Here is a 72,089-nt window from a genome sequence, read left to right as displayed (position 1 = left end):
AATGTCTCCAAAATGATTCATATATTATAATTTTTTATTTTATAAAGCAATGAATAAATACAAAATAATGTAGTGAATTATATTGTGTGTTGAATATTGTATATATTTTCTTTTGCATGCATTTAGTTAAAATGGTAATTAGTTTCTAACTTTAGTTATTTTTTACATAAAGTTTTCTGTTTTGATATATTTTTATTATTATGCAAAAATTTAATAATATATAGGCTTTTCTATTTATTAAAAAAAGAAAAAGAAAAAAGAGAAAACTCTGGTTCAGTGCGAAACTCGGATTCCCGATTTTAAAGAATTCGGATTTATCCGAGTTTCAACTCGGGTCATAACCCGGATTAGCCGGGCTGGATCTAGGTTTGAAATTCAGTTTTCGGGTTGGGCATATTCGGGTACCCGGTCCAAAACTCGGATGAATAGTCTTACTATTCTATAGTTCTATTTAACCTCCCTCTCTCCCTTCAGAATTGGAATGCAATATATGGCATTTACCGGTAGGGCATTTCAGATATTCAACTAATTAAGATTTTGTGGATATTTTCATATCATTTAAATAAATTTTTATTATTATTTATTTTACTATCAATAAATTTAAAATAGCTTTCATTATTGACGTTATATATTCTTATTGGCGTAATAATATAGACGCCGGTGCATTTATCAATTACCGATGTTTCATTGATTAATTTTTGGCATTTTGTAAATGCTATCAATGCTATATAATTATTACCAGTGTAACACTATAAACGCTGGAAAACTATTTATGTACCAGCGTAAAATTAATCAATAGCCAGCATTTTTTCAAACGATATAAATGCCGAAAAATTCAACATTTTACCAACGCAAACTTTCTTAATTGTCGGCGTTTTATGAAACGCCGCTGACGCTATATATTATCATCGGCGTCATATTATAAATGTCGGCAAACACAATTAATATAACGGCGTATAATCAATAAATTAGTGGCGTTTATTTAAACGTCACAAACAATCTATATTATTACCGGCATAACAATATAAATGCCGGGAAACTATTACTTTCCCAGCGCATAATTACTATATTGGCGGCGTTGTTATAAACGCCGCCAAAGCTATATATTAGTACCGGCGTAACAATTTAAATGCTGGGAATCTCAATAATTTACCAACGGAAACATTAAGCGCTGGTAATTTTATATATCTACCGCGCATAAACAAACGCCGCACATATAAACGCCACCAATTTTGCCTTTTTTTGTAGTGTATATAGTTTTCTTTTTTTTTATAGGTAATTCATGGCATAATGTAACCTTCCCCATTGGCTTATGTCCAGAATATGGTTTTGAATACAATACAAGTCTACCTTATTCAAAACTGATTGTAGTAGTTAGCAATAATCTAAAATGCATAATTGATAAGGAAGCAGGGGATCCAGTGGTAGTGCCTCTCAGCTGCAGTGGGGATGCAGATCTATATAATTAGGGGAGAAACATGCATTTTTCTAATATCCATATTTAACTTCAATTACATTGAATCCACAAGTTTCAATACTGAATTTGTATATGGATTAAATGCAAATATAAAAGGTTAAGAATACTTTTTGTACAAAAAGGTGTACTGTTTACACTGGGGGCCTCATTATTATCACTTACTTACATGTTTTTATATAACATATATACAATATACAAATAGTAATATTGTAGACTGTTGATCCAGTTAGTGTGTTGGTGACTAAAGTCAATACCATTAGGAGGGGTTACGCAATTATGCCACAGTTGGTTTTGGCATCAAACTTAAGTGGGGAAGGCAAGTGGGCTTCCCCTCTATATAGTGATAATGAGAACAAACTATTACTATATTATAGTAGCATGTTTCCATCAATATTGCAAGATTGGTGGTGACCCAAGAGCATACTGTTTTATGGTGAATAAGAATGGCTATAAAACAATATAAAAACCTCATTCATGCATTTAAGACTGACTTAATATGTATCCTAGAGTTAGGGGATGAATTAAGTGGCAATAAATTGGGGCTGGATGAGTTTGAAGGGGCTGGATCTTACAATTGATCTCAACCCTTGTGTAAGCATTGTTTCGATCATACCTACTAGGAGTTGGAGCCCTCAATTAGCGAAGACATAATATATGCCTTAAATTCTCTATGAAATCTATATATTAGAAATTAGTTGCCTTATATGATATTTGGGAAATTATTTAACAAGGAGTCATAAGCTTGGTAGGACTCGGTGACCTCACTGTTATTCAAAAATAGTGTGTTGGGTACTAACTATTATGGGTCTTGGGGGCAAGCATGAGTTGAGAGAGAGAGAGAGAGAGAGAGAGAGAAAGAGAGAGAGCAAATGAGAGAAAGAGGGGTCTGGGCTGGTGTTTCCTTGAGGGATCTCAGAGAAGACAGAAGATACAAAGAAAAGGGAAAAATTAATTTGGAAGGGTAGTGGACCGGTAGTAGAAAATCCTAAAGCTATCATTAACCATATAGACAGAAAACCAAATTTAAGTCATTATATGCTCTGTTGTATTCAGTAAGTGATTTTGTGAAAATCACTTACTCTAGCAAGAGAAGACAACCAGTGGTACTAGTCGGGAATCCATGACAGCATAATTCAGTCATATAGATTACAAAAAGGTTCAAAAACACGAATGAAGGACAATCAAAACTAGTAAAAGAATAGATTGAAATAAAATCGCAAAATCCATGTAGGAAAAAAATTGAAATCAGGCAAGCAGTACTAATCACTTCCCAAACTAAGCAGCACATTATCAGGGGAAAAAAAGGGGCAAAATCCATGCAGCAGAATAACATGAAATAAATTACTACCACAAAGTGCGTATAATCTCATTTATAATATGCCTAAAATGCAACAAGATATATGGGAAAAGTAACCCTAATATTCAGTGGAAAATGACATGGGTTAGGGGAGAAATTGATAACTTACAAACAATGGGTGTCGGGGTGGGCACTGGTTTAGAGAAAATCCACGCGTGAAGTAAAGTACTTGGTTGAAACAGGGCTGCGCGAAAGGGTGATGGGGAAATCGGGGCTGCGCGGGAGGGAGAGGTTAGTGTGGGGAAATCGGTTACCCTACCAACGGGGGAGATGCACTGGGTATGCGAGGGAGGGGGTGGAGATTTCATCTTTGCGCAAGTGGGAGGAGGTGGGGATCAGTGGCTGCGATGAAGGGAGTGGGGGGCGGGGTGATATTGGCTACAGGAGTGGGAGGGGGAAGATAGAGGGAATGGTTTGGGGAATTATTTCCTATTTTAGTTTGCGGGAAGGAATGGTATGGGGAATTATTTCCACCATAAGCAGGGGTAATTGCAGAGCCGGTAGGAGGGGCGAAAAATACATGAACGTCTATACTTTTACCCAAATAGGAGATTCTCGCGAGGGCCGGGCGGGTACCAAATTATTTATTTAGTTTTTGCGGCCAGAATCAGTAGCCCCGTTTATATGCATTTTTTCGTGGGAAAAAGCTTATACCCATAAACTACCAAAAGTTTATCTCAGTTTTGACTTCCATGAAGACAACTCGTGAAGAAAAATTATTATATCGTTACAAATGATATGTTCTCACTAATACTTATCCACCACTATAATCTCATGGAAAAAAGTCTAGTTTTACTCTCACTACTAATTTTTGTGACAATAGCTCACTTATTATCACCAATCTATATGGCGTAAAAAGAACCCATGGCAAAAACTCCAATTTGTTGTAGTGACTTAACTGTTATACTCTTTTAAATATATATTACATATATTTATTATTTTTAAAAGATTTTTTATTGGTATTAAATTTTGGATATGGATCTTAACCTATTTATATAAATGTAGAGGTGGCAAGATGTGACACGACCCATTAATTCAACATGAACACGACACGATAATAGCGAGTTTGAATTTAGTTTTAACATGTTCGGGTTAAAAGGGGTTGACCCGTTAAAACACGATTATTTAACTGGTTGATAACGGGTCAACCATTTTGACCCGTTAAGAAATTTTAAGTTATAATTATACCCTTATATCTAAAAGTAACATTTTTAGAATTTAAATTTCAATATTTTTATAGTTTAGATTGTAATTTTCGACTTGTAGTTAGCTTTATAATTTTTATACATATTGTGATTTTAAAATTTATATAAAATTATGCTAAATTTAATCAGGTCAAACTAGTTAATTCCAGGTCTATTCAATCCATTTACATAAACGTGTTGATACAACACGACTCGTTATATTAATGGTTCGTGTTATGGTTTGATATTTTGATACAATAAGTTTAATGGATCGGGTTTGGTTTACACATATGGTATAATATACATGCGTTGACAAGATATGAATACGATCCGTTAACACAATTTGACACCCCTTAATAAATATATGTGTCTCCATCAGTTACAACATTAATGCAAACAAACAAATAGGCTGAAAACTTCAATCCAACACTCTCCATATAAAATTCTGTGATGATTCACAATTTAGAAATAATTGATTCCTGCAAATACTTGATCAACGATGACCAAAGCTTAATATTCTAACGATTCTTTTATTATTAGATTTTCTCCAAAATATTACATAAGTGGTGTTCAAGACGTACATTTGTCATTGGGCTCGATCATGTGCGACATAAGAAAGATGAGGGCTCAGAGTTGATGAAACACCTCATATGCCTAAGTCAATTTGTTAATCCTTAAAGGGAATTTTTGTATATTAGAGAACGTAATAGTTGTTCTAACCTAGATTTCGGCTTTTAGATGCCCTGCCAAGGTGGTCCTCCATATGTCGTGTCAAAGGCGGCCATCATCTGTACAAGGTACCATGATGTCGCCTTTATTGCAACATGGCTTCCCCAAATTAGGTCCCCTATGGCAGGTTGGTGAATGCGGCCACCTTGTCATCCATCCTGTCATGGACATGAGGCCTTATCGTGATCTCTATCCATGTCTAGTATCTAGTCCTTAAATGCAGTGTGGCCTTGCCGCTATGTGCCTATGCAGGGTTGTGTCAGAAAGGTTGGCATCCATCTTTCCACACTAGCTCGCTTCCTGTGCAGGCCTTGGGCTTCTTTCTTCTTTACCCAACTTGTGGGCCGACTATGCTCTGGTCGCTAGGCCTCCCGGGATAAGTTTGGCCCAGCCTAATAGTGTGTAAACATCGATTTCAATTGCCGCCCAACTTCCTACTGCAAGTGTGTGGTGAAAATTTTCTCATTTTCTTCTCCTTCCCCCCTTTCTCTTTCTTTTCATTTTTTTAAAGACCCACGATGTCTCATTGGTTTGTAACGCTCAATGGTTGGGTTGTTCATTGTGTGCACATGTTCGCTTCCCCACGTTTGGGTTGCATGTGACAAATTGATCCTGTGTTTCCTCGTACAATAGAAATTGCCAAATCTATTACCCATCTTTTCACTTTTAGAGACACGTGTCACTCTCCTGTTTGGAGTAGCCCAGTCGATGCAGGCACATATTTAAACCCAAACCCCATCCCTCTTCATCTTCCTTCTTTCATACCTCTCCCTTTCTCATTGCAACCTTTGAGTGTTCCCAGCCTTCTTGCTTCCCTACTTCCTTCACCCTTCGATCATCTCCAACTCTCGTTCGTGGCATCCAAGAACACTTCTTGATTCATCTCTTAGGGTTCATGTTCGTCCCGTCTAGAGCTCTAGGGTGCCAGGGGCCTAGATCCTCCTGAGATTCAAGGTGACTCTCAATTCTTCGAGGGGTACCATTAGGCCTCTGTCACTTCCACTCTAACATGAGGTTGGTGAAATCTTCTTTCAGGGTGCCTAACTCTGAGGATTTATAGATTCCGGTGGCCCGTCAGGGGACCATCGATTTGGATGGTTTCACCTCCAAGGTGGCGTTGTATCCTTCGATGTTGTCTAACAGATTGGGCCTTCCTTTTTGCCACTCTATCTGAGAAGTTTTGGACTTCCCCCAACTAGCTCTATCCCAACTTCACCCTAATGCGTGTAGGATCTTGATGTCATACTACATTGTTTGGAATATGGTTTTGGGGACCGCAAGCAAAGATTACCTTGACCTAACAGCCAGAGAACTTCTTTTTACGCATGGGGTGTGGCAATCTGTGGAGCTTCCATTCCTAACCGGGTTGTAGGAGTTCCAAAGCTTTTCTTGTGTTAAGGACTGGTTCAAAAGGTTATTCTTGGTGTCCAGTCAAGTTTGGGAGTTTCCTACTAGAGAGGTAGTTTGCCGCAAGTTTCCTATCTGTGCCATTCAGAGAATTGTGCTAGATGACAAGGAGATTTGCATGACTTTACCTGGGTAGGAGCGAGCCCAATTAGTTTCTGTTTATTCTTAGGTGCGGACACATCAGGAGGAAGCCCATACCGATGCCCTGCCAACATTGATAGGTTCCTAGTTTCTTCAGAATTGTCTTGTTTCGGCGGTCGTCACATCCTCGGGGGGTCGTCTGCTTCTCAAGACCAGAATAGGCCCCCTAGTCCTTCGTTGAAAGCAAATTGGAAAAAGGCTCACATTGAGGTCGAGGAGGATCAGGAGATATTGGGATCTAGCAATAGCAGTAACAGCTCTAAACCTACCATAATGCCTCACCTGGGTCAGTCTTTCTAGGCCTCGTCCATGTCGAAGGCTGCAATGCCAGCCCAGGATCAACAACCTACCTCGTGTCATGCTTGCAGTTGCCGGCCCGTCCAACTAAAAGAATTAGTTCCACTCATTCAAGCTATGCTCCCACTTTCCCTCTTTCAAATCCCGTATTGTGGTTCAATACAATCCTTCTAATGTAGTCGTTGGGGTTGTAGTTCACCAGATGCTATTTTTTTTTTCTTAGAATCTAGCAAAGTAACGTTTTTATTTAATTATTATTAAATTATCTTTTAAACAAAATAAAAGCTTATAATATCAATATATAGATTTAAATTAATATAATTCTTTTTAGCAAGTAGTATATTAAAATAAGTGATTTGTTTTTGAAAAATCAAGTTATTAGATTTTTAGTTTATTTTTTAACTTTTATTTCGTTTTCGAAGTTCAGTTTATCTTTCAAAATCTTGTATATTTTATTTTGAGTTTTGCTACATACAAGCACAGTCACACACTAATCTGTGTACCAACACTGATTTATTTATACTTAAAATTTAAATTAACACCGTTTTCAATAAAATCTACTTTTTGACCAATCACATCACATTGATGCACAGATTAGTGCACAATTGTACTTGTAACTATACTCTTTTTCCTTTTATTTTATTTTAATCATGAGATGATAGCCACCTAAATAATTTAGTTTCTATAAATGAAAAAGGTAAAAGGCTTCATTAAAAAATAGTAGAAAAAGGGCATTGTTCTACTTTGTCTTAAGCTGTGGACGCGTATAGTATCTCCTCAAATTTTCACATGCCTGCACATTTCATTTTAGATTAATAAGTTTTCCCTTTTTCTCATCCAAGTTCTAGTGCCCCCCTCTCCGTCCAACCTGTTTTCTTTTTTTTTTTTTTTTTGAACTACAAACAAACCAATAGCCCCTACGTCTCACCCTCTAGCTAACTTGTCCCATCACCAACTCACCACACTACTCTTCGTCCGATAGCGGTAAGTTCCCCCCCCCCCTTCTCTCTCTTCTCTCTATGTCTTTCTTTGTTCCCGCTGCCACCCACGCCGCTCTCGTCCTCTATGTTGGTGTTACGTACACTTTACCTTTGCTTGCAACCAGATGCCAAGAACCCAGAACACAGATGAACAATGAACAATTTGATACAAGATGATGAATGGAAAGATGAATGAATAAGAACACCAAGAGATGAACCAAGAATCTACGTCAATTCTTGGAAGAGATTTTCGAGCAATCTCCAAACCTCCTAAACAATTCACTTCAAAATCAAATGTTCATGCACGAGGAAGGATTACAAGACCCTTCCTTTTATATTACAACCGTGTGACAAACTTAATAGAAAAGAACCACAAAATTAATTATTACAAGTAAAAGAACAAAACGATGCCGCACAATACAAAGGGGTTCAGCTCCAAACAAGACGGTGAAATACTCCATTTCGTTAAACCAAACGCACCGTTTCTTTACCACTGTGTTTCATTCAATCAAATGCACTATTTCTTTACTAGCAATGCAGCACCGTTTCGAGCAACACTACAAGTTTTATAACAGCTAGACTTCAAGGCTTCAAGGAAATTCACACATTACATTCCCTCCCTCTTAAAGGACTTGCCCACAAGGCCTTTAAGGAAATTGACACCTTACAAACTAACACAGTTCCCACAAGATGTGGGTAAAGTTGTCTCAACTTCCACAAGCATTCCCAAGAAGAGTCTTCAGCCGCAACCCCTACCCAACTCACAAGAACTTCTATCATAGGATGATTTCCCCTCCTTAGAATTCTTTTGTCCAGTATCTTCTGAGGCTTAGGTTGTATTTGACCACTTGAATCAATAGGAGGCAGAGTTGGTAAAGGAACCACATTCAAGCCAATCTTCTTTTTCAAATATGAAACATGAAAAGCTGGGTGAATTTTAGATGAACTAGGCAAATAAAGTTTGTAAGACTCCCCAGTTTTTACACAATCTGAAAAAGGCCATAAAATCTTGGTGCTAACTCCATATTGTGTCTTATTGCAACTGTTTTTTGCCTATAAGTTTGGAGCCTCAAAAAGATCCAATCTCCCACTTGGAAAGATCTCTCAGTTCTATTCCTATCAGCATAAAATTTCAACCTATTCTGTGCCTTCTTCATGTTCTCTCTAAGTAAGGACAACAGCTTTTCTCTGGACTTCAATTGCTTGTCAACACCATCATTAGAGGAGGTACTTGGCACATAAGCCAACAACTTTGGAGGGCCATACCCCATAAAGGGCTTCAAAAGGGGTAATTTTAGTGGAAGAATGCACATAAGTGTTGTATGACCACTTAGCCATTGGCAATAATGATGACCATTCTTTAGGCCTTTGACTGCAATAACATCTTAAGTACCCTTCTAAGCACTTATTCAAGGCTTTTGTTTGACCATCTGATTGAGGATGGTAAGAGGAACTGGAATCCCAGGAAACTCCCTGCAACTGAAATAACTATCTCCAAAAGGAAATAGTGAAAACAGCATCTCAATCTGAAACAATTGATCTAGGTAGCCCATGCAACTTGAATACCCCAGCTAAAAATACTTGAGCTATTTTAACAGTTGTATAGGGATGTGAAAGAACAAAGAAATGGGCAAACTTGTTAATCCTTCTTCCACAGAAAATCCATTTGAAAGAGGCAAGCCATCAATGAAATCCATGGAGATATCTAACCATGAAGACTCAAGAATAGACAATGGTTGTAGAATGCTAGGGTACTGCACAATTTTACTCTTGCTGACTTGACAAATCTCACACTCCCTTTCCAATCTTCTGACATCTTTCCTCATACCTTTCTACCAAAAATCTCATCTTGCCCTCTGTAAGGTCTTATGATAACCCACATGGCCTATTTGGGGGTTATTGTAAATGCATTGGAAGATCTTGGACTGAATTGAAGAAGAAGGAATAACTACGAACTTACCCTTTCTCCGTAACAAGCCTTGTTGAATAGAGAAATGCTTAAGCCCTTCCTCACCTTGCTGCAACTTAGTAATTACATCAGAAAATTTTGGACATGAAGAATAACTCCCCTTCAGGTCTTCAATCCACAATGGAGTTGGAAATTAAATCATTGCAGCCACTGATTGTTCTTCCTCTGTTCTTCTCGAGAGAGCATCAGCTACTAAGTTCTTTTTTCCCTTCTTATAATCAACTGAAAAATCATAGCCAATCAATTTAGAGACCCACTTGTGCTGAGACTCCTTGCCAATCTTCTGTTCCACCAAGAACTTCAGAGCTTGTTGGTTAGTTTTGATCTTAAAGGGATGGGCCCAATAAATAAGGCCGCCATTTCTGTACAACAGACACTAGAGCTAAAAGCTCTTTCTCATATGTGGACAGCAATAGTTCCTTCCCCTTCGAAGCTTTACTATAAAATGCAATAAGCTGAGAATCTTGCATCAAAACTGCCCCGAGCCCCACACCAGAAGCATCACACTCAATGGTGAATACTTTCATAAAAGCTGGCAACCTCAACACAGGAGGATTGCTAATAGCTTTTTTTAACAACTCAAATGTAGCAACAGCTTTATCAGTCCAGCAACAAGAGTTCTTTATTAATAAATCTGTTAAAGGTGATGCTATAGATCCATATCTGCGTATGAACTTTCTATAATAACCTGTTAAACCTAAAAAAAAAAACCCTTAATGATTTCAAGGTTTTAGGAACAGGCCATTGGACCATTGCTACAGTTTTTGCAGAATCTGTTTGTAACCCCCTTCTAGAAATTATGTGCCCCAAATACTCTATTTCAAACAAACCAAACTTGCACTCGGTCATCTTTGCATAGAGTGTGTGATGCCTTAGTAAGCCTAAAGCAGTTCTAGCATGCAACAAATGATCCTTGACATCTTTACCATATACCAAGATATCATCAAAAAACACCAAAACAAAGCTTCTCAAAAAAGGTTTGAAGATTTGGTTTATCAAGCCTTGAAAGGTTGCAAGGGCATTGGTGAGCCCAAAGGGTATTACCAAGAACTCACAGTGGCCCTCATGAGTTCTAAAGGCTGTTTTTTGGATATCCCCCCCCCCCCCAACCCTAATCTAATGGTATCTGACCCTTAAATCTAGCTTTGAAAAGACCTGAGCCTTAAACAGTTCATCGATGATAGGTATTGAAAATTTATCTTTAATGGTTTCTTAATTAAGGGCTCAATAATCTATAGACATACGCCAAGTCCCATCAACTTTCTTAACCAATAACACTGGTGAATAAAAGGGACTTTGACTGGGTCTCACTACTCCACATTGTAATAGCTCTTAGACAATTTTTTCTATTTCAAATTTTTGGTAATGAAGATACCTATATGGTCAAATAGAAACAGAAGAGGCACCCTCCTTTAGATTAATTAGGTGGTCATAAGCTCTTCTTGGTGGCAACCCAACTGGTTTAGCAAAAACATCCTGGAATTCCTTAAGCAACTCAGACATTGACCCTTCAAGACGATCCCATTATACTGCAGCTCCACAGGCATCAATTGTAACAGCCACCCTGGCTAGCTAACAAAATTTGACTTTAATCCTCTAGTACCATTCATCACATGCACACTAGCAGTATGCAAGCCTTGCAGTTTAACCACTTGACCTGCCCACTCAAAACTCATTGACACATCAAGAAAGTTCCAAGTAATAGAGCCTAAGGTCTTTGGCCAAATGGACCATAAGGACTATATCACATCCTCCCAAGGTTAACACATGGAAGGGCACAAAAAACTTGATCCCTAGATCTTAAGCATTTCCTTGCCACTACCTTGACTCAAAATCTTATCCCCATTGGCCATGCTCACTTGCAAACTAGAATCTTTGTTGACAGTCAACTTAGCTTCTTGGACCACTAAAGGATCTAAGAAGTTATGCGTGTTACTAGAATCAACAAAGATCTCGACTGCACAAGAAGCCATAATACCATGGAATTTCATAGCATTCCCACTAATACAACCAGAAATGGCATTGACAAAAACCTCTAGTTCACCCTCATCACCACCAACTACTTCACCTTCAGTACTCACAAATTCTACCAGAGCAGGCTGGTGTAACTCCTCAGAATTAGCTTGAATCAAATTAACTTTGGGGGTTTTGCACACATGGGTTGGACTCCACTTTTCATCACAATGATAACTGAGGCCTTTCCTCCTCTTTTCATCCAATTGTGATGAAAAGCCCGCTTAATTGGCATCCCATTCTGTAGGGACTTGGAAATGTCCTCCACAGTTCAACTCGACTTTTGACAGGCAACCCTACAATGCTTCTCCAAGATCTCCTAGATGCCAACACATACTCCTCTTGTATCTTATTAAGACCAAAATGAGCATTAAGATTAATGGGACTAAGCATTCTTATAGGAAGCCGAATCTCATCTTTAAGGCCACTCATAAAGCAGATAAGCTTATGTTTTTCTGACAGCCCTTTTACTATTGGATAGAGCCTCAAACTGGGCCTTATAAGTTGCTATAAAGGACACTTGTTTCAAACTTGTTATGGCCTCCATAGGATCATCATAAGTTGTGGGTCAATCTAACTAGGAGAGCTTTGACAAAGGAGTCCCAAGTTGTAAAGATGCCACTATCAATGGCATCTTGATACCACACGAGTGCCTCACCCTCTATGTGATATGAGGCCATTAAAAGTCTTTGATTTAGCGAAACTTGATGATATTCAAAGTACTGAGTAACTTTAAAAACCCAAGCCTCTGGGCTAGAGCCATCAAAATGTGGGAAATCAATCCTAATTCCCTGTGGCCATCTATCTTTTGGATATAAACTTCTACCAAAAGAACCCCTCCTCAAGATTCTCACTTCTACCCACACCAAAACCACCCGGGAGAGAATGAACTTGTTGAAACTCAATTAAAGATTTAAGCATATCAGTCAGTTGATCTAACCTGCCATGAATGCCGTTGATAGCTTGATTGTGATCATCGAACTGTTTTAGAATCTCCTCTTGTTGTCGTAAGGCCTCTTCTTGTAGGGCCTTTTGAGCAGCGCCGCTTGTGCCTTCAACCATGGATCACCAAACTGATACCAATTGTTATGTATGCTCTACCTTTGCTTGCAACCAGATGCCAAGAACCCAAAACACAGATGAACAATGAACAATGCAATGCAAGATGATGAATGAACAAGAACACCGAGAGCAGAACCGAGAATCTACGTCAATTCTTGGATGAGATTTTTGAGCAGTCTCCCAAGCTCCTAAACAATTCATTTTAAAATCAAATGTTCACACACGTAGGAAGGATTACAAGACCCTTCCTTTTAAACTACAACTGACAGACTTAATAGAAGAGTAATGCTACATACAATCCCCATTTGCGAACTGGCAGGTCTAGGCGATTTTATCTTTAAAATTTTTTAAAATTACATGTGGAGATTGCATGTGCAGACCTTTTATTAAATGAGTAAAAGTATCATTTTAGAATGGATATTTTTGTAATTTTAAATATAAAATTACCCAAGCCTGCACTGCAATTCCCAAATGGGGACTGTACGTAGCATTGCTCATAGAAAAGAACTACAAAATTAACTATTACAAGTAAAATAACAAAACAATGCCACACAATACAAAGGGATGCAGTTCCAAACAAGATGGTGAAACTCTCCATTTCATTAAACCAAATGCACCGTTTCTTTACCAACAATGCAGCACCGTTTCAAGCAACACTACAAGTTTTATAACAGCCGACTTCAAGGCTTCAAGGAAATTCACACCTTACATTGGGCATTCTTTTAATATCCCTCGCTTCCGTTTCAACTCGCCACACCAGAATATGTGGAAAGTCTTTTCTTATATATGTAAAGTAGTACTTAAACTAATATATTGGGTAATCTTCCAATTAACTGTATATCCTTTAATGTTCTAATTAATTTGTGCCTACTTTCAGTTTTGTTTAGGAATGTTCATCCGGGCCAGATAAAATCCGGCCAGGTCTGGATTCCTGTTTTGGGTTTCGGCCCAGATTTAATCCTGGCCGAAACTCGGATTGCAAAATCCGGACTTATGCGGTCCAGACTCGGGTAGAAAATCCGGGTTCCATATTCATAACTCGGTTAACCGGGTTTCTATATAAAGGAAAAAAAAAACCCTAAGTTTCCTTCCCTTCCCCCCCTGGTTCTACGTCTCCTTCCCCTCCCCTCATATGCTCTCTCTCTCTCTCTCGCTCTCTCTCTCTCTGAACCCTAGCTACGAAACCGTAGCCGCCGCCCTCGTGATGGTCTCAACCCCCCCCCCCCCCTCTTCTCCCACCAACACACTCACACCCATCAAGAAAGCGAAGCTCTCACCCCTGTCGTAGATCTGCCTAAACCCGGTAGTCTCCCTTCTCTCTCTCTCTCTCGATTGATCGATCGACCCAAAGAAGAATGTAGATCTACTATTTTTTGTTAAACGTGGGGTGTTTTTATTTTTCAAGTTTTTCAGATCTGCTATTTACGTTAGATCCGCATGTATCCTTTTTTTTTTCATGGGTATTTGGTATAGTGTTTTTGAATCACTGTCTCGTGTGGGTTTTCTGATTTCGAGGGTTGAAGGGTTTGATTGGTTTGTGGTCTCATTCTCTGTTGCATGTGTTTCTATTTTTGTTGTTGTTGGTTCATGTTGTTTGATGTTTGAAAGAGTTGAGATTGTATTTTCAAGCCCGATTTCGAGGAAAATGGCTCAATGGAGAGAGTGACCCTTTTTTTGAATCTGGTATTTTTTACTGTGGGAATAATTTTGTCAAATACCTTCTAGGCCAGTTCAAAAACGTGTTTATTGACGTTCTGTTGCACAAGCAAATGACCCTACAATTGAACGTATTATCACTCATATTGCTCTTACTACTGCTGAATATTTGGCTTATGAATGTGGGAAGCATGTTCTTGTCATTCTTACAGATATGAGTTCTTATGCCGATACTCTTTGTGAGGTAATAGAAAACTTCACACTTTAACTTCACACGTTGGCTTTTGCCAAAGAAAGACAGACGGAATGTTTACTATTATAATAAGCAAATTTAAATGCGTGAAGTTATTAGCAGAAAAAATGGGGATTACATGGAGTGGGAAGGACCTACTGAGATGTTTATACTCCCATTATTTTGAATACCCTTGGAGGTTTTTCTGGTGGCCCATAGACGGTAAAATATTTTGCCTTACCTAATTGTTATAGAGTTTTCATGCGCCATGTACTCTTTGGCTGTGCTTTGTATCATCACTTTTTTTTCCCTATTTCTTCCTCTTTTGATATGACCCAGAGATTGTGAACTTCATTTGATATCATAGGATTCGGTAGCTCGAGGCAAAGGATCAGGCCAATCAAACTATGGTGGGGGTGCATTTTATATGCCAGTAAGTTTGCCCTTTTCCCTTCCTTGATACCTTTACTTCAACAAAAGTCTTTTTTTTCCCCCTCTTTTGGCGTCAAGTAATGCAGAAGAGGCATCTTTGGTGTGAATTATTTTCATAGAGGCAGCATTGTTCATTGTTTTTGGAATATTTTGCTGTGTTTGGTGTAAAGACATGGATGTCATTGATTATTAGATTGATGGGTTCTCACTACGAAAGAACTGGAAATGTTGATTTTTATGTTTCAAGAAATCTGTTTCCATTGTTTGAATCGATTCATTTATATTCACATTGTAGAATTGAAGTGTGAACCATTGAGGCTTGTAAAAATACCAGATTGACCTAAACAGAGCCTTAATAGACTTCAAAGCTGTTTTAGATCGAAGCTCTTTATTCACGAGTACCTAAGATGTTAGCTGTAGTTGATGTATTCATTTATGAAGACTTAGAGGGTATCTAAATTTGTTTATTTTAACTTATCTGATGTACCCTAACTGTTACTGGTAGACCCCAAGCAACACTCAATTCTTGTTCCTCTGTTTGTTTATTTATGCTTAATCTTTCTAGACAATGACACTGTCTGCATCACTTGTTTAGCTTATTTCAATGCATGTTTTTCTCTTAAATTTGAATGATTGGGGCCACAGAAAGGTTGCACTTCTCATAGGGAAATGAATTGTATGCATTTTAAAAAATAGCATCTATTACTGTTGAATTTGCTATTTACTTCTAACTTATAAAATCTTCGACATATTATTGCCAGTGAAATATTCACTTCAACGGAGGTGGCTGCAAGAAGAGCTAAAAAGAGTGGACAGGAGGAAGACACCTTGGATTGTAATTTAATATTTCGTAATGTAATTTATTAATAACAAATATTGTAATTCATATATTGTAATTTAATATTTTGTAATGTAATGTATAAATAACAAATAATATAATATGTAGTGGATTGTATTGTAATGCATGCATACTTGCTTAGATGAATATTGGAATTTTTTTTTGTTTTACATGCATTTTTTATAAGAAAAAAAATCAGAGCTACATGTGAAAATATTGTACATACATTTAGGCTTTTATATGGATTTAAAAAAAAAAAAAAAAAAAAGCCGGATTCAATCCGGAACTCGGAATCCGGTTTTTGAGAAACCCGGATTCATCCAAGTTTCGGCCCCTTTTTGACCCGGCTTAACCCGGTCCGGGTTCCGGCCCGGATTTAAAATCCGGGTTCCGGTTTGGGTATATCCAAATTTCCGGGTTGGAACCCGGATGAATAGGCCTAGTTTTGTTGAATAATTTTATTTATTTACTATACCAACTACACCAAGGATTAATTGTCCCCAAATAAGAGCAAAATGTGGGTTGTCGTAAAGTTTTGGAGATTGATATAGAGTTTTTCTACTCAATAGTCCCACACCACACACTTATTGAGAAGAAAATAAAAAGATTAAAAATAAGAATAGTTGTGGTGTAAGGCTGACACTGTTTAGTAGAATTTTTTATTGGCTAATCCTTTCGAGTGTTGTTTGGGCTTAAAAATGATGTCTTCGAAAACATAACCAAGACTTAGCAGAAAATCGTTGAAGGAAAATGAAATTACATTATGCAAGACCTTTTAAATGAAGAGATCTAGATCATGAAGTCTTTTTATTCATGTATACATACATACATACATACATACATATATAGACACACATGACGAGGAAAAGGAAAACTTCCAACTTGTTCTTGTAGCTAGAGTGAGAGTACTGATCATGTATACTTATCACTCTTTTTTTTTCAACAATCAGATAAGAATGATACCAATTAATTGATCCTTTATCAAAAAAATTAATTAATTGATCCATGTTGGGATGTTGGTTGAACCAAAGGCTAGTTTTACAGAGGGAGGCTCCTCCCCTCTAGAAACCACTCCTCTCTAGTTTTATTTTCTCCTCTTCTTTTTTTGATTGTTTTTCAGGTCAATCAAAAAAACATAGGCTGGTCTATCGCTCTCTAGTGTCCAGCGACAACCAGTCACCCCACCATAGGCTGGTGCATGAATTCCACAGGCCTCTACTAAGGGAGGAACTATCACCACGCGTGGATTTTTTGGGTCTAGGAGCACCGATTTATTTAGATCCAACCGTCTACCATACCTATAGGGTAGGGTGTGTCCCTCACGCGACACATTAGTCTTTGTTTGTGCTTTGGCTTTCTATTTTTTCATTTATTTTTGCATGTATTTTTATTTTTAGTTATGTACTTTGTTTTAGGTTGTATTAGGGAAGAAAAAGAGAAAAAATGAAAAACATTATCTTTAGGACCAGTTGCTCGTAGAGTTTGTATTCCACTCCATGGGAATGTGGGGCTTTTACTGTCTTAGACAGTATTCTAAGACAGAATGTTGCCTCTCAGACGATTTGTCTAGAGAGGTTATCACAGCAGCACTAAACAAGAATATGCCAGTTATAAAGAAATTTTTGGTAGCGGATAAGATTAGAAAACAGGTATCTTTCTTTTTAAGTCAAACATTCTCAATTAACACTATTATTACCATAATCATTATTAGTATAATATAATCTTTACAAAAGCAAGGAATAATCTTTTCCAATTCCATTGACTAAGCATGTATTAGTACAAGCTTTGGGGTATTATTTTTGCATTTTGGTGGATGGTGGTCATACAAACTGATAAGGAAATGGAAGATGATTAAACAAAAGTGAAGTTCTTCAAACAAAATGGTGGGCTATTGTTATAACAACAACTATCTTCAAGTGATGTCAATGTTGAGAGAAACAAATTGTTTAGTTCAAAGTATTTGGAGGAAGCCATTGATCGATTTCGTTTGTTTTTAGAAATGAGATGAGTTAAGATGAGTTAAAATTAAAGTTAAAAATTGAATAAAATATTAATAGAATATATTGTTTTAATATTATTTTTGAATTGGGATTTGAAAAAGTTGAATTGTTTATTTTATTTTGTATGAAATTTGAAAAAGTTGTAATAATCAGATCATGAGATGAAATGAAAAGTTTTGTGAAAGTGAACGAGGCTTGGCAAGGGTGGACAATGGACTATTTACTAAGGTATGTTGTCTAATGGAAGAATTGTAGCAGTAAAAAAATTTGTGATAATTGATGAAGAAAAATTGGCAAAATTTGTTAATGAAGTCGTCATTCTTCTGCGAATTAATCATAGGATTGTGATTAAATTACTTGGCTGTTGTTTGGAAACAAAAGTTCCTATGCTAGTTTATGAATTTGTTCCCAATGGAACTCTTACTCAATATCTTAATAATCAAAATGAGGAGTTTCCACCAACATGGGGTATGCATTTACAAATTGTGACAGAAGTTGCAAGAGCTCTCTTTTACTTACTAATAAGTTTGATAACCGAATGAGGAAGAATAATTTCTCATTGATTTGTTTGAGTCGTACATCCAGTATTTATACAGCATATACAAGTCAGGAGCTGCAATCAAGGATTCTATCAAATATGGAAAACTAAGATCACGTAACAGTTACACTCAAGAGCTTCCTCACCTATTTACCATCGAGACATTAAGACTACATACATACTCTTAGATGAGAAGTTTAGAGCAAAAGTGACCGACTTTGGGACTTCAAGATCTGTTGCTATTGATCAAGCTCACTTGACCACACTAGTACATGGAACTTTTGGATATTTGGACCCAGAGTATTTCCAATCAAGTCAATATACAGAAAAAAAAAAGTTATGTTTATTTATGGCTTTGGTGTTGTCCGAGCTGAGTTATTAGCAGGAGAAAAAGCGATTTCTTCTAAACGGTCGTTAGAGACCAAAAGTTTAGCCACTTATTTCATTAATTCAATGGACAAAAAAAATTTGTTTGATATTCTTGATAATCGAGTTTTGAAGGAAGCTAAGAAAGAAGAGATTGTTGCAGTTGCCAATCTTGTGAAAAGGTACTTGAACTCACTACAAGAAATTTAGCCTATTGCAGCGATTTTTGACTTGTTGCAAAAAAAATCGTTGCAATAAGTTATCTATTGCAGCGTTTTTTAAATCGCTGCTGATTTTGGTGTTTAAAAATGATCAGATTCGTGATTTTAATATTTACAGCAAAAAATTTAGCAATTACAGCGATTTTGACCGCTGTATTTGTAAAAAACCTTTTGCAGCGCCTGAAAATTGTTGTAATTGATTTCTGGGCGCGAAATTTCATTTTTTTCATCCCCCGATTCCTCTTTCTTTTCCCTCCAGTGGTCTCGCCCCCCCTCCCCCTTCCCCCCTCTCCCCTCTCTCGGTCCCCATCGATCTTCTCCCTCGACCCAAGCCGCCGCACACAGCCAGTCTCCAGCGGCCCCACCACGTCACCGCCACCTCACCTCGACGTCCGCCCCCTCCTTCTCCCCCAAACCCCATGCCGGAAATGTCATTTTCCCCAAATCTGGCCTCACCTCTCTCTCTCTCTCTCTGTCTCTCGGATTTCTCTGTATCGCCGTCTCTAGGGGTGCCTTTCGCCACCACGCACACGTCGACGGCATCGCCCTTCTCCTCCGTGCCTAGCCCAGCCGCCCGAGGCCCTCGTTCTCTCCCTTGCTCTGTTCGCAACCCACGGCCCCGACGACTGGTTTGGGTATTGCACATCTCTCTTGTTATCTGTATTTCTTTGTTAATTTCTCTGCATTTTTTTGAGTATTTTAGTGGATCTGTAAGTCGTTCAAGTTGGCAGCTTAGAGGCAAATGGGACTTTTGAGTTAATATTAATTGAGATGAAGATGGCCTCATTGGATATGTTTTTGGATCACTCATGATGCTTGTTTCGCTTGATTCTGTCGCCACATTGTTGTGAATCTGTACAAGTTAGAGTTGCTTAACAGATTTTTACAGTTAATGGAATTACTCCAGTATTTCTCATGTAACTTAAAGGACCTGTACATTAAAAGAGAGAAAAACTCAGCAACTTACTTTCAGGGACCATCACAGCAATTGTTTTTTTTATCATTAGAATAGGTCACTTTTTGGCCCAGGTTTATTTGATCACATATTGTTACAAATGATGCCATGTTTAGTTGTCACAATCTGTTTTTCTAGCTAGAAAATTGAGTATGTGGTCTGAATTTGGGTTGCCGGTTGGGTTAATTGCTTTTGGGTTGGCCTACTTGAAGGTTTTCCAATATACTTTGTGACTTATATTTGATTCTCATGGAAATATGATTGTTCAAGTAACATGCAAACAAGAACAGCGTGCATATAAATAAGATGTTGAGCTACATACAGCCAAAAATTAAATGTTTATTTTTATCATCTATATGATCTTGTGCTTGGTTTTTTTACAATAGAGTAGCTAAGAGATGCTCAATCTAATCTCGTTATTTTCTAGGATACTTGCCGAGAAGGCTATATGATCTTGATGCCTCAAAATATGGATCTAAGGATGAACTAAAAGTACTGATTGCAGCTTTACATGAGAAGGGAATTAAAGTCATTCCTGACATAGTGATAAATCATAAAACTGCTGAGAAGCAAGATGGCAGTGGAATTTGGTGCATCTTTGAAGATGGCACTCTAGATGCACGTCTTGACTAGGGTCTATCCTTCATTTGCTAGGAATCTTGACAGTGGAGAAAGCTATGACCCTGCACCTGAAAGCTATGACCCTGCACCTGACATTGATCATCTTAATCCATTGGTACAGAGAGTTGTCAGAATGGATGAATTGACTCAAGACTGAGATTGGATATGATGGGTCGCGATTTGATTTTGTGAAGGGCTATGCCCCTAGTATTATAAAAAATTATATGGATAAAACCAAGCCAGATTTTAGTGGAGGGAAAACTGAAATTCTCTTGCTTATGGAGATGATGGGAAACCTAACCCCAACCAGGATGCACATCGTGGTACTCTAGTTGAATGGGTTGGGTCTACAGGTGAAGCTGTCACTGCATTTGATTTCACAACCAAAGGGATTCTGCAAGCATCTATGGTAAGGGAGTTATGGAGGTTAAAGGACTCCAAAGCCACTAGGATTGATTGGAATAAAGCCAGAAAGTGTTGTGACTTTACTGACAACCATGGCACAGAGTCTACTCAAAATAAACGTATCTAATGGTGTGTCACAACTTTATTTTGATTTTGGCGTTCAAATGTTTTATCTTTAAGTTTTTATATATTTCACTTGCTCAAGGAGAATGGCTTCATTGTATCGATAAACTAATAAACTTTATATCTTGCGTTTGGGGCTTACTTATATGGATTTTACTTTATTGAGAATTATTGTAATCCTCAAGATGATTGGTACTTGTTTAAGCTGAACATGCATTAGTTGCATCAATACACTCAATTCCCTCAACAAAGATCAATTTTGTTTCACATTTTACAAGTAATTAAAGCTAATAATCCTTGCTATAGATAATTTATAATTAAACTACTGAAAACAACAATAATGCATGCATGCTCATATACTTATATATATATATATATATATTCAGTTTTACTTTTGCTTATCTAAAATTGACAAAAGAAAATATTCACATATTACCTGTTGCTTTCAATTAATTTCAGGTGATTGTCTTCTTTGAGTTTGACTTTAATTTCATTAGAGAACAGGGTGGTTCAATATCTACCTTGTTTTCTAACCTAAGAATCTGTGACAAGTGCAGTAAAGTGCAATTACTTTGTTGCAACACTTTATTTTACTTGCTTTTGTCTATGTTTCTGTGTGAGATTACTAATCCTTTACCCAACACTGTCCTCAATATGCTAATTATTTCTTATTGTGATGTTCTCAGGGATGATGACAACGACTTCCTGGTTCAGCTATGTAAATAATAGTTTTTAATCCTCTACAAAAATTTTGATATAAGTTTGGAAGTACAGCGTTTTTTTAGTCAAGTAATGCTTTGTGTTTTTGCTTAATCTATATATATTTAGATTGGTTGCTGCAAGTCCTATGGATAATTATCTCTACTTTGATCATAAAAGTGTAGTTTGAAAGCAGTGGAGACCTAAATAAATATCTAAGCAAATTGTTTGTAAATTTGTATAGGAGTTTTGGTTTGGACAGTTATTGATGAGCTTCTAGTGTTAACAATACACATTTTTCCAGAATTTTAATAAAAAAAGGTTTGATTCTAAAGTTGTACTTTACTTGAATGAAGTTCTACTTTGAGATTAGTAAATTAGATTGATGCTGATGTGTTACAACTATTATGAAAAGTAGGTTTTCATGCATTCTTTACCTATAATAAGGCTTTCTCCTGTTTGTATGACTTCATGCTCCACTTTCCAGGTTTTTTGTTCTACTAATCAGTTGGTATTGTGTCTTTCCAGAAAACTCATATACAGGTATGCCTTTGAATATGGGAGCAATTACTTTTAGTTGAAAGTGATGAAGTGCACTTAGGATCAACTTGAAGTTTCTGCTTGGCTATGTACTGAACATATTTCTACTTGTTGTATACTGAATGTACTGAACATATTTCTACTTGTTGTATACTGAATGTACTTTGTAGAACATTTTCTATGTACCATTTGTATTATTAAGTAAAGGGAATTAAATCCTAGCTGATCTACTAACTTTGCTTCTAATACAAGTGAAAAAAATTACTGAAACTGTATGTTTCAGTAGTAATTTTTTTTTTAATTTTGTAATTAAGTATTTGCAGCGATTTTTATTCTTTGCAAATAGGCCCAATTCGTTGCAAATAATCAGTTGCAGCGATTTTAGTCCTTGAAAAGTATGCAAAATGCAACACAGGAAGCAAGCGTTGCTTTTACGCATTTGCAGCGCTTTTTGATTTTTTCCAGCGATTTTAGTCCTTGCAAAAACAATCAAAAGCAGCGCTAGAACGGTATGTTGCTTTTGACGTACACAATTGCAGCGCTTATAAATCAATTGCAGCGATTTCAAGTGCTGCAAAAAAGGGCAAAAGTAACGAACCAAATGTAGCGCTGCTGTTGTTGGAGGCTATTGCAGCGATATTTAGTGATATAGCAAGGATAAATTTCGCTGCAATTGATCAAATGCAGCGCCATGGCAATCACATGGGGTGGCCTTTTGCAGCGTGAAATTAGTGATTTTGCAGCGGTTTAAAAACGCTGCAAATGAAGTCTTTTGCAGCGTTTTTTCAATAACGTTGCTATTGATCAAAAATATCACTTTTATACTGTCGAACATGCAAGGAGGGTAATAACGCTGCAATTGATCAATTACAGCGTTTTTTCAGTGTATTTGCAACGATTTTAAGCGCTGCAAAAGGGCTAATTTCTTGTAGTGACTTGAATGGAAAGAAACGACTTAGGATGAAAGAGGTTACGAAAGAGTTGGAGGCAATACTGCAAATCTCACGAAAAGCCTCTAACCTTCACCAAAACTTTGAAGAGGTCGTACTCAAGAATGAAATGTTCGATCAATATGATGTTTCTACATCAACAATTGCAGGTACGTACAGACAGTGGCATAGTCTCATCCTTAGATGCCGAACCATTATTATCGTCTTAAATATTAGGGCCAGTATTTGAGCAATCTCATCTTATGGGTTACATAATTTAGTCTTTTGGTTGAATATATCTTGAAGTTAATGCCAGCCATGAATGTATCACTGAACATGGATTGTATATATATGATATATAATCTTATGGTGGAATGAAGCATGCAAACATATACATTTTATGGTCTCATCTCCTCCGAGCAGCTCTTCACTTGCTTCTGGTCTTCCATACTACAGTTTCAGAATTAATAGTAAAGCAAAAAAAATGGAACCCTAGCTTTTTTATGTCCTTTATACTAGCAACAAAGCAAACATACTCTTCAAAGTTCAAACTAAAACCAGAAGTTCCACGCTATTAGAAATACCAGTTCACCTATTCTAAGTCTGTTATATCTATCTCAGTTGGTTCTTCAATAAATAGAGCTCATTTTGATGTAAATATATGACGATGCAATACAATTAGGGTGTGTTTGGTTGTTGAGATCATCTCAACTTCATATCATTGATAGAATCTATTACTTTTTAACTTCCTATAAAAAAATTAAACTCATCTCAATTTATTTTATATATTTAAATACACATATCTCTACTTATTTATATTTAAATATATCTCAATGAGAATTACGAAATATTGCTAGTTATAAATTAATTCAAATTATCTAGACAAGAATTGGCTGATCTCTCCCAAGACAAAGATTCAGGTGCTTTCTCTCCTTGAAATCATCACAAAAAAACTCAAAGTAGGACAAAAACTCAAATGGAAGATTACTTTGACACCCTTGATTGTTTTAGAAGTCACCCGGCCAATAGCTTATGCTTACAAAAGCGAAGACTTTTTCAACTGGTGATTATGTAAGGCTGATATAATTATTCGTTCAGGCTGATATAATTATTCGTTCAGGCTTTAGTAGGGTCGTGTAGGACGTACTTTGGGTTATTAAACTTTTGCAAGTCGTCGATCTTTTTATTTTGAAAGTTCTTTGGGCTTGATCGTGTACAGTGCACGTACACTTTTCCTCTCAACCTCTTGCCTTGTAAGCTGTCAAACTCATTGGGGTGAAGTCCAATGACTCCTCATCACACCCAATTACACTAAAGAGTAGTGAATAGTCTATTTAAAAGAAAACAAAAATTATGCAACGTGACAGTTTCCTTGTGTTATGTAGGTATATATGCAACTGCAGCCTTTTAACATTGAAAATGTTCACTGAGAAAAAACTAATTGCTTAAATTATATTGAACTCGTCAATTTTCATATATTTTTTTTTTTCTTTTCATGCAGTTTTTATATTTCAAATCTTATTCTTTTCACTCGTACATATTCTGCAACGATTTTATTACGTAAAATTTTGGAGACACGATTGAGAAAAAACTTTTGTGGAAGTGGATTTTGTCTATGTGATATTATTGTTTTGTTTTTTCTTTCTGTGGAGAGTAAATTTACCCACTTTGGATTTCTATCATGGTTTCTTGGGTCTTTTAGAGGGGGAGGGGGTTGGTGGTGAGAGATAGTTGCTTGTATCTTTTGGATGAATAGGTCAGATCTACATCGGTTGACCATCTTGTGTATGATCAGTTCAATGAATAGCCAAATAGAATTTTAAAGTCATTACTGACATTCAGCTTCCCAATTTTGTTCTCGTCCCTGCTTAAACTTGTGTTGCCACTCTATGGTGGTTAAAATGCCAAGACACTTTTTTGGTAGTCTCCAATTTGGTGGAACCTACAGTGAAGGTAATTAAACTGCCAATTAGTCTTACAACCTGGTGGAACCTACAGTGAAGGTAATCATTGACAGCCTCCAAACAATTAGGAATGAGTATTCACAAAAAGTGGGTGTAGTATAATGTTAGGAAAGCAATCATAGGGAGAGTCTCATAGAGAGACTCAAGGAGACTAAAAAGGGTGTGTGTTAAGGAAATAAATATTTTGTGGTGTTTTTTGAATTATAGGCTAGCAGGGTGTTTTTGGGCATGGTAACTTTTTGGGGGGATGAAACAAGATATTCAAGATGTTTAAAGCAGTGCATTAAGTAATTATACTATATAGGATGTGGTTGTGTGTGGTTGTCTATCAATGGGGTTACTTGACCACTAAATAATTTTGTGGGTGTTTGGAGTTGTCTGAAAATTGCATGTTCACAGTAAACGTTGGTAACATATACTGCAAACCAGAAGCTGAGGTCGGATTACATGCCTTGTAAGTAATGATTATAATGCAAAGACTGAATTTCTTTTATTAGAAATATCTGCACCTCTTATTTACTAACACTCATTGTGTCGATGTTTGGTATCCACCTTACAGGTTGAAGTAGCCAAATGGTGTTTATGTGAACAACCTCCAGAATAGGCACTTGCTGGACACAGGACAATGCAGTTTGAGATGGGCCTCGAGACAAGGTTCTAGTTTTAGCTTACTCAAGTAGTTATCAGTTTTTTTAGTTTAGTACTAAAAAGTGCACCCTATTTTCCTTTAGTCCTTGCCCCAAAGTTCATTTGATGTTTGCTTATTTTTGGACTTTTAGCTATTGCATGATCATTAAAATATCTATTATATAGGGGAAAGTATGGGTGACAGAGAATGAGATTTGGTTTTTGATTTTGATGTACGTGTAGCTAAATTAATTGATGAAAACTATATGTACATTTAGATAAGGTTTAAGTTGGCTCTAGGTCATTATGGGTTGAAATGCTGATATTTGTGATGCTACATAATTCATGTGTATGTTGAATGGGTTTTCCCTCCTTCTCTTTAGTACAAGTCTATGGCAGTGTGTTAGTTATAGTATAAGGCGTATGGTCGTATGTTTATTCCATGGGACTGGTATATAAATGATTCACAAAGGGCAATAATAGTTTGGAGTCTAATGTCATCAGGTTTATTGCACTAACTCATGAGCACACATCCTACTAAGCGGTTGTTTATCAAGCTACTAAGTGTATATTGGTTGTTGCCTTTTGGTTGATGCATGGCTGGACCAAAATGTATGTGTGAGGATGTGTTGTAGTGGATGAAGGTTCAGGGATATTGAACCTGGATGCATGTTAGAGATGACTCTGTTTCATTGGGCAACTTTCTGTTGAGATACAATTAAACAGGAACAATTTTATGGTGGTAGATAAACTATGAAGTGGACCACTGTCATGCGTGTGAAATAACTTGATCCTATCTCACCCAGCTCTGCCAAGCTAGTGGATTTTACTGCCTACGAGTGTTATGGACCATTTTTTATTCAGTTGATGATGTTAATATTGTATTACATTTAGAATTTGCTAAGACTTGAGATTTAAATTTGTAAGGTTCAGGGATTTGGAATGTAATAGTTAAAAATCCTTAATCAATTACTGGAAAACTGATCAAGGATTTTTAACAGTCTATGAATGAATGTTCACATGGTTTTCACTTTGAAATAATTATCTACTTTTTGTTTAGCACAAAATAATCTTATTTGGGATAATTTAGTAATATTGCTTATCAGACGAGATCAATAATATAGTATTGTTTAAAATCAAGATTTTATGGCTATGACAGCCATACAATTTCCATAGTTTTTTTTTATAATTTTTTAAAAGACTATGAAATGAGCAGTCCCAACTATTTTAGAGAATCGTTTGCGGCGAAGTAGATATGTCGGAAATAAGCTTTCCCAACTATGGCTTTTGTATTCACCATCTTCGGGGATTTTAACTCGTCAGAAATAAGTTTTTTTCCAACGATTTGAAATGAGGCAATCGGTTTTTGGCAACCAACCCGCAACGAAAATGATTTTGTTAGAATAAATTATTAGCGGCAATTTTGTAGCAATGGAAAAAACTGAATTCCTTGTAGTGAGCAACACATACGTTGGGAATTAATAATTTTCTAAATTCATGATCCACTTCTTACGGGGATATATATTATAATTAAACACGACAGATATCATTGAGACATGCATATATTAGAAAATTAATTAAATAAATAAACTTTGGTTTCTGATATCATGTTTCGTTGTCTAAATTTCAAAGTCTTCAAATATATTTGATTGAAGTGAAGAAAAATTAAACTGATTCATATGACGTCATGATTTGTTTCAAAGTCCTTTTCTTGGAATAAAAGTCCGACTATTAATTTTTTTACAAGACGTTTGATAGGGGTTTATTGATTAATAATCAAATAGTTAAGTATCTTTTGATTTATTTTTCCCGTGGTAGATCATTAATTATTGAATGCAGTTCCATTTTCATCTTTGACAAAGTCAAAAGAGATCAGTCTATTATTTTTGTTCATGGCTGATCATAGAATATACTATTTTTCTCTCAATTACAATATCCTTGACAAAGTCAAAAGGGTTTGGCATCTAAGTTGTGGTTCCAATTCGTTATACCCTTTGTGCTTGCTTGGGCTCTTGCCTCCATCACCAACAGTATGATTACATTCTTTCAGAACATCCTAGTGTAATCGGATATAGTTCTTCCCTTTTATCAGTTGCTGCATGGTTATAATTAACTTCAGCTGCTTCTTTGACGTTTAATAATTGCGGTGGCTTTTTAATTAACATTTACATAATGAACTTAGTACTCTTTTATTGCTTTTTATTGGTGTGATTGATAGGATGGTAGCCTGGGTTTATGTATAAACTCTTTTATTGCTTTGTAATTTGATTGAAGGTGAAAAGTTATTTATCAGTGTCATTTTCACAATTTGGTGAACCTATAGTTCGATTTAAGCTACTCCTTCAATTTCACAGCTTTAGTTATGCGCATTTAATTGTTTTGTCACCATTTAGTCTGCCTTTGTTCTGCTTATATGTCTGGAGTCATGTGATGGTTGGCAATTGGCAACAGCAGGCACTCTCATTTCAAGTTACCTAGCCTTTTGGATCGTCCCATATAATTTCGAAATAATGGCCTCAAGTATAACCCTCATTGTGGATTTGACTCTCCTTCACATGTAGCTATAAACCACATCTAAACACACTTGTGTACTATTTTCCATTTACATGTTTTGTTCTCTCATGCATGCTTTTGCTCTCCACTTCTAAACCATTTCTTACTCCAGGTTGGCCAATGATTGAGTGTTGAATGTATCATGTTAATGCAACTTCCCTTTGTTGACATTATCTCTTGATTCTTTTTATTAATTTAACAAATAATGACTTCCAAGATGATACAATTTTATAGATTATGCTAATGCATTTGTGGAGCCTAATCTGTTATTAAAGTGTGTATGCACATCTGCATACACACTAAAGGGGAGCCCTGTTTGGCTACTTTAAGTGCATGGTATTTAATATCCTTTCCCTACTATTTTCATTTCTTTTTCTGTTGGCTATTTTTTTTAATATGCTGAATTTATTAGACTTGTAATCTTACAAAATGTTTTTACCTACCCACTCAAAGAGCTACTTAGAGGAAAAATGTTGGATTCATTTAGAGCAACAATGTCAATCACTAAAAAGAAACTTCAGTTTTTATTGGCTGGGTTAACTACTAATTTATTTAATTAATTCTTTAACTAATATGTGAAGTCTATTTGTAACATATTAAAAAAATGTTGGCAACTATGCAGATGTACTTGTGCTCATTTTATTTTTATTTAGACTTTAAGATAGGTAGTCCAATGTTGACAAATCTATCTAGAAGTCCATGTTCTATAGCCTATTTGTTAACATTCCATGTCGTAATGGAATCTTTTTATCATCATCTACCAACTTATTTTCCACTCATCACTTCACAAGAAATTGGATGAAGATGGGGAAGACATACAAGTCTTCCCCTATTTGGACAACATCCTTTTTATCCTCGCTTAATATGTAATTGCTTACCATCCTTATAATGCTAATAGTCGCATTATCTTCTAAACACCTCTATTTACTTTTTCTTTTGATAAAACATTTGCTAGAGTGAAAAAAACTTTGGAGAGCCATCATTGAGAGGACTGACTGAATTCTGGTTAAAGCTTATACCATAGTACCCTTTGATGCATTATTTGACTCTATATAAAGTGCACCTCAAAGTAATGCTTGGTCTATTAAGGAAGCATTTATATCGCAAGAATGTGTGCACATATAGACTGTCCATGTGCATATCAGAAACTTTATCAAATACTATACAACGATTACCAAGTTGAGTATGGTATGATGGACCTTGACATGAAGTAACACTCCAGAGAAACTTGTGTAAGAGGTTCGGCCTTTTTAAAAACCTTGGCAAATGCTTATAAGTAATTTTTACATTATGTGGCTTCCGCTATAGTCAGATATGCACTTTGAGAGCTCAAAAAGTTTAACTTATTAAATCTTATTGAGGTCTTTGTCGATGTACATGCAATTGTCAACTAATGTGCTATTTTTATTAGTTTTTGGGAGAAGGAACTGATATTATTGCGCAAAGGCAACTTTGCACCAGTCCATTTTATTTTGTCTGCACATTGACATCTCTACAGTCACTACTTAATCTGATTAAGCGATTCCAATGCTCACTCGCCGTTCATCCTCCCTACCATGGTAATATGTTTATGGCAGGATATCCTGATTTCCTTACTCTTCCATGCATGTTAAATTGCAAGTATAGAATGTACTTGAACATTTGTTCTTCTTCCAAGTGTGGTACATACTTGCATCTTTATTTTGGGCAAAACTAATATTTGCTAAATTAGTCGGGAACAACGCAGACTACCATGAAAACCACCTAGCCAAATACAATGTATATCAAAACATACATAGACAATGATACTTCATGATGTATGTGAAGCTTAATATTATAATGCATGGTATGACGCCCCCAAACACAGTGCTTGTCAGTAATTTTTACCTAACTAATTATAAGTTAAAACACATCAGCATACCTACATAACAGTCCAGTTTTGGGATATGTTTCTAGCATTTTATGCCCCCACAAACTCTTTCCATGTAACTGATCTTGCAAACAAGATCTTGGTTTAGTCATTTAGATATAACCTTAGTAGATTCAAACAAATATGATTGTGGCCCTGTAAACTTTACAAAGGTCAAGTCATTTTTATACCAAACAGCTTAGCAACATCAATCACTCTTCATGGATTAGTATCTGATGTGTTACCTTAATCCCTTTTCCCTCCGTGCACTAACTCTATCAAGTATCGATTGAGTTGGATGTTTTTTAAACCATAGCCTTCCCAATCTTGTATTTTATGAGTAAATACAAAGGTACTGCACGATATGGACAATTCCAGAATATGCATTTTGCCAATGCATCCTCTTCTAAGTATATAATAGCTTCTACTGTGCCTATACGCAACCACACCTATGTTTTTTTTCATCATGAACTGCTTCCCCATTTGTAATGTGGACTGATTTAGCAAAAAGCAATATGGATGATGAACTCATCGTATGTGTGCACTTCAATTTAAACAACCCACAATACATATGACCAACAATGCCCAAGCCTAGTTACATCACTAGTCACTCATGCCATTGTTCATCTCTCCCATAAAAACATTGCAACTTAGCAGCATCTAAGTTGGCTTCCAATATACTGCCTTGGAGCCTATCAACTCTGGAAAACCATACAGCTACTGGTAAATTTGATGCTGATGACTCATATTTTTCACTCCATTTTATGCCATGTTGTGTGTGGGATTTGATTACAGAAAAGATAGGCTAAACCCTTTTTTTTTTTCAGGCTTCCACAGGTGGCTGTGGCACTCCCAAGAATTTAGCTCATCAATTATTGCTCATAGACTTGGTGTAAGTTCTCATATGTTATAATAATACATAGTGTTTTGCGTCTGCTAAATTATTGTACGTTCCTACTACTATATATCTGTTTAGGGTTATTGAGGTGTACCTTGGCTTTGCAGTTTGGTCATTGTATGAATATATTGTCCTTTATGATTGGGTTATCAAAATGGGTGGGCATGCATTAGATTCAGGATTGATGAGACAGAACTACATTTAAATCTAACTCATCAATGTAACAGAGTTAAACTGCCTTTATAAGTACTTCTAATGTTTTTACACTATTTGGAAAATATGTGCTGTAGTGTAATTTATATATCCGTATATCTCCTGCAATACCAAGAATGCACCCAGTGGGTGTATGCCCCTTCCCGATACCCCTATCGGGATGAATCTTCATGGCGTTGTGGTTTTTTGTTGTTTTTCCAAGTGGTTGTATGTTTGTTGTGATAACTGACACAACAAAACTATGATACTATGTTTTCCATTAATCTTTTTCACATTTATTGTTACAAATGTGAAAATGTAAACCATAAACTTAATGTAAACCATAAACTTAGGACCTACTCCTACCAAATCTGTACGGGTTTTTATTTGGTATACATGTGTCTTGGGGGGAAGATTAAACTGATGGTTTGTTAACTTACACACTCTTAAAGTGTTTATCTGGGCTGATTTGTATGGAGACATGATAATATGGGCAACTTATATTGGCAGCCTAATCGTTGTATATTGGGTTTGTTTTCTCCTCTTTGGTCTCCAATTTGTCTATTGTTTTGTTTTGCTTTTAAATTTTTTTATATGAATTTCCTTTGTGAGCTTTTGTTTTTGGTTTGCCTATGTACTTGTACATTCTTATTCTTGGCTATAACGATGTTTGCTTCCACTCAAACATCGTTGTAGAGAGTGCTTTCTTATCCAGAATATGGATGGGCATTCCCACCTGCTGATTCCAAACTAGTATATTAATAGTTTCAGAACCAAGCGTGTTGTCTCTCATAGGTGCATTACTTATACATGGAGAAATGGCCAAATCTTGCCGTGGAGAAAAATGTAGAACATCTGAAGCTTCCCATTCAGATATTGTGCTAATACAACCCCAACCCCTCTAGCTTCGAGTACCTACACCCAAAATAGGGAGTAGGTTGCAGAAAATATGGGAACATGGGGGTGACTTCCAGTCTCCAACTTAAAAAATAACATAAGATTTTTTTTTTACAGACCTGTTATTAGCTACACCCATTGTTATATACTAGCAACAAGGGGAGTAATGGTCAAGCTTCGAACAAATAAACTCAAGCATCTGACTGCTTTCTAAATTCCCCTTGTTGGGCTTATATTGAATATGATAAACTATTGCTGATGACCAGCAAAAGACATAGTTATAGATTACATGCAGTAATCCACGCTCACAGAAAATGGTTGTTGACACAAAGTGACCCTTCCATTTTTCCCCTATGCTCCTTAATGATCCCATTGGTTTTGATGCTCATTTGGAGTGTGCCTGATATTTTTTCCTTGCTAGCTTGCATATTAAACACATGTAGGGTTTGTAATTGTGTAGAAGATTATATGATTCAGAGACATTTCTTGATAAAGTGAATTATGTGGCATGCATGGCCATGCCCATACTACTAGTACATTGGACTGCATTTCCAGCATGTTGTTGCCCTCCCTCTAGCTTTTTTTGGAGCAGATTTTTAAAGTATGCAGTAGCGAATAGGGGATGTTTATTGAGAACCAATGAGTATATGTCAACGACAGTGCGCTTACATGATTGGGCAATAAATCCTTGCTTCTCACATTTGTCTTAATTCTTTATCAGCCAACTTGAATTCTTCTGTTGCCCACTCAACCAACTTTAACTTGTCTTTTTCCCCCTGCTACTGATAAGTATGAACAGCAGCACTTCCCATAGAATGGCGATTTGGACAGCCAATACCATATTTATAGAAATTAACTCCCTGTATGCTGCTCGGAATATTGTCCATTATTTGATGAAAAAAAGAAAAAATAGGAGTTTGGATAATTCGTTGTACATTTTTTTTTTAAAGAAGAGGACGGTACCCCAATTTTATTAATAGCCCTCACTTATGGTGGAGGAAAACCGTGGTTACATCTCAGATTCCTGGGAATTATAAATAAAAGCAATAAACAAATCCCAGTCATCAAAAAAATCCAAAACTATAAAGCCAACAAATTACAAAGGGTCCAAAAAAAAAAGGAATAAAAACTCAACTAGTAAACCCATAAAACCAAACCAACCTGCAAAAACAAAACACATACAATTAAACACACAAATTATAATATATGAGAATAACAAACGAACCTAGGACAAAATCTATGAAATTTGCAAATGAGGAAGACCAATTCTGTCCATTCTAAGAAGACCTCGTAACTGGTTCGGCATGTGATCATTATCCGTATACCAATCCGACTCAACACCCCTAGAGCCTCTCTTGGCTAGAAAATTTGCCACAACATTACCCTCACGATAAACATTGTTCACACGGTACTCCATGCAAGATAAATAAGCAAATAATTCATCCCAAAAATCCTCAAGATACCAAATACTACACTCACCTTTAGTAATCTAATTAACTAGAAGCTGAGAATCTGTCTCAATCTGAACCCGAGGAAAGCCTAACTGAACACACCTCCTAACTCCCTCCAACAAACTTCTTCTCATTTCAGCCAAATTATTAGAACCCTGGCCTAGAAAAATAGAAAATGATGCCCGAAGCCTACCAGAGCTATCACGAATAATACCCCCAGCACCAGCTGGCCCAGGATTTCCCAAACTACTGCCATCAGTGTTAAGTTTCACCCAACCCTACGACGGTTTTGACCATCTCACCGCACGAACAATCTTAAGCTTAGGATAAACCGCAGGAATATCCAATCTGTTCAAAACATCAACATCTTTATTAGAAACATAAGAAAACTTTCATATTCCAGTTCATGAGCTTACGGATCCAATGTTTAATAGCCTGCCAAATGAAAGCAACTGATTCCGCCTTATTATCATACCGAGCTTTGCATCACCTATTCTAGAGTTGACAAGAAATAATAGAAGGAAGAATACCAAAAATAATGCAAAGTTGAGAGGACTTACCTGCCCGACGAAACCAAAAGTTAATCTGTTCCTTCCAAGTCCAGAAAACACCCATTTGCACACCAACCTAATTGGCAGCCATACACCAGATACGTCGAGCGAAATCACCAGTGCAAAGCACGTGATTCAACCCCTCAATATGACCCACATGGCAACAATCACACTTAGAAACCAAAGGAATGCCAACTGACCTGATTTTTTCATCAACACTCGGACAATTATTGTAAGCCTTCCACATCAAAATGGATATTTTCTTAGGAAGAGAGTTGTGCCAAATCTATTGAGCCCAAGGTAAAGGAGAAGCTCTCACCCGGATACAATCCCAAGCACTACTGGTCAAAAATTGCCCTAGTTAACTTCTTGCATGCTTGTTACTCACGCATCATAGACTTGGTTAGTGTGTGCCTTGCAGTAAACTTAATTCTCGGTTGTCATCACCCATTCAACTTCTCTCTGCAACGGTTTTTTTTTTCAAACTACATGGCTGAAAGTTGTTTTATCCATTTAAATTTGTCAAGGACCTACCATTATCCGATCTTGAAAAGTCAACTTCATATTAAGTTATATCAAGGAAATTTGTTCTAGCCTGTTTTTTTGTTACCAAGAATTAAATAGATAAATCTTGGATGCATATTGAAGATAGATTGCGGTCCCATGAAGATGCCGAAGGAGTAAACCATTTCCTTTCCATGGCTCAATCCAATGCGCCAGCCAGTGATGCCATTAGGTGCCCCTGTCAGATATGTCATATTAATTTTTTCCAACTATTTACTGTTGTGAGGGATCATCTGTTCTTGTGAGGGATTGATAAAAGTTATACTCAATGGATATTTCATGGAGAAGATGATCGTTTTCATGCCAACTAGTCAGATGATGAGGATGATGGAGATGATTTTGGTGAGCGCATTGATGACGTTGATGAGATGTTAGATGACATCGTGGTGGGACCCTTTGTGGATAGTGCAACCAGTTTAAATGCCGGTGGCAGTGACGATGATAATACAGAACCCAACATTAGGACATCAAGACACCATACATTTGAATAGTACATAGAGGATGCACGACGTCCACTCTATCCTGAGTGTACAAACTACTCGAAGCTATCATTTATGGTGAAGTTGCTTCACATCAAGACTATCGATGGTTGGAACGTGAAGTCATTTAACATGGTGCTAAAGTTATTGAAATCTACCTTCCCGATTGCTCTCTTGCCTCAAGACTATAATGATGCACGGTAGCTAGAGCGTGGCTTGGGATTTAGTTACACCAAAATCCATGTATGCCCCAATGACTGTATCTTGTTTTGGAAAGAAGATGAAGAGAAAGATGAGTGCCCTAAATGTAAGGCAGCTAGGTGGGTCTCAATGACAACTAAACACCGGGTACCTCAGAAAGTGATGCGTTATTTTTCATTGAAGCCTAGGTTGCAACGACTTTATATGTTGAAGAAGACAGCAGAAGCAATGCGATGGCATAAAGAGGGGCGTATTGATGATTTGAGCTATATGAGGCATCTAGCTGATTCCAAAGTGTGGAAAGATTTTGACAGGAAACATGATTGGTTTGCCAAAGATGCTTGTAATGTACATCTTAGACTTTCGAGTGACGGATTCAACCCATTCAATAACATGAGCAAGCCCTATAGTATATGGCCAGTCATACTTCTGTCGTACAACTTGCCACCTTGGTCTTGCATGAAAGACCCATACTTTCTATTGACATATTTGATAGATGGTCCTAAATCACCAGGAAATGATATCGATGTCTTCCTGCGTCCTTTAATTGATGAATTGAAAGAATTATGGGCGGTTGGTATTGAGACATATGACGCATTCAGTTCCGATGTTTTCCGATTACATGCTTCTTTACTCTGGACTATAAATGACTTTCCTGCATATGCCAATCTTTCTGGGTAGAGCATCAAGGGGAAGTTGGCATGTCTTGTGTGCAATGTAGATACTGATTCTATGTGGTTAGCCTATAGGCGTAAACATTGTTATATGGGCCACCGTCGATGGTTGGCCCTGGACCACCCTTGGAGAAAGAATAAACGTGCTTTTAATGGTGCGAATGAGGTTTGGCTTCAACTAGCAAAACCTACGCCCCAAGCTATACTTGAGCAATTAAGCATTGTCTCCTACGTGCAGTTTGGGAAAAGTTCATGGAAGAGGAAACAGGCACCACAAGAATTCAACTGGACAAAAAAAAACATCTTTTTCGATCTCCCATACTGGCAAGACGTGGAATTAAGGCATAACCTAGACATAATGCATATTGAGAAAAATATTTGTGATAGCGTATTGGGCACCTTGTTGAGTATTAATGGAAAGAGTAAGGACACTGCAAATGCGCGAAGGGATTTGGAACATCTCGGACTGAGGAAGGAATTACACTTACATCTGAATGGTGATCGTTGCCGAATGAGTCTTGCATGTTACACACTAAACCATAATGAGAGAATATCCTTTTGTGAGTGGGTGTCACAAGTTACTTTTCTAGATGGCTTCACCTCTAATATTGCTTGGTATGTGAATATTCGTGAAGGCAAAATTTTAGGAATGAAAAGTCATGACTGCCACATTTTTCTCCAACGGTTGCTTACGGTCGAGATTGGTGATTATCTGCGGCCTGACATCTGGCTAGCTTTGACCGAGTTAAGTACATTTTTCAAGGAATTGTGTGCTCGAACATTGACTTATGAATCATTGCATCGACTTCAGGCAGATATTTCTATCATCCTATGTAAACTTGAGATGATATTCCCACCTGCATTTTTTGATATAATAGTACACCTCGCAATTCATTTACCGGACGAGGCATTACTTGCTGGACCAGTGCAATACAGGTGGATGTATCCTTTTGAGATGTACCTGGGGAAGTTCAAGTGTTATGTTCGGAACAAAGCCCGCCCTGAGGGTTCAATTGCTGAAGCATATGTTCACGTTGAGTGTTTGACGTTTTGCTCAATGTATCTCAACGACATTGAGACCAAATATCAACGAGTTGAAAGAAACTCAGACATTCTAGAATAGCTTAATGAAGAATTTTTCTCTGTATTCTCACAAAAGATACGTCCGCTCGGGGTGGCAAACATTCACATGCTAACCGAAAAATTATTTTCAAGAGCCCACTGGTATGTTCTCAATAATTGTGGCGAGATTGAGCATTACCTCGAGTAAGTGGTTATGATTTTGTATAAAGCCCAGAGTACTGATCGGATACAGATTACACCGTGTAGTGATACGACTCTATTTTGCAGTGAGCATTATAACATGATTACAAGGGAAGTCAAAACCAACAATGCGCACAGGCACCAAGCTCAATTCCCTAGGTGGTTCAAGAAACACGTACGTATTTCTCTTGATTTATACAACCTTCTCGATACGTACCCCAGTTGGTGTGCATGCCATTTGAATCTGACATAAAAGATGCTAAACACTAGAAAAATAAAAAATTTGATATAACAATAAAAAATAGACGATGCCACATGTTTAAAACCAAAATGTTGTATAATTGTTCTAGCTATTTTATAATTTGATTGGTTTTGTCTTTTGATTGGAATATAGATTCGAGAGAAGCATGCGATAGATCCAGCCAGTGTACTAGATGAAATATATGCACTTGCATGTGGTGCCGACAAGTGGGTTGCGTCGTACGCTGGCTGCATAATGAATGGAATTAGGTTTCAAACAAAGGATCGAGAGAGGCACTGACGAACTCAAAATAGCAGTTTGGTTGTCCATGGTGAACACCAATCAAATCCCATTGACTTCTATGGGGTTTTGAATGATATTATAAAATTAAGATATATGGGTTGGCGTAAGGTCTATTTGTTTCAATATGATTGGTGGGATGTTGGTGATAAGCGAAGAGGGATTCACATTGACGACCATCTAACAAGCCTGAACACTTCTAGAACATGGTATAAAGATGACCCTTTTGCTCTAGCCTGCCAAGCCCAACAGGAGTTTTACTTAAAAAATATTAGTGTGGTGGGTATTTGGTATGTGGTCCATAAGATAACGAATAGGAATGTATACAACATTCCTTTAGTTGCGTCGGTTGACGATGCTGATGATGGTGCAGAGTCTGGTGATGATGACGCTTTCTAGTAAGATGAAAACATTGCTAGAAATGTGCTGCATGCCCAATGTAGTGATCCAGACTTGATGAATCCATTGAACAAGGTAGACGAAGAACTATTACTGATTGACCCTTTGACCATATTAGAACATCAACCATCTGCTTTACCTAACCACGAGGCATACCTCGAGGATGATGGCGTTGATGATGAGCTGGGAATCGATGATGCTGATGGTAATAGTAAGAGAAGCGATGAAGACAATATTGCATTTGCCGATGACGCAACCCCTAATTCTGAAGATGGTATGCCCTAATTTATAATGTTTTGATTTGGTTATCTCACTCTCTTCATGGTCTCCTTCTTTATTTATTATTACGCTTTATTTTTACGTAAAACTTGCTCAATGTATCAAAAGGATTAAATAAGCACACTTAAGGTATAGGATAAAACACCTTCATGATAATGCAGCACTCGTAATGGTTTATAAACAGCCTTTATAAACAATTAACAAACCTGTACCCACAACCCCAACCCCCTGTTCCCGTCTTCACACGACCCTCTCTCTTGAGTTGATGCAGATTTTAATGTACATACATTAATAACAGGATAAATATGTGTGCATTGTGATGATCATGAGGGTTGAATGTGGTAAATGGCCTTTTGTAGAATGATATTTATGTGGCATGTCAGCCACAACCAACTAGTTGCGTCAGTGACCATTGCCGGAGAAGCAAGGACATCATCTGCACAGGTCTTTTATATCCTCATTCCTATTGTTAACCTCTTATTCTGACATAGTTTGATATGTTATTCATTATGCTACCATATGAAGGGTGTTGAGCAAAGTTTCAGAACGAAGGTTTGGCCTTTCCTTCATTTTGGTAAGAAATGCCATCTATGCATCTTTATGTATGGGAGGTTTGTGCATAATTGGGCAATATTATGTTGATCCACTTTCTTTGGTTAACAAAGTGACAAGTATGTGATAGTCTCCAACTGCAATGTTTTTATCTTCTATTAGTCATTGTATCGGTTAAATATATGCATACGATATGCATATTGCAAGTATCTTAGTTTGATCATTTACTTCAGTTAGGAATATAAGTAGATGAAAACATTGCTAGGTTCATTGCTTCCTGCACAATGCAGAAAGATATGCATTTTAAGAAGATTATCTAGGTGGAAAATTTCAAGAAATATAGTTTTAGGGTCACGTATTCACTGCTTATATTCCTCAAGTCTTTTTAATGAAAACTACTGCATTGATGTTTCTACACCTATGTGTTGATATTGATTGAGGAATATAATGACTTACTCTCTATACTATCCAGAAACAGAGCTTAATGATGCAAAATCCTGCCAGCTTTCACATAAGACAATGGATTATGGGAGCTGCAAAAAAACTCTTTCCAACCCCTATGGTGAGCAGTTGTTATAGAGTCAATAAAGGTGCTCTTCTACATATACATAGAGTTGAGTGGTATTTCAGATCAATGAACTTGCTCATATTTTGATAACCTCTTTCAATGAAAAGCCAACTTCAAGTGTGATTGCTATTGTTAGAATGTGACACGTGAATATGATGCTTATGGGCCACCGTTTTGAGGTGAAGTTTTTAATCAAACACAATAGTTGATTAAACAAAGAATTTTTGTTGTGTTGGCTAATTTGTAGCTTATATCGTAGACTAAATACTCCTACTTGCTTCTTTGTCAAGTTTAGATAGAGCAATTGAGGTGTGTTGAATATCGTTGTCAGGGCCCAATGTTGTGATATGCTGACTCCTCTTTATATTCACATTTGCTCTCTCACTTCCAAGTTGTTTGATGTGATTCTAATAAGTTGAAGATGGAATGACAAGTATCAAGGAATTCAACTAAAACAAAAATTCATTTAACCACAATCAGTTTGCTTCATTTCCAGATCCTTGGCATGCACCCAATGAATATAACATACAGCATAAGAGGTACACATGAAGTTTGGCGAACATCCATATCAATCCTCCTAAAAGTATGGTGTAATGCACTGCCATTAGGTATTTCTTATCAATCCAATAAACTCAATCCAAGTAAATGGGATAAATGACATTGTGGACCAATTAATTGGCTAAATTGATGTGGGTGCCGTAATATGTTAGACATGATAATTTGAGAATAGCATAATCTGCCACCTGTGCAGCAGAATTGATTTGGTCTTTATGAGTTACCTAAAGCCAACAAACTAGCAAGCACATTTTTTTTTCTTTTTAAAAAGAGCCGGTAGCCACCCATATAGTAGCCCCGTCCCAAGTTTATTAATAGCCCTCACTTGTGGCGGGGGAAAATCGTGGTTACAAAAAGGACACCTGGGGGATACAAAAAAAAAACAAGAAGACTAAACCCAAGCATCAAAAACTAACGAAACAAAAACAAACTACAAACACAAAACCAAATACAAAGAGCCCCACAAAACATAAATAACCTAGCTCTAAAACAAGATCCCACCAGAAACCAAAAAAAACCTGCAAAACAAAGAAAGCCAAAAAACCCAAGACAAATACGCATCAAAACAAGAAAACAAAACAAGACAAACCTGGGACATCTTAGGAGATACGTAGGTAAGGAAAACCAAGTCTGTCCATATGAAGAAGACCTCGTAAATGACTAGGCAAGTCACCGTCAGCAGGCCAATCCTTATTGAGGCCCCTGGCACCCTGCTTAGCAAGAAAATCAGCCACACAATTTCCTTCACGATAAACATGAGTCACACGATAATCCATGTAGGTAAGATAGCTACTTAATTCGTCCCAATAATCTTCCAGATACCAAATATTACATTCACCTTTAATAATTCAGTTGACCAAAATATGAGAGTCTGATTCTATATCCACCTTATAAAAACCCATCTGATGACACCTCCGAACCCCATCCAAAAGACTCCTCATCTCAGCAAAATTATTGGATCCTATGCCTAAATGAATAGAATAAGCCATGCAGAGTCTACCACAATTATCACGAATGACACCCCCAGCACCAGCCTACCCAGGATTGCCCAAACTACTACCATCTGAGTTAAGCTTCACCCAATCCTGCCTAGGTTTCAACCATCTTACCACTTGAACCTTCTTAGGCCTGGGCAATAAGACCGGAATATCCAATCTATTTAAAAGGGCCACATCATGATTCAAAATATGAGTAACTTTCATAATCAAATGCATAATACGACGGATCCAAAATTTAATAACTTGCCACACCGACTCCACTGTGTTAATCTTATTTTCATACCAAGCTTTACAGCGCCAATCCCAAAGCTTCCAAGACACAATGAGGGAAGAAGACCAAAAATAAGGCAAATCTGAGAAGACTTACCCGCACAATGAAACCAAAAATTAATTTGATCATTCCAAGTAAGAAAAACTCCCATATGCACGCCTAAATTGACTGCAGCCAAGTGCCAAATTTTTCAACCAATATCCCCATTGCAAAGCACGTGATTCAGATCGTCAGAATGACCCATGAGGCAACAATTGCATTTAGAGACTATTGGGATACCAGTATTTCTAATCTTTTCATCAACACTCAAACAGTTATGAATAGCCTTCCACATCATAATAGAGATTTTCTTAGGGAGGTTGTTGTGCCAAATCCACTGAGCCCAAGGTAAAGGAGAAGCCCTCACCCGAATGCAGTCCCAAGCACTTTTGGTAGAAAAATTTCCATTATTATCTTTCAACCAAATAAGAACATCATTCCCCTCTTTACTCCGAGCCAATAACTGCCACAAATGAGAAGCTTGCTGATAACCCACTAGCCTCTCCAGCAAGGAGAAATCCCAACCATTATCAAGACGGCACTGTTTAATCTTCAACAACGGATGTCCAATCACAGGATGTATAGCACACAGAGGACCCCTATCATCCCTCGTACCAGAAAGAAAGATTACCTTCTCTAATAATCCACTTTGAATTAGACAGAACATCTGGAATACACCTAACAATAGATTTCCAAAACCTAGTACCCTTCGTAGGCTCCAAAAGAGATAAGTGATTGCCTCGAACATACTTACCTGTAAAGAAATCAGCCCAAAGAGACTTGCCCTGAATAAGACGCCAAGTAAGTTTGCAGTGTAAGGCCTTTTGAATATCATCAAAATCCCGAATACCCAAACCACCTTCCTCAATAGGCCTACAAATATTTTTCCAAGCGACCCATTTCTGTTTTCCTCTCCCATCAACGTCGCCCCAAAAGAAAGAACTTAAAATTCTGTTCAAAGCCAAAATCACAGTATGAGGAACCTGTAAAACAGCCAGAAGGTGGGTAGCCATACTTGATAGCACATGTCAAAGGAGGATTGTCCGGCCACCAGCAGAGAGCATCTTCATTTTCCAACCCGCAATCTTCTTGTTAATTTTACCAAGCAATTCACCAAAGTCATTAGTTCTGAGCCTCCCATCCACTATTGGAACACCTAAGTACTTAAAAGGAAAAGTCCCTTCAACAAAACCAGTAGTGCGAAGTAAGGAAGCCTTCCTATGAAGAAGAATCTTACGAGAGAAATAAATAGCACTCTTTTCTTTACTAAGGAATTGACCCGACCAAGATTCATACAGTTTAAGAACCTGCATCAATTTCCTTATAGACTTTTGAGCACCATTAGCAAAAACAACAATATCATCCGCATACATAAGATAAGATATAAGCGGGGTGCCTCGAGCTCGGGAGAACTAACCAATTGATCCATTATCAAAAGAAGCCTTAATAAGGTGTGAAAGCACCTCTTGCATGATTATGAATAAGTAAGGAGAGAGCGGATCACCCTGCCTCAGACCGGATTTCCCTTTGAAAAAACCCAAGGAGGTACCATTCATCATAATTGAATACCAAGGCGTAGAGATGCACATATCAATAAGGTTGCACACCCTAGGAGAAAACCCGAAAGCTGCCAAAACATGTAATAAAAATTTCCAGTCAACTCTGTCATTGGCCTTAGACATGTCAAGCTTGATAGCCACATTGCCCCCATTGGATTTTTTATGAATAGAATGAACCATCTCTTGGGTAAGACTAATATTTTCAAAAATATTTCAGCCAAGAATGAAAGCTCCTTGTTCCTTTACTTTGGTTCTAAGCTACTCGGCTTATGTAAGACACTGCAAATGCAAAGATATCACCTACTCACCTCAGTAAAGAATAGAGAAGAAATGTGATCATATATCAAACTTCCAATTGATTGACAATATCGAATGACCTATGCAGAAAGAAAACATATGTGTTGTTTCAATACCTATCGAGGGGGGGATTTAGATGGAGTAATCAATGCAAAAATGGCAAAATTATAGATTACCATTTTTTATTGCTTCTATATGTATGGTGCAGCTATGCTATAATGCCGAAACTATTAATTTGCTAGTACAGGTTTGCAACGATGACCAGTTCACATAAAGAGGGTCTTGCCTTATAGATTATATAACTACAGATTATAAAGCTAACACCTGTACTAAAATTTGACACATCTAGCAAAAATAAGCTGACACCTATATTGAGCAATAATCTGCCACTTGTATGTAAGCTAGCACTGCCATGTTTTAGCAACTTTATTAATCTACCACTTCTATATAAGCTGACACCTGTATTGCATGATAAAATATAATATGCCACTTGTATATAGGGATTGACACATTATTTATCTATAAAAAATAATCTGCTTGTATTGGAAACCTATGCAGAAAGATGCACAGCAAAATTATACCCTTGTTTAGATCATTAAATGTTGACCAAGATACTCAAATATCCTTTTATACACTCAGCGAGGGAAAAGCAAAATAGAATATGTTAGATATGGCAAAGGCAGATAGGGGATGATGCATAATAAAAATATAGTATTCCAAAAAAAGTGGGCCGGAGGGGACTGAAAAGAGGCAGGGTGCAACAAGCAAGGTTGTCAACTCATATGCAGTAATCTCCTATTTTCTCCTGCCAAGAACTAGGAGCCCATACCCAATTGCTTCAAAAAGTATATTGCAACTTCTTGTGTCTCATTGCTCACATAACAAAGAAGCCATACCAGTTGTTTTGTGAGAGAGGAGCAAAACCAAACGTGAAATCAGCCAATCATTCTGAAGTTGTGATTCGACCAAAATCATAAAGCATCGGTTTCCACTACACTTGTGATCATCCAAGCAGTGAGAGGATAGATTCTTCTACCTTCATCCACAAAGCAGTTTGGGTTAACTCGGTCTGCCTCCTCTCCTTTTACTCTCACTTTTTCTCACCTGTTCTCAACTCTCAAAGCACATGTTCTGGGGTTAAAGCTCTTACTGTCATTTTTCTCTCTGCAACCTCTTATTCTTAAAAGCTTTGCATGTAAGTAATGCATGCAACTGACACAAGGGTTAGTTCAAGAGTAGAATATTGTCAACACATTTCTCATGAAGAACCATTCCAAGTTTTTTATTAAAGAGAAAGCATATTTTCCCCCCTGTTGCCAGCTTTAGACTAGAAACTGTTGGAGCTTTTGTATGGCAGTTTGTAGTGAGGGGGTACTGCTCCCAATCTCCTGGCTCTCTCTAAGTTTTTCATATTAGGGAAACAAACTATAAGTAATGCATGCTTCTTACTCAACATGTATTTAAGCCACACTAGGTGAAGACATTTATATAGAGCTAAGAAAGCTTACTTTTTTTGTTTCCTGTTGCAATATCTTGTCACTCATGGACATATTTTTTTTTTTTTACAGAAAAGATAGTCACAGAATACTGCTCTCACTCTCATTTCTCTCTCTGAGTTATACTTTATAGATTTGAAGGTGAGTAATGCATGCTTCTTAAACTAGGGTTATATAGTAATCCAATATTGTCAACAAATCTGAAGGTAGGAAATTTTTAATTTATGAGAGAAAGTGTTTTGCTGCTAATTTTTCAGTCTACCCACATCTAGACTGGAATAACTGAGTTAAACTGTGGCATTTTGTAGTGAGGGGCAACTTTATGTACAACTAATTTCTCTCACTATGTTGTTTGTAATAGATGGGAAACCAAGTAATGCATGAATGCTAACCACTAGGGTTAAACCTGTAGGTGCATATTGTGAACACATATCTCTAAAGCAGAGATTGGCATTTTTATTTTTCCTGTTCTGATATCTACACTGGGAAGATTTTGTTTTTTTGTTTTGTTTTGCAGTTTGTAGTGAGACACAGAATACTGCTCTAACTCATATATCTCTCTGAGTTATACTTAGTGTTTGAATGTAAGTAATTGTCCATTATTTGTACTCTAGGGTTATACATGTTTCAGACTACACACCAAATCTCAACTTTGCTAATTGTCCAGAAAAATAATGCATGAAGGGATTTAGTTTCATGCTGATTTTTCCTGCTGCCATATCTAGACTGGAAGTCTGGAATGCATAGCTTTTTTGTAGCATTACCTTGAGGGGGTACTGCTCTCACTTGCATTTCTCTGGTCTGAGTTTTCCTTACAAGCAACCACATGTAAGTAATGCATGAAACTTACAAGCATAGTTATGGTCTCACTGCTCATTTCTCTATCTAAGTTATACTTAATAGAGGTTCATGTAAGTAATGCATGCTAAACACATGTCGGGTTATAATAGTTTCAATATTGTCAACAAATCTCAACTGTTGCAAATTATCCTAATATGCATGCAAGTGGTTTGTGGCTGATTTTTCCTTCTACCATTTCTAGAATGGAGTGGGAAATTTTTTGTGTCAGTAGATGTAGATCTGGGTAGATCACTGCATGAACTCTCATTTCTCTCTTGGTAGATTTTTACAGTCTAGCTTTGAATGTAAGTAATGAATGCTTATAACGGAACATCACAATACTAGTTTCAATATTGTCAACACATTTCTCAAAAAAAAAAAAAGGATTAGTAATATTTTTTAAGTTGCAATATCTAGAATGGATTACAAAAGGTAATCTGTGATGGTTTGTAGCTCTGGGGTACAGACCCATTCTCTCATTTCTCTCTCTACATTTTCCTGTCTAGATTAGAATGTAAGTAATGCATGCAATCTTACGATAGGCTTATAATAGTTTCAATATTGGCAACACATTTATGTAGTGCAAAAGAAGATGCATTTTTCCCCTGTTGCAATATATAGGCTGGAATATAGCCTTTTTTATGTGGCAGTAGATATGGATCCACTTCTACGTGGATAAATCTCATTTCTCTGTATGACTTAAATCGAATATGTTAAATGTAAGTAATGCATGCCTGTTACTCTAGAATGTTATACCCGTTAACTTCAATATTGCCAACTAATTTCAAGTCAGAAGCAAAGAATGGTACACCTTTATTTATATCTTTTTCCCTGTTGCCATATCTAGAGTAGAATACAGCCCTTTTTTTTTTTTTTGGCTATTGTAGTGAGGGTTTGCTGCAGTAGCCACTACTCTTCTCTGACCAAGTTTTTATTTTCACATTTGAATGTAAGTAACAGGTGGTCTTACCCTAGGGTTCATGCATTAGTTTTAATATTGTCAATTCATTGACAATATGATGCATTAGATAGCATATGTCAATTTTTTCCCCTGTAGCAATATCTAGGCTGGAAGTTTAACTGGAAGTCTTGTGTGTGGGTGTATTAGTAGGATTCACATTTCAAAAAATAAGACAATGGTGAGATGGGTAAGAGGAAGGCTCCCTGGACAATATGGACGAGGGGGGCATGCTCCACGGCTACATCATGGGCCACCACTGCTGCGTGATGCGGAACAAGATGAAGTATTTGGTGATTCCACTCAACCTCCAAATGTGGTTGTAGAGGAGGCCAAGGATGACGCAAATCCTGATATCAGGATTGTTAGTAATGCATGTAAGTTGAGTAACTAATTATCGAAAATATTTGCAGTGTTTGTTTTACTTAAGATTAAAAAAGCAATCAGCTGGTGATGATTTTATGCTATTGGTGGATAGAAGGAGCTGATGCACCTTCCTAAAAATGTGGTCGAGGACCAGCGAAAGACACATTGTTTGAGAGAGTCAGAAAATTTGATCCGATGCCCCTGATTATTAAGGATGGACAAAGAGGTCTATCGTGCGAAAATTACAAAATATTTTCTAGATGGGTGACCACGATCGTGAGACTTCAAGCCAACATGATCCATGCAAGCTAGAAAGCTGTGCCAAAAGAGGAGAAAGAAGAGCTCTTCGACCGTGTTAAGGTAAGACAATGCAAGAGTGTTGTGTTTGAGCCACTCTATCTATTTTATTTTTTTGTAATCTCAACTTCCCTCGTAATTGATCTCTTTGTCAACACAAAGAGATTATATGTTAGTTCAATGATTTGACTGTTTGACCTCATCGTAGGCTGATTTTAATTGGATTGGACACAAAGTTCACATCGTGAGTGTGTGACAAACGCAGTTGTTAGGAAATATAATGCATTTCATTATTTACTGCAAAAGCAATACATAAGGTATGGGTCTAAAGAAGCGGCACTTTCTGGCGGGACATCGTGGGTGGAGAAGCCCGTTTGGAACCACCTATGTGCAATGTGGGCAAGCGAAGATTTCGAGGTATATCCTCATCTCTATAATAATACAACTCCTTGAATGATTTAGCAAAATGGAAAACTGCCTTATATATTCTCAACCAAACACATCAATCAAAATGAAAAGTCTTGGGTGCTAGTGCAGTTATGCAAATGTTAAAAAGTGATTTGCTGTAAGTCACATTTGTCAAAGTAGCATTCTGGTTGGGTTAAAACAGTGCAAATGGTTTTATGAGTTAAGCTTTTGGCATGGTACAAAACATGTGTCATACTAGATATACATGTGCTAGAGCGTTAGATAAACAAGTTGACACTGCTACTTTAACATTAATGTCTTACAACTTGCATACATCTTAAAACAAAGTAAAAAAAAAAATAGGAGTGTGCTCCACCGTAAGCAGATTTGGCATGCAATCTACTTTTGGAAAAATTGGATTTTGGCCTCAAAATGGGTATGTGTATAGCTACCACTTGTGTAATATGACAAGTGGTAGAAATTATGCAATAAGACATTTAACCTATTTTTTTGTTAAAAACAGTGTAAATTGTGTGGAATTAAAAATAGAATTGGCATGTAGAACATCAAATACAATTAGGTTTCAGTTGAACTTTTGAAAATATTGTAGTTTACAATAGTGTGCATGGTTATAATAGATTAAATAAAGTGTTACAGGTTACACCCATCCTTACTTAAATTTGCAGGTTAAAGCGTAAAAAATAATATGCTACTCCTCGCGCTTTATTTATAAAATTAAAACTTCCCAAGAATTTTCCTAGCTACTGCAGAAACTGAATAATAGTTTAAAATTATAGCTCATTAAACTTTGCTTGTCAAGACCCCATAGAAAATGTCAAAGAGAAACTAGAGAAATAGGTAGAAACAAAATGTGAACCATACAGGAGGGAGAAAGCCTTTCGTACGAATATTGGAGGAAATGGTTAGTCTAGATGAATTTCTGATTCATCTTTTGCCACATATGCTTTGTTATCCACCCTAACACATTAACTTACAAATGTGTTGATGGTCTAGAATGAAGAACACCCGAACTTGATATAGTTTTACAAAGAAGTGCATTGGTCAAGAAAGAAGGGCTGCTTTATAAGTGGCCAAGCATAACAGAACTACGTAAGTCAATTCTAGTTCCTTTTCCCTTCATGTTGTGATGTTAAAACAGGTATACATGCTTTCATTAATGGTGTTTTCCCATCAATGGATGTAGAAACTAATGCTTGAGCGATTGGATGAGACTGAGGTGAATACGGAAAACAACAATGAGAAGTGCAATGCAGCTTTCAAGGAGGTTTTAGGATATAGACCAGGCTATGCAACAGAACTTGGACACTCAGTTATACCTGAAGCTTCAATAGCATTGCGAAAAAATAGGGACTATGTTAGGATTGTTGAAGAGAATGAAAGGAACAAGAATTAAGCAAATTTGTACAAGAGCCAGTTAGAGGTACTAAGAGATGAGTTGCATAGTTTCAAGAATCAATTTAAAGACTACGAGAAATCAATGAACAATCGTGTAGCTGACCTGGAATGCAATCGAAGAGAGTCTCCTCAGGAGACTCGCATGGATGCCTAGGCATCCTTGGTATTCTGTATTTTTGGTTGCCTAGCTTTTGATTTTTGGGAAGTCCTAGTTGAAGTTACAAGTAAGGTTAACATGAAGGAGTAAACTCTTTTGGTCCTTTTTGTTGTGTATCTATATGGATGTGGTGTCAGTCTCTAGTTTGTGTCTATATCAACAGTCAGCATAGTATGGGTTGACAATGGAGATACTTGCTGCCATGCATTCTACCAAAAACCCTTGAGTAAGGTATGCAATTTCCACGCTTTTCTTACAGTTAATATTGATGATTAAGTCACATATTCAAAGATATTTTTCCCCCATCCATTTAACCTGGGTGAGGAATGGTCATTTATGGTGAATTTGGATATCCACTCAAACTGTACATAGTTTAGATCAAATTCTAATAGTTTGAATAATTGGATAAAAATCCCAGGAATTGGTGGCTGAGCGTACAGTCACTTTAATGATGGGATAGAGTAGTTAGTAAGTGTCAAAGAATGAGTTGTTTAGTCATTTAGTCTGCCCTACTATTTAAGAAGGGACTGATAGGTAAAAATGTTGGATTTCCATGATGCTAAAAACAAAATATATGTGCTGTTTGGGTTTTGTATTCCTGACACTCTTGATATCCCTGCTTTAGATTAACATAAATAGTCTGATTGCGTTGGAGCCTAATACATGCAATTGGTGGTTTTTGAGTGGAGTCAGTTGCATGATGCCATAGGGTACATTGTAAGTGTCCAATATTGTCTATTCTGGGGGTAATTAATCAGCTCTACTATATTGGAAGTAACTCAACTGGCAGAAATGGTATAAGCTGACTCTATGCCAAAATATATGTGTAGGGAGTCTGAAGCCTGGCAGCAAGAAGAGCTTTGAAGGAATTGATTCAAATGAAGACACGATGAGGCCAACCTTACCATCTATGTGGACAATTGGAGGTCTGTATTTTTTTTTTTTTTTTTTGAGTGAAGATGGACACAGAATTATTTGACAAGGGAAGAGATTAGAAACCATGAACTAGTATCTATTGATATGTAAAGGTTCTATTTTGGGACATAGAAATGGGACTCATAGAACTTGCATATTGGCTGGGCATGTCAGATTGAACAGGATGCCAATTTTGGCATCATCATCTAATTAGCAAGTGTAGGAGTAATGGTTAAGTGAAATGCGTTGATCTGATCATTTGCACTTTGTGGTTTATGTTGGCTGGATATTAACTAACTGAACAGGGTGAATTTGGATGGAAATTGTATGTGAAATGGAGAACTAAGTGATATATCAAATAGATGATGATCATCTGTCTGGGCAAATGTTTGGGAGTTTTGCCATGGGAATCAAATATTTCTGTCCACTTGATTTATCATGTATATTTTGGAAAGGTACTGTGGCTAAGGGGGAAATCATATAGTTTATCTATAAAACCAAAATGCATGCTGACAGTTTTGGTTTTATACTACTGGGCGCACAATCCTCTGGCAGTATTCGTAAGTAAAACTTTGATCTATCAGTTGCAACATGCCTGGGATTCATTTTTAAATTTTATATACTTGAGGATTAATTTATGCATCAAATTCTGGTTTAGTTCATCGTTGTATATAATTTTATAAATTACAAATATATGGAATTGTTGTATTGTAGTGGAAAAACGGTAAGGTATAGGAAAGTATGTAGGTTGAGATGCTAATTTGACACGCAAGGTTGCATTGCTTATGAATTTATGTACATTTGCTGGGTTTTGTGGGAAATGAGTATTTCTAGCAAGAATGCATCATCAGTACCCTTCAATTTCAGCCAATAAAATGTAGATAGTCCTATTCAGAATATATATATAGGTGTATATGCAATTTGCCTAGATTTTGCTATAGCAAAGAAAATAATGTCCAATAATATTTAATTTTGGCTTTGCTCAATTACCAAAAAGAGTTGTCTCTGGAGAATATAGGTATCTGGCGATAAGCAGACTGGATGAGCCAAAGTTGATGCTAAAAACTATTTTTCCAAAATACATAGTAGCCAATACAAACCTATTACATTGATTTGTAGTTGTACCAAAAGCCACTTGATGTCAGTCTGAAGTTCTCAAACCGCATCGTAATTAAGTTATTGTGACTCTTCAAAGTTGCCAAACTTGTATTTTCTTGTCGACATGAGTTCCCAATATAATATATTTCCTACAATATATATGTGTAGTAAGTAATCAATAGCCAAGTTATAAATTGATGAGATGGCATATTAGTGGCAATGTTGCATTCCAGGAATTGAGTTTCCTGTTCGAGATTGGGAGGGTATGTTTGTTGTATTTGTGACAATATAAATGACTTATGGCAATGGCATAAATTGCCCAGATATGTAGGTATTTTCATCAAAATTTCAGATAGCCGACCAAAAGTAGTAGTTAAATTGGCAATTTATTATCTGCAAACCTATGTCGGTACTTTTCATTGGCTTTATGGTCATTTGTTGCAAAAGTTTCAATAATTGTCGCCAAAAGTTTTCGTGGAAATAGTACGTATTTGTTGTAGTGGCCTTTTAACATTGTAAATGTTCATTGAAAAATAACTAATTGCTTAAATTATATTGAACTTGTCAATTTTCATATTTCTTTTCTTTTCTTTTCATGCAGTTTTTATATTTTAGATCTTATTCTTTTCACTCGTACATATTCTACAATGGTTTTATTACGTAAAACTTTGGAGACACGATTGAGAAAAAACTTTTGTGGAAGTGGATTTTGTCTGTGTAATATTATTGTTTTGTTTTTTTCTTTTTGTGGAGATTAAATTTACCCACACTGGATCTCTATCATGGTTTCTTGGGTTTTTTAGAGGGGGAAGGGATTGGTGGTGAGAGATAGTTGCTTGTATCTTTTGGACGAATAGGTCAAATCTACATCGATTGACCATCTTGTGTACGATTAGTTCAATGAATAGCCAAATAGAATTTTAAAGTCATTACTGACATTCAGCTTCCCAATTTTGTTCTCGTCCTTGCTTAGACTTGCGTTGCGCGCCACTCTATGGAGGTTAAAATACCAAGACACTTTTTTGGTAGTCTCCAATTTGGTGAAAGCTATAGTGAAGGTAATTAAATTGCCAATTAGTCTTACAACCTGGTGGAACCTGCAATGAAGGTAATCATCGACTGCCTCCAAACAAGCGGGAATGAGTATTCACAAAAAGTGGGTGTAGTATAATGTCAGGAATGCAGTCATAGGAAGAGTCTCTTAGAGAGACTCAGGGAGACTAAAAAGGGTGTGTGTTACGGAACTAAATATTGTGGTGTTTTTAGAATTATATGTTGGCAGGGTGTTTTTGGGCATGGTAACTTTTTTGGGGGATGAAACAGGATGTTCAAGATGTTTAAAGCAGTGCATTAAGTAGTTCTATATAGTAAGTGGTTGTGTGTGGTTGTCTATCAATGTTGTTACTCGACCACTAAATAATTTTGTGGGTGTTTGGAGTTGTCTGAAAATTGCATGATCACAGTAAACATTGGAAACATATACTGCAAACCAAAAGCTGATGTCAGATTACATGCCTTGTAAGTAATGATTATAATGCAAAGACTGAATTTCTTTGATTAGAAATATATGCACATCTTATTTACTAACACTCATTGTGTCGATGTTTGGTATCCACCTTATAGGTTGAAGCAGCCAAATAGTGTTTATGTGGACAAGCTCCAGAATAGGCACTTGCTGGACACAAGACAATTCAGTTTGGGATGGGCCTCAAGACAAGGTTCTGGTTTTAGCTTACTCAAGTAGTAGTTATCAGTTTTTTTAGTTAAATACTAAAAAGTACACCCTATTTTCCTTTAGTCCTTGCTCCAAAGTTCATTTGATGTTTGCTTCTTTTGGACTTTTAGCTATTGCATGATCATTAAAATTTCTATAATATAGGGAAAGTATGGGTGACAGAGAATTTGGTTTTTGATTTTGATGTACGTGTAGCTAAATTAATTGATGAAAACTATATGTATGTTTAGATAAGGTTTAAGTTGGCTCTAGGTCATTATGGGTTGAAATGCTAATATTTGTGATGTATGTTGAATGGGTTTTCCCTCTTGCTCTTTAGTACAAGTCTATGGCAATGTGTTAGTTATAGCATAAGGCGTATGGTCGTATGCTTATTCCATAGGACTGGTATATAAAGGATTCACAAAGGGCAATAATAGTTTGGAGTCTAATGTCGTCAAGTTTATTGCACTAACTCATGAGCACACATCCTACTAGGTGGTTGTTTATCAAGCTACTAAATGTATATTGGTTGCTGCCTTTTGGTTGATGCATGGCTGGGCCAAAATGTATGTGTGAGGATGTGTCGTACTGGATGAAGGTTTAGGGATATTAAACATGGATGCATGTTAAAGATGACTATGTTTCATTGGGCAGTTTTTTGGTGGGAGACAATTCAACATGAACAATTTCATGGTGGTAGATAAACTGTGAAGTGGACCACAGCTGTGCGTGTGAAATGACTTGATCCTATCTCACCCAGCCCTGCCAAGTCAGTGGATGTTGCTGCCTATAAGTGTTATGGACCAGATGTTAATATTCTATTACATTTAGAATTTGCTAAAACCTGGGATTTAAATTTGTAAGGTTCAGGGATTTGGAATGTAATAGTTAAAAATCCTTGATCAACTCCTAGAAAACTGATCAAGGATTTTCAACAGTTTATGAATGAATGTTCACATGGTTCTCACTTTGAAATAATTATCTACTTTTTGTTTAGCACAAAAGAATATTATTTGGGATAATTTAGTAATATTGCTTATCAGACGAGATCAATAATATAGGAATGTTTATAATCAAGATTTTATGGCTATGACAGCCATGCATGTAATTTCCATAGTTATTTTTTTTTTTTAATTTTGTAAAAGACTATGAAATGAGCAGTCCCAACTATTTTAGAGAATCGTTTGAGGCGAATTAGATTCACCCGAAATAAGCTTTCCCAACTATATATGGCTTTTGTATTCACTATCTTTGGTGATTTCAAGTCGTCAGAAATAAGTTTATTTCCAACGATTTGAAATGAGGTAACCGGTTTTTGGCAACCAACCCGCAACAAAAATGATTTCGTTAGGATAAATTATTTGTAACAAAATTTGGAATTATAGCGGTAATTTTGTAGCAATGGAAAATAATGAATTCCTCGTAGTGAGCAACGTACGTAGGTTGGGAATTAATAATTCTCTAAATTCATGATCCACTTCTTACGAGGATATATATTATAATTAAACACGACAGATGTCATTGAGACGTGCAAATATTAGAAAATTAATTAAATAAATAAACTTTAGTTTCTGATATCATGTTTGGTTGTCTAAATTTCAAAGTCTTCGAATATATTTGATTGAAGTGAATAAAAATTAAATTGATTCATATGACGTCATCATTTGTTTCAAAGTCCTTTTTTTGGAATAAAAGTCTGATTATTAATTTTTTTAAAACATGTTTGATAGGGGTTTATTGATTAATAATCAAATAATTAAGTATCTTTTGATTTATTTTTCCCGTGGTAGATCATTATTGAATGCAGTACCATTTTCCTCTTTGACAAAGTCAAAAGAGATTATTCTATTATTTATTTTTTTTCATGGCCGATCATAGAATATACCATTTTTCTCTCAATTATAATATCATAGAATATACTAGAAATATATTCTACTCTAACATTCACTTGATTGTGGATGAATTCGACTTATTGCGCATGCTACAATTAATTAATAAATGAAAAATAATTAATCCACCCAAATAATTTTTTTATGGACTTGTTATCTCTTGTCATTTTTTTGAGATATTGTTCGAAGATCAAATCTCCAAACCAGTAGTACTAATAATTCTCTTTATTTAAAAATTTTATATAAATTGCATGGGTTAAACATGATGCTAAGCATAGATTATAGGTACGATAAAAGTATATTTATAAAGGGGTAAGTTTCATAATAATTGTTCAGTAGATGGAACTTATAAATTTCTTAATGATAGTAAGGAAAGTGGTAGTTGGATGTTAGTTGAAGCTTGAGAGTGACTAAAGAAAAAAGAGGAAAGAAAGAAAGAAAGTGGTGTGGGTCTGCATTCACGGCCATGTTCCCTCCATAAAATCGGGCCAAGTCTAATATTGAAACGTCTTTGAGGGTTCCTTGTGGAAATTTTTGCCATCAAGTACCGACTTGGCTGAAAGAGTAATCCGCGGGACACGCACTACTTGTATTTTTCCAATGTGAAGTTGCAAGGAAAGAAAAAATACATTCCAAGCCACTCTGGAATTCGATTCATTTAATGCTTGAACTTTGAAGAGATTTTTCGAAGTATGGTCCTTGACATTGACGTGGCCCAATTTACATTAAAGAAAAAAAAATCTTTTAAAAAATAAACAAAAAAATTGACAACAATACAATGGGTTGATTACTTTTTTTACTTATTTATAGGAAAATGACTTTCATTCATAATCAATCAGTATTACAAAACTAAATCAGTCCATAGGAGTTACTCAACACTAGGGGGAATAGACTCTCACCAAACATTTGTATCAGTAAGAGTTCTTGCAAACCTTGCTAATCTATATGCTAATTCATTTGTTTCCTTATTGACAAGCACAATCAAGCAAACTGGTATTCTAGTCTGCACCTATTTGAAAAGCTATTGTTCCATATATAGGTTGTGTTCAAAATGTGAAGCAACAGTTGTAGCACTGTGACCCTGAGAAAAAGGTTATCAACCATCAAGATTTAATCAAGAGTACTTAATTATTATTTTGGATAAAATCATTGCATATCAAATTTCTACGCAATTCAAAGATTTATCAATAATTTTGGTGCTCGATGTGGGACTGGGTATCCTCTTTTTCTTGGCAATCAATTAATGCTATGACATGATATTCTAAATTATAAACTGGTATACTTTGTTTTTCATCAAACATCAAGTCTCAAATAAACACATCATGAGAACTTTCATTTATTTTCTTGAGAGTAAGCAACACGTTGCTGGGAATTAATGATTCTCTAAATTCATTGACTTGATCTTTCATGGTCAATCATATATAGAAATTAGAATATAATATTTTTCTCTCAACATCATTCACATACAAAGTCACGAAGAATTAAAGATATTTTACTCTAACATTCAATTGATTGGTGATCAATACAATTGGCTGTGGATTAATTCGACTTATTGCGACAAATATTAATTGATAAAGGAAATAAAAATAAATAATCCACCTAATTCTAGAGATAAGAGATGTGTGTATATTATGTAAAGTTAAAGCCTTGAGGGTTGGAGATATTGTTCAAAAAGAGGACGATCCTGAAGTTGAGGGTGACTCGGACTTTTTTGGGCCTTCTGGTTTTCTCTTGTAAATCGGACGTTAGTTGAAGCTTGAAAGTGACTAAAGAAAAAAGAAGTAAGAAATAAAGTGGTGTGGGGATATGCATGGCCATGTTCCCTTCCATAAAATTGGGCCAAGTCTAATATTGAAACGTCTTCGAGGGTTCCTTGTGGAAATTTTTGCCATCAAGCACGACTTGGCTGAAAGAGGAATCCGTGGGACACGCACTACCTATTTTATTCCAGTGTGAAGTTGCAAGGAAAGTGAAAAAATACACTCCAATTTAAAACCCCTTTGGCCAAATATGGAGACCGGGTTTGGTTAGACAAAAACCAAGCAGTTTCTGTTCATCTCTACCAAACTTTAATGAAATACATGTGATTGATGGAATTCCCATAATTAATTAGTTGGCCTATATTACATCCCATAATCATGTTTTTTTTTTTTTGGCTACCCGTATATATAGGCATGCACTACATGTATTCCATTCTCTAAATTTATAATTTCTAGGATTTGATGAATTCTAGATACATTAATATTTCTACTGATCATTATTAATACTGCAAAAGCCACTCCAGAATTCGATTCATTTAATGCTTGAACTTCAAAGAGATTTTTCAAAGTATAGTCCTTAACATTGACGTGGCCCAATTGACAGTAAAAAATAAAAAATAAAAAAATTTCCTTTTAAAAAATAAACAAAAAAATTGGCAACAATACAATGGGCTGATTACTTAATGTCACAGTATTCATGATCTTGAAAAGCTATCTGTTTCATAGGTTGTATTCAACATGTGAAGCAACAATAGTAGCATTGTGACGCAGAGAAAATGGTTTTACTTTTCCCCTCGTCACAGTTTTTATGTAGGTTCATGTGTTGTACACATTCTATATATCAACCATCAAGATTCAAGAGTACTTAATTATTATTTTGGCTAAAATCATTGCATAACAAATTTCTACGCAATTCAAAGATTTATCAATAATTTTGGTGCTCGATGTGGGACTGGCTGTCCTCTTTTTCTTGGCAAGCAATTAATGCTATGATAAGATATTCTAAATTATAAATTGGTATACTTTGTTTTCCATCAAACATCTAGTCTCAAACAAGCACGTACACCATGACAACTTTCGTTTATTTTATTGGAAGTAAGCTACACGCTCACGGTTGGAAATTAATGATTCTCTTAATTCATTGGCTTGATCTTTCATGCATGGTTGATCATATATAAAAATTAGAATATACTATTTTTCTCTCAACATCGTTCACATACAAAGTCACGAAGAATTAAAGATACATATTTTGTTCTAACCTTCAGTTGATTGGTGATCATGAGTACGATTGGCTGTAGATTAATTTGACTTATTGTGATAAATAATAATTAAAAAAAAGAAATAAAATGTTATGAAACTATCGAAAGGAGAGAGAGAGATAGAGCTCAGAGAAGTTATGAAACTTATGAATTTCTTAAAGAATTCAATGATATATATAGGTGTACAAAGGGAACTATGCTAGCCTACTATGTTGCACTATGCTATCACTATGCACTATGCATATGTCGGCCAACTCACTATGCTAGTACTATGCTAGCACTATGCACTATGCATATGTCGGCCAACTCACTATGTTACTACTATGCTAGCACTATGCACTATGCATATGTCGGCCAACTCACTATGCTAGCACTATGCACTATGCATTTGACGGCTAGGTTAAGGTGATCATATAATTTATTTTACAACAATGTTATTTTACAACACTCCCCCTTTGGATGACTACATATAATGAATATGCCTCGTTAAAACCTTGCCAAGGAAAAACCCTGTGGGAAAAAACCAATGGCGAAGGAAAAAGAGTACAATATTCATGTGTACCGTAAAATGCTTTAAGATTGCCTCATTAAAACCTTGCAAAGGAAAACCCAGTGGGATAAAACCTTAGGGAAGGAAAAAGAGTACAATCAGTATAAGTCTTCAAGACATTACTCCCCCTGAAAAGTGCATGATAAAAGGTCTTCAAGTCTCCGCATTTCAATGTTCTGCACAATCTTTTTAAATGTTGCAATTGGTAATGCTTTTGTGAATAAATCTGTCAGATTATCACTTGATCGTATCTGCTTGATTTTAATTTCACCTTTCTCTTAAAGTTCATGAGTATAAAAGAATTTAGATGAAATATGTTTGGTTCTATCACCTTTGATATATCCTCCTCTAATTTGAGTAATACAAACAGCATTATCTTCGTATAAAGTTGTTGGGCTATCATTAATCACTGGAAGACCACACTTTTCTTGAATATGTTGGATCATTGATCTTAGCCAAATACATTCTCGACTTGCTTCATGAATTGCAATGATCTCTGAGTGATTTGAAGAGGTAGCAGATAGTGTTTGTTTGACAGATCTCCATGATATAGCTGAATTTCCATAAGTAAATACATATCTAGTTTGAGATCTACCTCTGTGTGAATCTGAAAGATAACCTGCATCTGCATATCCAACTAATTGTGGACTTGAACCATGTTGATAAAATAATCCCATATCAACCGTACCTCGAAGGTATCAAAGGATATGTTTAATGCCATTCCAATGTCTTCGAGTTGGTGCGGAACTATATCTTGCAAGTAAATTAACTGAAAATGCAATATCAGACCGAGTGCAATTTGCAAGATACATCAGGGCTCCAATTGCACTGAGATAAGGTATTTCAGGATCAAGAATTTCTTCATTGTCTTCACAAGGACAAAATGGATCCTTCTGCACATTAAGTGATCGAACAACCACTGGAGTACTCAGGGGATGAGCTTTGTTCATGTAAAAGTGTTTCAAGACTTTTTCTGTATAATTTGACTGATGAATGAGAATTCCATTTGGCAAATGCTCGAGCTGCAGGCCGAGACAAAATTTCGTTTTGCCAAGATCCTTCATTTCAAATTCATTGTTTAAATATGTAGAGGTTCTTCTGATCTCTTCAGGAGTTCCAACAAGATTTAGATCATCAACATAAACTGCAATAATAACAAATCCGGAGTCTGATTTCTTAATAAAAACACATGGGCATATTGGATTATTCTCAAATCCTTCTTTCAATAGATATTCGCTAAGGCGTTTATACCACATGCTTTCGGATTGTTTTAACCCATATAAAGATCTTTGAAGCTTAATAGAATACATACTTCTGGATGTACTCAGATTAGAAGCTTCAGGCATTTTATATCCTTCAGGGATTTTCATATATATGTCATGATCTAATGATCCATATAAATATGCAGTAATCACATCCATTAATTGCATATTCAATCTTTTTATAACTGCCAAACTGATCAAATATCTGAATGTGATTGCATCCATAACAGGAGAGTATGTTTCCTCATAATCAATCCCCGGTTTCTGCAGGAAACCTTATGCAACAAGTCGTGCTTTATATCGCATAATTTCATTGCTTTCATTACGTTTACGTATAAATACCCATTTATATCCAACGGGCATTACACCCTTTGGTGTTTGTATAATTGGTCCAAAGACCTCTCGCTTTGCTAGCGAGTTTAATTCAGCTTCAATAGCTGATTTCTATTTTGGCCAGTCATTTCTACGTCGACATTCTTCGATAGTTTTTGGCTCAATTTCTTCATTACTTCTGGTAATGTCAAGAGTCATTTTATATGAAAATATGTTGTCGACAACAATTTTATTTCTATTCAAAATTTCTCCTGTACTCATGAAATGTATCGAGATCTCGTTATTTTCAGGTACCTGTCCCTCTTCAAGGGAAGACATTTCATGAAATACCTCTTCAGGAGGTTCTTTCTCAGGAGATTTACTCTCTTCAGGAGCATCAATTACTCTTATGGCCTGTGTTGGTATGGACTCTTCAGGAGTACCAAATTCATTTTGTATTTTCCTCTTCCGAGGAGTTTTGTCCTTAGCACCAATAGGCAGTCCACGCTTCGGGTGTATCTTAGATTCGCCTATTGCTATTTTGGCAACTTGTCCTTCAGGGACTGCAATCCTTACTAGAACATTAACAGCAGGAATATATGATTTTACCACACCTTTAGTGTCAGTAAATACATCCGGTAATTGGTTTGCAACACTTTGCAAATGAATAATCTTTTGAACCTCTAGATTACATTCTTTTGTACGTGGATCAAATTGGGAAAGAGCTTTATTTTCCCAAGTAATTTCCTGTCATGCTTCAGGCACCGACTTCTCATTACCCAATGTTGGAAAAATGGATTCGTCAAAATGACAATCCTCAAAACGTGCCTTAAACATATCCCCTGTAAGAGGCTCAAGGTATCTGATAATAGATGGAGAATCAAACCCAACATATATCCCAAGTCTACGTTGAGGGCCCATCTTTGTACGTTGTGGAGGTGCAATTGGAACATATACAGTACATCCAAAAATACGAAGATGAGAAATATTTGGTTGCTGACCAAATGCAAGCTGTAATAGTGAATATTTGTGATATGCTGATGGCCTAACTCGAATTAATGATGCTGCATGAATTATAGCATGTCCCCAAGCAGAAATAGGAAGATTTGATTTCATGAGTAAAGGTCTAGCGATTAGCTGAAGCCTTTTAATCAATGATTCAGCTAAACCATTTTGAGTGTGTGTGTGGGCAACTGGATGTTCAACATCTATTCCTATTGACATGCAATAATTATCAAAAGCTTGAGATGTAAATTCTCCTGCATTATCCAATCGAATAGTTTTAATTGGATAGTCAGGGAATTGTGCTCGTAGCTTAATTATTTGTGCAAGAAGTTTAGCAAATGCAGCATTTCTAATGGAAAGTAGACAAACATGTGACCATCGACTTGATGCATCAATTAAAACCATAAAATATCTGAACGGTCCACTTGATGGTTGAATAGGCCCACATATATCCCCATGAATCCTTTGTAAAAAAGATGAAGATTCAAAAACAACCTTTGAGATAGATGGTTTGATAATCAATTTACCTTGAGAACATGCAGAGCATGGATATTCATTGGGTAAGATAATCTTCTGATTCTTTAGGGGATGCCCATACGAATTATCAATTATTCGTCTCATCATTATTGATCTCGGATGTCCAAGGCGATCATGCCAAGTCATAAATATTTTTGGATCAATGCACTTCTGGTGCATTACAACATGTGATTCAATTGTTCTCATTTCTGTATAATACAATCCAGATGAGAGGGCAAGCAGTTTTTCTAATACGAGCTTCTGGCTCGAAATTATTTTAGTAATGAGAAGATGCTCTTTATCGTCTTCGTTAATGGTTTCAATATGACAACCATTACGACGTATATCTTTAAAACATAATAAATTTCTTCTAGATTGTGAAGAAAATAGAGCATCATTAATACAAAATTTGGTGCCATTAGGCAACACAATATAAGCTCTTCCGGAACCTTCAATTAGATTCGATGAACCGGAAATGGTATGAACATAGGCTTTACTCAATGTTAGATTTTGAAAATATTTTTTATCCTTAAGAATTGTGTGAGTTGTAGCACTGTCAACCAGACATACATCTTTATTATTCATCTCAGAGATAGAAAGTTCATCAATAAGACTTATGATTCTACAAAATATATAAAAATTTCATTACTAAAAAACATTGCAGAATAAAAATATTTTATAATAATATAAAGGAAATACATTAATTAAAAAGGAACACTTCCATGATCAACTCTACCACTAGAATCCTCAAAGAAATCAGAAACATCAAAACTTGTAATATCTTCGCCATCTATAGAATTTAAAGCATATGATGGTTCAGCAAAATTTGTTTCAAATTTCTTTATTTTTTCTTTTATAGAAGATTGGTATAAGTCAACCAAGTGCTTAGCTGTACGACAGGTACGAGCCCAATGTCCAGTCATACCACATCTATGGCATCCATCTTCATCTTTCTTTAAAAATTTGTTTTGAGTACCTTTGCCCTTCTCTGAGTTGAACCACTTCTGGTGGTACGGTGTATATCTATTATTATCCCTTTTAGTGTGATCACTTCTAGGACCTCCACTTCTATAGTTTTTCTTACCACGTCCACACCCTCTTTTTCTTTGAAAAGATGCACCATTCGCTTCTAGGAATGATGTAAATCTAGTACCATTCACTTCAGGGAATGATATAGAACCAGTAGCACGTGACTGGTGATTTCTTAATAAAAGCTCATTATTTTGCTCAGCTAATAGAAGACAAGATATAAGTTCAGAATATTTCTTGAACTTTCGCTCTCGATACTGCTGCTGCAGGAGCACATTCGAGGCATGAAAAGTAGTATATGTCTTCTCTAACAAGTCATCATCAGTGACTTTTTCACCACATAATTTCAATAGCGAGCTAATTTTAAAAAGTGCAGAGTTATACTCACTAACACTCTTGAAGTCTTGCAACCTCAGGTGCATCCAATCATGACGAGCTTTTGGGAGGGTTACAGTTTTCTAGTGTTCATATCTCTTCCTTAAATCATTCCACAAAATAAGTGGATCTTTCACCGTTAGATACTCAGTTTTTAATTCTTCATGAAGATGGTGCCGAAGGAAAATCATTGCCTTAGCACGGTCCTGCAGGGACTCTTGATTTCCTTCTTTAATTATATCTCTCAGGTTCATTGCATCCAGATGGATCTCAGCATCAAGGATCCAAGATAAATAATTTTTTCCAGAAATGTCAAGAGCAACGAATTCCAATTTTGTAAGATTTGACATTTTCTACATATATAAATCAGGAACATAAGTATGTTTAACATTTCATATTTATTTTGAAAACTACAAAAATATATTGAAAAACTTACTTGAAGTAGAGGACTATTAGCTTCAAGATCGTCAGAACTTTCGTGTTGATAACATGTTATGAAACTATCGAAATGAGAGAGAGAGAGAGAGAGATAGAGCTCAGAGAAGTTATAAAACTTATGAATTTCTTAAAGAATTCAACGATATATATAGGCGTACAAAGGGAACTATGCTAGCTTACTATGCTGCACTATGCTAGCACTATGCACTATGCATATGTCGGCCAACTCACTATGCTAGTACTATGCTAGCACTATGTACTATGCATATGTCGGCCAACTCACTATACTAGTACTATGCTAGTACTATGCACTATGCATATGTCGGCCAACTCACTATGCTAGTACTATACTAGCACTATGCACTATGCATTTGACGGCTAGCTCAAGGTGGTCATACAATTTATTTTACAACAATGTTATTTTACAACATAAAAGAATTAATCCACCTAAAGGGCCGGGGCTATTGTTTTTATTTTTTTATGGACTTGTTATATATATCTCTTGGCATTTTATCTCCTACAGTCCTACTTTACCTAGAGTTATGAGAGATGTTGGGAGATCATCAGGTGATCTACAAGTACGTAAGAAGTGGACGGCCGAGTGATATTTTTTTTTTTTTTTTGAAAGGAAAGACAAATTCATTACTAAGATTGAATTAGTTCGTTACACACTAACTCATCCATAATGGATCTTCTAACCTCACTTGGGCCATCCTCCAGCCATACACTTTCACAAGAAAAATTAACTGCTAACTCAGCTGCTACATGAGCACTAGCATTTACAGATCTTCGGACAAAAACCAGTTTCCACACAGGATAGGCTGCCTTAAGCTGTCGAATGTCTTCAATTAGCTGGCCATCCCAAGAGTTGTCTTCTGTTTCTGAATTTACAGCATCAACTACAGCTTTTGCATCCCCTTCGAAACATACATGCATCAAACCCAGTTCAGTACAGAAGACCATTGCTCTATGAAGAGCATGACACTCTGCTTGGAAAGCTGAGGTGACATTCCTCTTTGGTGCAACCAGACTCCCAATCAAAGCCCCCTCTGAATCCCTTACAACCACCCCTATCCCCATTCTTCCCCTATCTCTATCAAAACCTACATCAAAATTTGCCTTGTACCAAGGCCATACAGGAGGATTCCAAACCTGCCTGGAGTCACTAATATGAATTCTAGCTGCTGCCCCAGGAACTCCTTCCTGCACCTCCCTATACACAGAGTAATCAGCTTGTTCCTTAGCTATGACTGCATTCAGAGACTGAAAATTACCATTGAAAACCATTTCATTTCTCCTCAACCAGATGCTATGTATGACAGTAGCAGCCAGCTCTAGCTCCTCCTGTTTTAGTTTCGTTCCCATCTCCTCCCACAGGGCCTGAAAATCATAGAAGTCTCTTCTCCATTTCCTGAACACGGAAATCCCACCCCACACATCTGTTGCAGCAGAACACCCCCATCACACATGCACCACAGTTTCGGGTTCACTCAAGCAAACAGGGCAGGTTTTGTCCTTCAAAATATTTTTCCTAAAGAGGTTATCTCTAGTTGGAAGAATCTTATTTGCACACTTCCATACCATCATCTTTACTTTGCCTGGTACCTTAAGATCCCAAATTCTTTTCCACTGCCTATTAGCAACCCCACTGAAAGATGTACCACCCTCGTTCCTTTTCTGTAGAGTACACTCCAGCGCATATGCACTTTTGACTGAAAAAACCCCTCTAGCTGAGGCAGTCCATATTCTTCTGTCACTTGCTCCTCTATTGCTCAAAGGAATTGACATGATCACTCGTGCTTCCTCTTCTCTAAAAACAGCAGCAACAACCTCTTCTTTCCATGATTTTGTACCATCATCAATTAGCACTTCCACTTTGGTTTCTGCATCAAACATGTTCATAGGGGTCTGAACCTGATAAGTCAGTGGACAAGGTATCCACTTATCTTTCCAGATGTTAATGCTCTTTCCATTCCCCACCCTCCAAACCATACCTGCCTTTATCAACCCCAAGCTGCCCCATAGACTTCTCCACACATAAGAGGGTGAGCCTCTTAGCTTAGCTTCCATTAGGTCACTTTGCTGAAAATACTTTTGCTTGAAGATCTGAGAGACTAACAAGTTCGGTTCCTTCAAAATTCTCCACAGCTGTTTTGCTAGAAGGGCTTTATTAAAACAGTTAAGGTCCCTAAAACCTAAGCCCCCCTGATTTTTAAAAGACCCCAAGAACTTCCATGTTTTCCAGTGTATGCCTCTCCCTTCTCATTTGTTATTCCACCAGAATTTGGCTAATAAAGCTTCAATTTCCTTTACCAAAATATCTGGTAGCTTAAAAACACTCATGGCATATGCTGGTATTGCCTGAAGAACACTTTTAATCAAGACTTCCTTGCCTGCTGTTGATAGAAAACTTGTCTTCCAGCCAGTTATTTTCTTCCATATCCTATCCTTCAGACCTCTATAAGAGTTGTATCTTGATCTTCCAACCATTGTAGGTAGGCCCAAGTACTTATTATAATTGTTGCACCTCAAGCCATTAACTTGTTGTAAGATAAAGTCCCTTGTTTCCCCTCTTGTGTTGGAGCTGAAAAATACACTAGTTTTTTCCTTGTTTAAAGTCTGACCTGAAGCTTTTTCGTACTGGACCAGCATATCATAGATTACGTACCATTCTACTATCCTTGCCCTACAGAATATCACACAATCATCTGCAAACAGAAGATGATTAATCCTGGAACCACCCCTTGCTACTGCCACCCCCTAATCTGTCCTCTACTTTCAACATGATGAAACAAGGCACTTAGTCCTTCCACACAAAACAAGAATAGATAAGGTGATAAGGGATCACCTTGTCTTAGTCCTCTTGATGGTATAAAAGACTCTCCCGGAGTTCCATTTATGATTATTGAATATGATACAGATTTTACGCATTTCATCAGTAAATCTGTCCATCTCTGTCCAAAACCCAACCTTAGTAACATAGCCTCCAGAAAATCCCACTCCACCCTATCATAGGCTTTTGACATATCTAGCTTTATTGCCATAGATCCTTCTCTACCCTTCTATTTTGTCTGCATTGAATGAAGAACCTCATAAGCCACCATAATATTATCTGTTATCAGCCTTCTAGGAATGAATGCACTTTGGTTCCCCGAAATCACCTTATCTAGCATACCTTTCATTCTATTAGCTAAGACCTTGGAGATGAGCTTGTAAACCACATTGCAAAGAGAAATTGGCCTAAAATCATGTACTGAGACAGGTGAGCTAGACTTCGGAATTAGAGCCAAATGTGTGTGGTTTAAACCCCTTGGTAAGTGACCTGATCTGAAGTAATCTAGGACAGCTTTTGAGATCTCAGGACCCACTATCTCCCAATGATCTTGAAAAAACCCTGCGCTGAATCCATCTGGACATGGAGACTTGAAAGGAGACATCTGTTTTAGGGCTACCTCCACTTCCCTTTCTGTAAAATCCCTTTCCAACCCTTGTTTCATATCACCTGTAACTCTCAGTTCAATTCCCTGGATACATTGCTCAATACAAGCTGAACTAGGAGCTGTTGACTTATAGATTGCTGTGAAGAGATCCTTAAAACCTGCAGCTATATCTTCCCTTTTACTCAACTCTGTCCCTTCCCCATCTCTTATTTTTGTGATGTTGTTCTTCTTTCTTCTCTGATTGACACAAGCATGATAGAATTTTGTATTTCTGTCTTCCCCCATCAACCAATGCCTCTTCGCCCTCTGCCTCCATCTTGTGTCTTCTTGCTCCAACAAAAAATCCAGCTCTTTCTGTATACTTTTTTGTTCATTCATAGTACTGGAATCTGCTCGGCTTTGCAATTCACCCAAAAGCTGAGTTTTTTCCTTAATAGCTCTATTTCTATCTCTAACCATATCTCTGCTCCAACTCTGAAGCCCCCTTCTTGTTCTGTCCAGCTTTTTTAAAATCCTGGTCAAACCAGTCTCTCGTCCACTACTACCATGCCAAACTGCCCTAACAGTCGCACTACACCCCTCTTCCTTACTCCAATTGGCTTTATATTTAAAAGGAAAGAAGTATCTGGCTTCTGAACACCTCTCAAAACTACAATCAAATAGTATTGGGCTGTGGTCAGAGTAGATAGCTGGAAGTGTTTCCACTTAAACCTTTGAGTAAAACGCTTTCCACCTCGAATTGGCAAGGACTCTATCTAATCTTTCTTTGGTAAAAGACTCATCTTCATGATGGTTGCACCACGTGAACTTGTTTCTTTTCCACCCTAAATCAAACAGGTTTCCCTCCTCTAGAACCTTTCTGAAACTTCTCATGAGATATTCACTTCTGTAATTTCCCTTGCCTTCTCATTGTTATATAAAATCTCATTAAAGTCACCAATCACCACCCACCCCTCCTTACCAGGTTTGAAAGAAGAGAGTAGGCTCCAAGTATATTTTCTTAAAGAAGCATTCGGATGCCCATAAAAACATGTCAACAGCCAACTAAAAGTACTGAAACCATCTTTAACCATCACATTAAAATGATATCTTGAGAAATTTACTAACTCAAGTCTTTTTGTTTCCACATCAGAATGAGACCTCCACTTCTACCAACGGCCTCGCTGACACAGCACCCTTCAAAATTCAGAGACTTTGCAATCCTATTTGATCTCACATAGTTTAGTTTAGTTTCCATAATAAAAACCACATCGGGTAACTTCTCCTTCACTAGTAACCGAAGGATTTGAACTGTTCGGGGGTTCCCAAGCCCCCGACAGTTCCAGCTTATGATTTTCATTGCTTCTGGTGGGGCTAACTCGCAGCCACCACCTTCTCAGAACAATCATTATTCAAATTCAACAGGTCCACCACACCATATTTCTTTGCTTTCTTTTGAGAGATAGTGTTTGAAAGACTTACCTCTATACCTCGTTTGACTCATTGGGATCTTGTAGAAATGGAAGTAGCTACTGGCCTTTGCTGCTCTCTGACCTTCCGTTTCCATCTACTTGTTTCTCTCGGTATTAACAGCTTGTGCCTAGAGTTCGACCTTTCCTCCAATTCATTTTCATCCGAAATGATTGACTCCCGCAGGCTGGGCCCTTTCTGGTTTGATGTTAGGCCTAACGTTTCGTGAGGCCCATTCTCTATTTCTGGCCCAATCTGGTCTTCAGTTTCCTTCTCATCTTCCCGCCTAATTTCTTCCCTCCTCGACTTTGACTGATCCTGTCCCCCCCCCCCCCCCCCCCCGAACAGAGAGAAAATCTGCTTCCATCACATCTGTATGATTCTCACGATCTGCAGGCACCAAACCCTGACCGCTAGAGTCTATCTTGTCGCATCTAGTTACTCCGATTGTTTCCCGTACCTGTTCTGATAGAGGAGTCGCCGGGCCTTTTCCCCGAGCCTCTGCCGGCCACTCTCTTGTTGCGCTGCCCTCAGGTGTTCCCTCCCTTCCCCATTCGCCATTTCTCCTTCTTTCTTTCGTCCCCTCACCACTTGAAAATCGCTGCTGGCTCATCCTACACCTGAGACCTCCTTCAGCCCTAAGCCACAATCCGAATTGTGGTTTACCATCATTCTCATCTTCTTGATGTTCTCCTCTATTCACATTACAACCCTGTTCTCCATGGAGTATCCACCCACATTGGTAACATATTTTTGGTAACATTTCGTATTTGAAATGAACCCAGTGTTTTGCACCTTCTACATTTATAAAACGACCCCTTGCTATCGGTTTTCTGAGCGAACCTCCACTTTAACCCGTAAGAAATTCTCCCATCCGGTGCCATCTTCCTCCACATCAACTTCCATTACTTTTCCCACAGAACTCCCTATTTGGTTGCCCCACTCCTCCGACATACATCCCAGAGGTAAATTGTGTATTTGTATCCAGAAAACTTCATGTTCAAACACTATGTTCCCGGGTCTCATGACTCCCTCGTAGAGCCTAAGTAGAAACATGGAATTATCAAAAAACCATGGTTTGCCTTCCAAAATTCTATATAAGTCTGCATGTGTCCCAAAGGTAATGACATATGTGTTTTTACCGACTTCCTGGAAAGAAGCCTTTTTGCTTATCTTCCATATCTTCGCCATCGTGTTACCAATCGATTCCTTACTAACCACTCGGTCGGTACAAACCCTTCCAATCAGACTCTTCTCTCCTTTCCTATGTATACCTTCATTCCCACCCTCATCCACTTCCAACATCACCTCCTCCTCCTCCGTAAGTTTTAGATTCCTCCATAGCTCCTCTATGCCTTCAGTTCTGGGATTCTCACCCCCATTCATGACTGTACTTTTTTTAAAATTGTTCCGAAAAACCGACTAAGGAAGAGCTGAAAAAACTGGGTAACTTCACCTCTATTTTCGCTCGGAAGCTAACCTAGAGAGAAGACTCACTCACGGCCGAGTGATATTAGCTCCTCTTTGTGCGCATAAGAATTCTCATGTATTTTTAAATATTTTATTTCTAAATATTACTCAAATATAAAATATTTTTTATTTAAAAATCTTTAATTTTTTTCGTCTATTTATTACTTAATCAATACAATTTTATCAATATTTTAAACAAAATATAATAAATATGAATACAACCTTTTTGGATTTCAAACAAAAAATAATATTAAAAGATTATATTTAAATAATATTATAACTTTAAAATATTTTTATTCAATTTTTTCTCTCTTATTTTTAAAAATCTAATAAAATACTTTAACTCAAATAATTTAATTACTATTTACAAACTATTTTACATGTATTTTGTTATATTTTAATGGTCCAATTAACCATGAATCCTAAGTTTAGCATTATTATTATTTTGAATTTTGTTTTTCTTTTCTCTGACTAGTACCATTGAACTGACTTTTCAGACAGCTTATGTAGCCAACTTTCATGGAAATTCTGATAAGCATAGTCTTATAAATTTGATCACGGGCTGGATAGTTGCGGCAAAGATTTTTCCACACTAAAGAAAAAAACTAGTCTGGAGAGCTTTTTTTTTTTTCCACACTAAAAGACTTGGCTTTTACAAATTCATTTCAAAGCCTTTTTTTTTTTTTTTTTTTGGTTTCTTTCCAGTATCTGAGAACTTTCTTTCATACTAACTTCGGCCTTCATGACAACTTCCTTCCAGCTTTGAATTATCTCAAGTACGTACAATATAAAATCGATCAAGGCCTTGGCCTTAATAATTGATCGATCATAATCATCATAGAAAGAGATCGATCTTGATCATGGAATTGCAAATGGTACTGTTTCGGATGCTTGTGTTAGTCATGATGTGCTCAGTACTCAATGCATTCACGCGAGCATCGAACGTAATAAACCGTTCATGTCAAGAATACTGTGGGAATGTAAGCATTCCATACCCTTTTGGAATCGGAAATGGTTGTTACGTCATAGATTGGTTTGAGATAGTCTGCAGATCATTGAATGACTCCTACGATCTGGGATTTTCAAAGCCCTATTTGAAGAGGTTGAATTACCTGGAGGTGCTGGAGATTGACGTAGATGGAGCCGAAGTTCGAGTCCGCTATCCCATATTTTCGAGCTGTAACAATGTCACGAATAGCACAAAGACGCTGGAGTTTGAGAAAAGTCCTTTCGGCTTCTCCGAGTACTACAACAACTTCGTTGCAATGGGTTGCAACAACTCTGCCTCCATGTGGTCCATTTTTCCCGATGACTCGGTTTCATATGGTGGGTGCAAATCGCCTTGTGACAGAGCTCCATTTACAAATGGAAGTCATTGCAACACCACAAATTGTTGCCAAACTACAATTCCTTCTTATCTCCAAGCATTTTCTACAACTATAGAGCCGAAACTTAGTTCTTCCCCCTATAATGGTAGTAATGAGTGCAAGTATGCATTTTTGGTAGACCAGAATTGGTTTGAGACCAATTTCACAGAGCCGAATCCAAATATGTCTGTTCCAGTAGTATTGGACTGGAGCGTTGAGAATACTACTTTCTATTCTCTTCCCATACAGAAAAACATGACGGCAAGAGAATACAAGAACTCGACCTATTCTTGTCATCTGTTGCAGATGTTGCGAAACTTTACTACCTATCATTGTCATTGCGAGAGTGGCTACAGAGGAAATCCGTATCTTCTTGGAGGATGTGGAGGTAAATTTCTCTTTCGTAACAACCTAATTAATCCATTAATTCTCAAAAGCTTTTGTTTTGGAAGTCAACGTAGAAAGGTGAAAATAAATTTAAAGCATAGTTATTCATTTTACAAATCCTTTTACAATTCTATTCTAAATAAAGAGTAGTTATGAAAAAATAGAAATTAAAACTAAATAATAGAAAACTCATTATTAAAAAAATTAACCTGCATGCATTTTTTATGAAATGATAGTATAAAAATTTGAGAAAAGTTGTGTATGTTATAGAGGTATGTATACATAGTCGTGCATGTTATAATAGTTCTCTTATACAGAAATTATTTAACCATAAAAGGATTATATAAAAGTAAATCTACAAACTGACGTAACTTAATACAGTACGTCAGATTGTAAAGTTATTTTGAATATAAAGTTGATCTAACACATCATGAGAAGTTATGTCAATTTATAGGTTTAATTTTTTTATGCTATAACAGTTC

The 72,089-nt window shown here is 36.7% G+C and overlaps 2 protein-coding genes and 1 pseudogene across 2 annotated transcripts in view; 2 read left to right on the top strand and 1 right to left on the bottom strand.

Moving 5' to 3' along the window:
• Positions 1 to 17,985: 17,985 nt before the first annotated feature.
• On the top strand, positions 17,986 to 35,247 carry LOC122306210 (annotated as a pseudogene).
• A 7,356-nt stretch (positions 35,248 to 42,603) lies between these two features.
• LOC122306208 lies at positions 42,604 to 43,314 on the bottom strand. The gene is made up of 2 exons (XM_043118644.1): positions 43,183 to 43,314; positions 42,604 to 42,987 (listed from the first exon to the last, which is right to left on the bottom strand). Exons 1-2 carry the CDS (start codon positions 43,312 to 43,314, stop codon positions 42,604 to 42,606), a joined length of 516 nt encoding a protein of 171 aa, XP_042974578.1.
• Positions 43,315 to 70,562: 27,248 nt separating this feature from the next.
• LOC122307378 (wall-associated receptor kinase-like 10) overlaps positions 70,563 to 72,089 on the top strand; it is a 4,770-nt gene continuing 3,243 nt past the window's right edge. The window contains exon 1 of the mRNA XM_043120247.1: positions 70,563 to 71,608. Within this exon, the coding sequence (XP_042976181.1) occupies positions 70,714 to 71,608 (895 nt within the window). The 5' untranslated portion in view covers positions 70,563 to 70,713. The remainder of the gene's footprint in view (positions 71,609 to 72,089) is intronic.

The sequence above is a fragment of the Carya illinoinensis genome, chromosome 4, assembly GCF_018687715.1.
Source record: "Carya illinoinensis cultivar Pawnee chromosome 4, C.illinoinensisPawnee_v1, whole genome shotgun sequence".
NCBI classification, from domain to species: Eukaryota; Viridiplantae; Streptophyta; class Magnoliopsida; order Fagales; family Juglandaceae; genus Carya; species Carya illinoinensis.
The sequence above is the reverse complement of the archived record's forward strand: the minus strand, read 5'-3'. Positions and strand labels throughout refer to the sequence as shown.

Coding starts and splice junctions, on each gene's coding strand:
- LOC122306208 (XM_043118644.1), bottom strand. CDS start 43,314: ATGGTTCATTCTATTCATAAAAAATCCAATGGGGGCAATGTGGCTATC. Junction 42,988..43,182: donor CTTTCGGGTTTTCTCCTAGG/GTGTGCAACCTT, acceptor TCAATTGGTTAG/TTCTCCCGAGCTCGAGGCAC.